The sequence below is a fragment of the Artemia franciscana genome, chromosome 14 (genome assembly GCF_032884065.1).
Source record: "Artemia franciscana chromosome 14, ASM3288406v1, whole genome shotgun sequence".
Taxonomy (NCBI): Eukaryota; Metazoa; Arthropoda; class Branchiopoda; order Anostraca; family Artemiidae; genus Artemia; species Artemia franciscana.
Window position 1 is genome coordinate 20921408 of NC_088876.1, and position 72089 is coordinate 20993496.

Sequence of the window (72089 nt, forward strand, 5' to 3'; positions counted from 1 at the left end):
CATCAGATTCAGCGTATCAAAGAACCCTACTGTAGAAGTTTAAAGCTCCTATCTACATAAATGTAGAATTTTGTATTTTTTTTTCTGCCAGAAGACAATTTTTTTTCAGAGGTGATCGTATAGACCCTGTGCTCCTAAAATATCAAGAGAAGGCTCTTTATAACGGAAATTAAAAGTTCTAATTCCCTTTTTAAGTGACCAAAAAATTGGAGTGTACCTAGTTCCCCTTCCACGCTCATTTTTCCCAGAAATTCGCCAGATCAAAACTTTAAGATAGCTATTTTGTTCAACATAGTCAAAAGACGCAATAACTGTGTATTTACTACTACTACTACTAATAACTCACTGCAGCACCATGCCGCCTGAGGCCAACATAGCTACGCAAGCTCCTCCTTCAACCTAATCTATTTAAAGCCTCCCTCTTTACACCCTCCCAGGAAGTTCCCATTTCCTTTAAATCTTTATTTATGACATCCTCCTAACCCAGAAAAGGACGACCTGCTTTCCGTGTAGCCCCAGACGCTTGGCCAAAAAGGACAATCTTCGGTAATCTGTCATCCTTCATCCGTAGAACGTGGCCTAGCCAACCAACCTGGATCTTCGTACTTAGTGTAGTAATGTATTTAGGTACTTTGAATGTACTTCCTCTGTGTGTATTTAGCCAATTTTTCCAATAGCCCACCATTTTAACTAATCGTCAAACTCCCAAAAATATTGACTTCCCATGCTTTCAAATGAATTTCGTGAAGAAATTCTTGATACAGTCTTTAACAATTGTTAGTTTTTTTTATTTTTTAATACGAGTGTGTGTGTGTTTGTGCTTGTTCCTACTAGATTTCCCAAATCTGGTGGCCAACGCTAGTTTTTCTCAAAAATATAAATTTATATTATTTTTTTTTTAGCTTGCTACGCGAGATCCTAACCTCAAGGTCGACCAATGCAGAAAGAGTTGTTCAAGGCAAACTTCCAAAATCCGAGTATCTCAACTTAGAAGAGTCTTTGGAAGCTAAGCAAGCTACTGAAATGGGAAGAATGAATAGTCTAATCAGGAATCTAGGCTATTAAATTCAGTAGGGAACCTAAGCTACTCTAAAAACTTCAAGTATTGTAGCCTAAACCTGATCACATTAGGGTATTTCGATTTCAAGTCACAAGATATACAAGCAGGTTGAATAACCTTTGGCTATGTGACTCCTGAGGGCCATTTGTAGTTCTGTATTTAGGACAGTTGTGGCCTTTGTCTTTATCTTCCGTTATCTGTTTCTGCGTATCCTCTGTTACTAGCTATTAATACAGTTTTTGTCTAAATAATAACACAAAACTTTTTTCGCCTTTCTCTACGAAATTTTCTAAATTTTATTTTGAAAGAAATTCAAATCTCTTTTTTTCTTCCTTTGATTCGGATAATTTTAAGCTTTACAAGCTTTTTCAACATACAGCTAAAGAAGAAAAAGAAAAATGGTGGTTTCGTTAATGAAATTCAAGTTCAAGTTCAAGTTCCTTTTATTATCAATATCCATCCATTTATAAACAAAAATCTCCCAAAGGGAACAATGGCCCGTTATTTGGGGAAAAAAACAAAACAAAACAAAACATAAACAACTATTAAATAAATTCACACTTAAAATATATTTAGAGTCTACTCACCAATCCTCACCCGAGTACAACCGGTCTCCGCACCACCTACTTAAAAAAAATAATAATAAAAAATAATATACATCGAGGATCCGATCTTAAAAATAAATATACATCGAGGATCCGACGCTCACCCCACCCAAATGTAAATAATTAAATTCAATCTAAATAATAAATTTAATAAATTAAATCTTGATAACTAAACAATATAAATAACTGATCAATATTATAATTTAATTTTTTTTTTAATTAAATAATTCTTCAATCGTTTCTTTAATGAGCCTATGGTACAGGACCGTCGAATCCCAACAAGAATGGAATTCCAGGCACGTCCGGCAGCAACTATCAGACCAAAGTCCGAGCGCACTGCAGGGGTGGATGGCACTTGCACATCATCCTTGTTTCTAGTTTCTTAAGGACTGATATTTCGAACAATTTCAAGAAACACGGAAAAACTTGATGGAAGGTCTCCACGGAAATACAGAAATGCAATGAAAGAGAGATGTAATGTATGAATATCTTTAATCTTCAGGAGTTCAACAGAAATATGGGTGGTAGACTGAAGGACTTTTGCTGCTTTCAGTTGGAGATTATGTAAAGGTGTAAGTACAGATGGAAATTTTGATCCACACTGACGAGCAGTAGCATAAATAAGAGTAAAAATGAGAGAAGTATTATAGGCGAAGGATAGAGAAAGGAAAGACTCGCTTCAGCTTCCGAATATTTCCAAGGCCTCAAGAAACCTTTAATCTCAATGACTCAATATGCCATTTGAAAGATAGATTTTCATCCAGAAGTATTCCAAGGCATCGAATAAACCGGTCAGCTGGGCGGGATATCGATCCCTTAGATGTTTTAAGCTCTGTCACTGTAGGGCAGCTTTTGCCTATGCGGGAGAATATAAGAAGAAGCGATTTTTTTACATTCAAAGTTAACAAATTTGCATCAAACCAACGATATATGTTTTCTGTCATCAATTGTAGCTTGAGGATAAGAGATGATTCATCAGGTGCTGCAGCCCCCAGGGTAGTGTCGTCGGCCAATGCAAAGAGCTCTTCATGTTGACCAGGCGTGTCCAAGGCTCCTGCGACAGTATCTCCTTTCTGGTACAAATGACAACAGAAATCAGATCGTGGGTTGCTAAATAGTCGATGGAGATCGTTGACATATATGAGGAAAAGGGATGGCCCAAGAACTGAGCCTTGTAGCACTCCATATTCAACTGGAACATGCTCATCAGAAGCTTCAACTGCAATGAATCGGCCAGTTAGGAATGAAGAAAACCAAAGAACGCCTTGATGCGACAACTAACCAATAAGTATATCGTGTGTGAGGCTGTCGAAAGCTTTTTTCACACCAAGAAATATTGCCCCAGGGATAAGGCCGAAGTCTAAAGACTGTCGTACAAAATGAAGAAGAATATTATATGCGTGTTATGTTGAGCACTTCTCCCAAAAACCAAATTGGTGCCGATGAAAAAACTTCTTCGCGTCTAGGAAACTCAGCAAACACTTTAGCATAGCCTTTTCAAATATTTTAGAAAAAAACAGACAGAAGAGATATAGGCCTATAGTTCCCCGGGTCCTCCCGGTCACCTCCTTTAAATAGTGCTATCATTCGTGCCAATTTGAGATGCTGAGTGAATATTCCGAGCTTGAATGACTGGTTAACCAAGTGGCACAGTGGTGTAATAATTAAGGGAAGAATCTGCTTAATTAATTTGGCAGGAATTTGGTCGAATCCAGATGAAGAATTTTTCAATGAAGAAATTATTATTATTAGTTCCTGCTCCGTAACTGACTCAAGAACCATCGACTTTGCACAGGAAGGACCGAGGAACTGCTTCCAAGATCTAGAACTTGAAGAAGGAATCACACCTAACGTCGTTGTTTTCCCAACCTCAGCAAAAAATTTAGTCATCTGATGTCGCACTTGGTCTTCATCCAAGAAAAGCTGATTCTGAACATTAAGTAATTTAGGGAGGGTTCTAGGTCTTGCCGATGGTTGCGTAACTTCCTTAATTACATCCCAAGTTTTCTTAATATTTTTGCCGCAATATCGTTAATGATTTGGGTGTTTGAATGGGATTTCTTGATGAATGTTCTATGCGTATGCATTCCTCTTACTCTGATGTATTTCAGTTACTGAAATTAGATTTATATTTGTGACTTGAACAGTTATTCTCTCAATAGGTTTCTTAAGAAATTGACAGCCGCAAATCAAAACAAATTTTTGATCTTTTTTCTTTTTTATCAAGGTTTAAAAATAATAATTATGCTTTAAGGACCCACAATACAAACACTTAGGATAAGCAGAATAAAAACAAACAACAAGATTATACACATAACCAAAGTTATGAATTAATAAGTATGTCAATTAGCTGGTAATTTAGGCTTACTTTCATACTATCTAATGCCTTCTAACTTACTGACGAGTTTTCAGTTTCGAGTGGATGACGGAACATATTTGAAAAATAATATGTGTTTTTTTTCTCGTCAGTTTTGTAGTGTGGAATTAGACGCTAGGCCACATAATGTTTAAACAAAATTCTGTGTGTTTTAGACAATTTTTAATTCCCCGTCTTTTTGAGATTTTAGTGCCCTTTTTGAGATTCAAAATGATCGGAGAGTGAATACACCTGCCCTTCAGCCACCCCCCCCAGACACACCTCATATTTTCCCAAAATGCATCTGATAGAAATTTTGAAATGACCATTCATTGTAAAAACTTCATAAAGAGCTCATTCGATCGAAAATTGAAAGGGCTAATGGTCTTTTCAATAGTCAAAAGTGATTAGAGGGCAACTAACCCTCCTCTCACGCAAAAAAAAATTCAAAAACATATCTAATCAAAATTCAAGATAGCTATTTCATTCACGTCGTTAAAAGGTCCAGAAATTATGTCTTTGAGGATGACAAGCTCTCTGTAGTCCTCAGGACAAGGATTTTAAGTTATGCCCTTTGACATATGAGGTATATAGTAAAAGGGTGGCTTTATAAACTTTGAAGGGGTTCATTGGATTGGTAATCAAAAGTTCTCTCGTCCTTTTAAGATTCAGAGTGATAGAAGAGTGTATCCCACCCCCCGCATACACCTCATATTTTGCCGTAATGCATCTGATAGAAATTTTGAGATCGCCATTTGATGTCTTTAAAATATTGGAAAAAGATCATTCGACTAGAAACTGAATGGGCTAGTGCCCTTTTTAATAGTCAAAAATCATTGGTGGGCAACTAACCCCCCTCCCACGCCCACCATTTCCCCAAACATATCCAATCAAAATTTTGAGACTACAATTTTATTCAAGGCAATTGAAAGGTCCGAGATTATGTCTTTTAGGATGACCCCCCCCCACAGAGCCCTAAGGCCAAGGGTTGTAAGTTTTGCCACGGAGGAATATAAGGTTTATATAGAAAAGGTGATCGTATAAACTTCGGAGGGGCTCATTGGGTATCTAATCAGAAGTTTTAGTATTGTTTTTGAAATTCAGAGTGACCGGAAAATGAATAACCCCTCCCCCTCACAAACATCGGAGGGTAAATATATCCCCCCCCCCTCCAGACAAACATCTCATTTTTCCTGAAAAGCATCTGATAGAAATTTGAGATTAGATAAATAGGTTTTTGAAAATAGTTGGTGCAGGAGGAGGGTTAGTTGCCCTCCAATCACTTTCGACTGCTAAAAAGAGTATTAGACCTTTCAATTTTCAATCAGAGATTGAATACCCCCCTCCCACAAACACAAATACACCTCGTGTTTTTTCCGAAATACATCTGGTAAAAATTTTGAAATGGCTATTTTTTGTCATTCAACATTGAAAAGAGCTCATTTGATTGAAAATTAAAAGGGCTAGTGCTCTTTTTAATAGTTGAAAGTGTTTGGACGCCCATATTTCCCCAAAAAAATACATTTAGAATTTTGAGATATCCATTTTGTTTAACATAGTTGATATTTCCGGAAATTATGTCTTTGAGAATTACAGATCACCTACAGCCCTCAAGACAAGAGTTTTAAGTTATGCCCTGGGGCATAAAAGGTATATATAGAAAAGGTGATCGTATAAATTTCGGAGGGGGCTCATTGGATTGGTAATCAAAATTTCTAGTGTCTCTTAATATTCAGGGTAATAGAAGGGTGGGTACCCCTCCCCATGTCTCATATTTTCCCGAAACTTATCTGATAGAAATAGCAAGGTATATATAGAAAAGATGATCGTATAAATTTTGGAGGAGACTCATTATATTCACTGTTAGCCATTTTGCTCAACGTAATTGAAAGGATGACAACCCTCTCCCCACAAATAGCCCTCAGTGTAAGAGTTGTAAGTTATTCTATGGGGCCATATAAGGTATATATAGAAAGTGTGATCGTATTAACTTTTGAGGAGGCTCATTGGATTCGTAATCAGAAGTTCTAGTGTCCTCTTTAAGATTCAGAGTGATCTAAGGGTGGTTACCCCCCACGCCTCCTATTTTCCCGAAATGCACCTGATAGAAATTTGAGATGGTCATTTGTTGTCGTAGAAACTTCGAAAAAGGCGTATTCGATTGAAAATTGAAAGGGATTGGGCCCTTCTTATTAGTTAAAATTTTTTTAACTATATATATTAAGAAGGAAGTCCTCCCCCTTGCACTCCAATTTCTGCGTGAGTATCTGGTGCCCTTTTTAAGAGTAAAAAGGGATTACAGGGCAAGCAACCCTTCTCTCAAGCACATTCATTTTCAAAAGGCACCCAGTCAAAATTTTTTAGACAGTCAGTTTGTTCAGCATAGTAGAACGGTCCAGCCATTATGTCTTCGGGGTTATTATGCATGTCAACCCCCCAAAATTATGCTATTGACCCACTATGATTTAAAATTAAATGTATATATATATAAATAAGTTGTCTGTGTGTCTGTCGAGTGACGTCATGTCTGTGTGTCGACTGACGTCATGTTTGTCGACTGACGAAATTACAGACCGGGATATTAGGACACAATTGACGACCGGGACACAGGGAACAACAACAACGGGGATGCCGGGGGGCACAGGAGGATATATAAATAACGACGAGGACAAAGGGAATGTTCGATTATCAATCACCATCAACAAAGCTCAAGGGCAATCATTAAAATAATGAGGTACTAGCTGTTGGTGGGGGCGCTTCGCCCCCCTCCCCCCAATTCCCCCCGCGCACGTAAGTCGTTACGTGCCATATTAGTTACACGCCATTGTAGTTGTGTCCCTATGTCCCACCTGTGAATATATATATATATATATATATATATATATAAATATATATATATATATATATATATATTTTTAACTACGTAAAACTTGCGAATATACAACAATCTTTGCAGTCCCATTGTCTCTGCATATAAATAGATTGTCAGGTTTACCGACTCTTGAACATGCAACATATAATGGTCCATGGGAAAACAATCCGTATTCAGATCTATACCTCATGATTCTAATGATTCTAATGAATGGTCGATTGCTAATCGACCATTCCCTTTGCTGCCGTCGTCATTTATATATCTCCCTGTGCCCCCCGGTGTCCTCGTTGTAGTTGTGTCCCTGTGTCCCGGTCGTCATTTATATTCCCTGTGTTCCGGTCGTCATTTGTGTCCCGGTGTCCCAGTCTGTGATTTCTCTTTGAGTGTTCCGGACGTCATTTATATTCCTTGTGTCCCGGTGTTCCGGTCGTCATTTGTGTCCCGGTGTCCCCGTTTGTATATACATTCGTTTTTGAATTGGTCTTTTTTTTAGTTTTTAGTTTTTTACCTTTTTTTTAGTTTTTTTAGCTATACCTCATGATTCTAATGATTGCCCTTGAGCTTTGTTGATGGTGATTGCTAATCGAACATTCTCTGTGTCCCCGTCGTCATTTATATATCCCCCTGTGCCCCCCGGCGTCCCCGTTGTAGTTGTGTCCCTATGTCCCGGTCGTCATTTATATTCCCTGTGTCCCGGTCGTCATTTGTATCCCGGTGTCCCGGTCTGTATATACATTTGTTTTTGAAATGGTATATGATGAAATAAATTTTGTATTTTTCCCCTTTTATTCTTTTTAGTTTTTTTTTTTTGTTTTTACTTTTTTTTAGTTTTTTTAGTTTTTTTTCTTTTTTTCGTTTTAGTTTTTTTTTCTTTTTAGTTTTTTGTAGTTTTTACCTTTTTTTTAGTTTTTTTAGTTTTTTTTTTTTACTTATGTCCTGGTCTTCATTTATACTCGCTGTGTCCCGGTCGTCATTTGCGTCCCGGTGCTTTGTTGATGGTGATTGCTAATCGAACATTCCTTGTGTCCCGGTCGCTTTCTCTTTGAGTGTCCCGGTCGTCATTTATATTTCCTATGTGCCGGTGTCCCGGTCGTCATTTGTGTCTCGATGTCCCGGTCTGTAATTTCGTCAGTCGAAAACATGACGTCAGTCGACACATAAACATGACGTCACCTGAAAAACAGACAGACAACTTATTTTTATATATATAGATAGATACATATAAATACAGATTGTTTTTTTCATGTCGACTGACGTCATGTTTGTCGACTGACGTCATTATAAGGATTGATCTGTATGCGTCATTAAGTTGTTTGTCGACTGACGTCATGTTTGTCAACTGATGAAATTACAGACCGGGACAAAAATGACAACCGAACACCGGGACACAGGGAATATAAATGACGACCGGGAACCTCAAAAAGAAATTACGGACAGGGACACCGGGACACAAATCGAGACTGAAACACAGGGAATATAAATGACGACCAGGACACAGGGACACAACTACAACGGGGAAGTCGGGGGCATAGGGGGGATATATAAATGACGACCAGGACACAGGGATTGTTCGAAGAGAAATTACAGACAGGGACACCGGGACACAAATGACGACCGTGACACAGGGAATATAAATGACGACCGGGACACAGGGACATATCATTAGAATAATGAGGTATAGAACTGAGTACGGATTGTTTTTCCCATGGACAATTATATGTTGCATGTTCAAGAGTCAGTAAACCTGATAATCTATTTATATGCACCGACAATGGGACAGCGAAGAATGTTGTATATTCGCAATTTTACGTAGTTAAAAACATATATATATATATACATATATATATATATATATATATATATATATATATATATATATATATATATATATATATATATATATATATATATATATATATATATATATATATATATATATATATATATATATATATATATATATATATATATATATATATATATATATATATATATATATATATATATATATATATATATATATATATATATATATATATATATATATATATATATATATATATAATATAGACCAGCACTTGAATGAGGCCTTAACCCTACTCATCCATACAATCACATAGGTCAAACAGCATAGCCAAACACAATCAACCATAAAGAATAATCCATGGACAGGCAGGCATGTCGTCAATAAGTATAAGTCGTCATTTACCAAACAATAGAAAAAATAATAAAGACAAATAATTCAGAGGCAACAACCCAACACAAGGGCTCATCAGGAGAATACACTGGCCTATAGGGCTTCGCCACTTTAAATTCTCTACCCAGCCAAGTGTTGTGGCTACCACAGAATATCCATGGCATCCCCGTGTCAGGTATCACCCCCAAAATACATGCTTATGAAAAAAAAAACAGCAAATGTAAAACAACCAAGTAACACCAAAACAAGCTTATCCTGTTAATATATCCCTCTTTTTAGCAACAATATGTAAACAAAATGTGGTAAAATTTACCAAATCACAAGTATTAACACATTGCAAAAAAAAAAATATATATATAATGAACTAAACAATTATAGAATTCATCTTTACCATGTAGCTATTTTTTTTACAAAATCCGCTCTATTAGAAACACAATTCAAAATAAATGGCACTGCATCATCATTTGTCGAACCTCCGAAATTAGTTGAAAATCTCATTAAGTATTTCCAGATAATTCTTTTGATATTTATTTAAAAGTTCGTTATAATGAAAACTAAATTTTTTAAATTGCCAAGTTAATTTATTTGCAGGAAAACCTCTTGATATTAATTTTTGGCTTAAGATTTTACATCTATTCTTAAAATCAATATGATTACTACAAATCCTTGCATAATGAAGTAACTGTGAGAAAAACGCAGAATATGTGATATTTGAGTGTATATTACTTTCAGGGAATGGAAAACTAATCACTTCAAAATCAAAATCATCCGTTTTATCATACATTTTAAAACTTAATTTATTATTATCACAAATATTAACAAATATTATCACAAATATCAAAAAATTAGTTTTTGAAAATTTATAAGTTAAAACTGGACTATCGTTATAATTCAAATTACTAGGAAGGGCCTGTTTCACATGCCGTTGATTTAAAATTTCTGATAAATTAATATCTTCAATCTGCTTACAAGTAAAATTAATAGGTAAATATAATCTGTTATCCATATTACCAATCTTATCAAACTTTTTCTTCTTTGAAATAAATTTCGTTTTAGTTAGAATGCAAATTGTATCACATATTACTTTAAAATTATATTCAAGAGCTGAATTATTCTTAACAATCCAGAAAAGTTTGATTAAATTCCTCTTGGATAAATTATTTAGACATTTTATTGCAGAAATCATACCCCTAGATTCAAGTAGCTGGCGTAGATCTATAGAAAGCATATGTAAATCTAATTCATTTTTTCTATTATTTTTCCTATGTCCTCTCGATCGTTTTTTACGTTTAGTAGGACAAGTAAAAGAAGGATGGTCCATAAAACCATCAATACATTTAACAACAACCTGAGACATGTCACCATATTTTGCTACACGATCATTTAGCCCAAAAGGATAAGCTGTACCAAGAGTATGGATCCAGAAATCCTTCCGTTTACGTAGTCTATTATTCTTCTCTTCTTTATTTAAATTTTCTAACTCTAAATTTCCTAAAATTGTGACAGTTATATCTGATATGGAACATTTACCATTATTACAATGTTGAACTAGATAGTTATTAGTTTTTTCATTATTAACTGTTGTCTTGTGTCCAGAAAATCTTTTATATATATTATTAGTTGTTTCTCCCACATATTGTAGGCAGCATTCATTACATTCTAATAGGTAAATTACATTGGCTGTTCTACAATTAACATTACCTCGTAACTTGCATGCAAAATTTTTATTATACAATGTACTCTTAACAAAAGTCCGTGGGATAAAATGATCTTGGCAAAGAAAACAAGGACTCTTACACTTACTAACTTTCAAAAAATCGTTCCGAGTTCCGAGGCTAATATTTGTGTTTTGTTGCATTAAAAGCTATTGAAAATAAATCAAAAACAAACCAACATCCAAAACAAAATCCAACAATCAAATTCCAAAAAACATACCAAGGTCAATAGGTCAATAGGTCAATAAATACATAAAAAAAAAAAAAAAAAAAACATGAAAGAACATGAAATTTGCATAAGTGCCATCTCACCAATAATTAACAATATCAGGTTAAAAACCTGGACCAGGGTAAAGGTCTGTCGGGAAGAAAACTAAAATATTTTCTCCACCAGCACTGGATCAAACCTTGAATAATATCATGAAAAGAGAAATCACCAATGCAACAGCACAAACACATAAAAAAAAGAGACGGAAGGAGAAAAGGTAGACCGTTTTCCTAAATTAGTGATTAATAGAGACCAGCACTTGAATGAGGCCTTAACCCTACTCATCCATACAATCACATAGGTCAAACAGCATAGCCAAACACAATCAACCATAAAGAATAATCCATGGACAGGCAGTCATGTCGTCAATAAGTATAAGTCGTCATTTACCAAACAATAGTAAAAATAATAAAGACAAATAATTCAGAGGCAACAACCCAACACAAGGGCTCATCAGGAGAATACACTGGCCTATAGGGTTTCGCCACTTTAAATTCTCTACCCAGCCAAGTGTTGTGGCTACCAAAGAATATCCATGGCATCCCCGTGTCAGGTATCACCCCCAAAATACATGCCTATGAAAAAAAAAACAGCAAATGTAAAACAACCAAGTAACACCAAAACAAGCTTATCCTGTTAATATATCCCTCTTTTTAGCAACAATAGGTAAACTAAATATGATAAAATTTATCAAATCACAAGTATTAACACATTGCAAAAAAAAAAAAAAAATGAACTAAACAATTATAAAATTCATCTTTACCATGTGGCTATTTTTTTAAAAAATCCGCTCTATTAGAAACACAATTCAAAATAAATGGCGCTGCATCATCATTTGTCGAACCTCCGAAATTAGTTGAAATTTTTTTTAAGTATTTCCAGATAATTCTTTTGATATTTATTTGAAAGTTCGTTATAATGAAAACTAAATTTTTTAAATTGCAAAGTTAATTTATTTGCGGAAAAACCTCTTGATACCAATTTTTGGCTTAAGATTTTACATCTTTTTTTAAAATCAATATAATTACTACAAATCCTTGCATAACGAAGTAACTGTGAGAAAAACGCAGAATATGTGATATTTGAGTGTATATTACTTTCAGCGAATGGGAAACTAATCACTTCAAAATCATGCGTTTTATTATACATTTTAAAACTTAATTTATTATTATCACAAATATTAACATTTAAATCTAAGAAATGATCTTCATGACCAGCGCCATGACTAGGTTCAAGAGTAAGCTCTGATGGATATATATTTTTAGAAATATCAATGAAATCCTTACAATTTAAGACCAAAATATCATCTAAATATCTTTTATTATTGGACAAAACATGTTTTAAATTATTTGGATTATTCTTATCCATCATATATTTAAATTCTAGTTGACTTAAAAACAAGTCAGCTATAAATGGGCTGGCCTTCCCCCCCATGGGAATTCCCACGATGTGCTTGTACAAATCACCACCAAATCTTATATTAGTATTGTATAAAACAAATTCTAATAACTCAAAAATCATATCCAAGCTGTAACATCTCAAGTTAACTGTGGTATTAAAGCAATTTGTCCATATAGCTTTTTTATTATAAGTGTCTATTTTTAAGAACCTTTTACTAGATAAGAGGAAAGATTTCTTGATAACAATTTTTAAATTATCTAACACTACATTAAGTGATAAATTAGTATACATTGTCGCAAAATCGAAAGACTCAATTCTTTTAGCTGAAAACATTGTTAAAGACTCTATCACCTGCAGTGAATTATTAACACTCCAATATGGATTAAAATTCGAAAACTTTTTAATACCAGAACAATAGGTTTTAAGTTTATTTACAATTTCCTTTAAAATTAAAGAGAGGTCAGTAGCAGCAATGCGGGTTGGACATTTAGCTGCTCCAGCAATAAACCGTGGTTTAGGGGGATTCTTATGAAATTTTACAGTCCAATATAGGAAAGGGAACTTTTTATCATTTTTATTTATTTTAATATTAAAATTTTTAAAGAGTATTTCTTCAGTCTTGTCAATTAAATTCTCATCCTCTAAATTTACCTTTTCGTAAACATTAGTTGTGCATAACTCCCTTTTTAAGATATCACAATACAGCTTCTGACAAATTATGGCAAAATTATTATTAGCTTTATCCACTGGCACAATTATAATTCATTCTGTAGATTAGCAATTGCTTGTTTAATCTTCGCATTATAAAATAATGATTTAGTGTTACTAAATTTTAAATTAGAATATATTTTATTTCTTATTCTACTAAAAATTAAATTCTTATAACTTTGAAAACTCTCTTTACTTTTATTCCCTTTCTTACACCACTTATCAATAAATAAATCAAAATCATTTTCCAAGCCATCAAGAACTCTCGATGGTTTCAGATGATGAGAAAGACGGAAATTAGCCCCTTTATTAATTATAATTTGAAGATCATCTTGCTTTATTATTGACAAGTCCCCTGTTATAACATGTTTGTAAGTAGGATTTACAAATGGGCCAAGTTGCTTACAATTACAAACCAGTTTCCAATTTATATCATTATCTAATCTTTTAAGTATTAAATTATAATTAAAAATAATTTGCCCAATAGTTTTTGAAAATTTATAAGTTAAAACTGGACTATCGTTATAATTCAAATTCCTAGGAAGGGCCTGTTTCACATGCCGCTGATTTAAAATTTTTGGTAAATTAATATGTTCAATCTGCTTACAAGTAAAATTAAAAGGTAAATATAATCTGTTATCCTTATTACCAATCTTATCAAACTTTTTCTTTTTTGAAATAAATTTCGTTTTAGTTAGAATGCAAATTGCATCACATATTACTTTAAAATTATATTCAAGAGCTGTATTATTCTTAACAATCCAGAAAAGTTTGATTAAATTCCTCTTGGATAAATTATTTAGACATTTTATTACAGAAATCATACCCCTAGATTCAAGTAGCTGGCGTAGATCTATAGAAAGCATATGTAAATCTAACTCATTTTTTCTATTATTTTTCCTATGTCCTCTCGATCGTTTTTTACGTTTAGTAGGACAAATAAAAGAAGGATGGTCCATAAAACCATCAATACATTTAACAACAACCTGAGGCATGTCACCATTATGTTTTTTTCTCTAAAGTTAAGTGACAGTCGCGTAAAAATTGCGATCAATCAGAAGTTTGCACTAAAAGGTGACGAATTAGCTGCGTAGTTTGATAAGTATATCGTCTTTTGTCTTGGTTATTGAGTCCAAACTTTGAGGAAAAATTGTTGATACCTACTCTCCGCCACTCATGCCACTCTTCCCATTTCCGAAGGTTGTACTGGGAACGAATGTTATGCAGGTTTTTATCATATATCGCGTGAAACATTCTTAAAACTAATATTCCACAGCATTCTATTATAATGATATATTCTTAATATATTGTCATGCTCAAAGCAAGCGGGTGTGTTTGACAGTTTTGTAATTTTACAGAAAGAGTAGAAATCAGGTTTTTAGCTTTTTCACAGAATAATTTTTGTTCAAGGATGCAACTGAATAATGATATTGTTTCAAACCTTTCTCAATCTCTATCTAATATTGTACAAGTGCGCCTCCGCTGCAGATGCGTGATATGCTGCAGGTATGCGTGACTATTATTAGACCCCTGCTGCAAATCTCACTGTGCATACCATGGGCCTAGCTTGGCTTTTGCGCAGAATATCTTGGAGTGCTGCCTGAACTGAATCACTCACCCTCTTGAGCAGCTCAGCTGTATACTTTCCTTGATGTCCTGAGTAACTCAGGGCTGTTGCTTTTTGCTGCAATGAGACTCCCTCTGATGTTCTACTACTCCAAATGTTCAATTTGTTTTGGAAATATATTCCAAAACTTTTTTCCTCAAATTCAAATTAATATATGTAAGTGTCCTTCATTATCTTGTACAAGCCTGTCGTGAAGAAGAATTTGACAAAGTATATATTTGATTAAAGTATTGATTCAGTATGAGTTATTAACGACGGAATAAAATAATCTACAGTATCCTTATGTCAGTTTTTTTGTTTCCTTACATAAAAATATAAATAGTGGAGTAATAACAAGCAAAAATCAACAAGAATATTACTCACACAAAAAAAACAATAATTCACCAAAACAAACAAACAACAATAACAATAAATAAATAATTATAATGAAAAGCCATTATGAGGAGACAATCACCGATACGCTGTTTCCAAAATCTTTTTGTGTCAACCAGTCAGCTTTTCAGCAATATTCCGGAGGTGAAACTTGTTTGTTAATTTTCTATTCCCATACCAAAGAGGAAGATATAGAAGATATTCATAAAAACGAAAATAGGCCACCCAAGTATCACTAACATCCTTATTCCTAAGTATAGGATAAAGCCAAGAAAGGTAAAGAACAGAATGATCTGAAAAGTAGAATACTGCTTTCCAAGGGCAATGCGGCTGTATTTACCTCGATTAGTTACAAGTTTAGAGTTACCAACCTGGATCGTCGTACTTAGTGTAGTTATGTACTTAAGTTCTTTGAATGTACTTCCTCTGTGTGTATTTAACAAATTTTTCCAATAACCCACCATTTTAGCTAACCGTCAAACTCCCAAAAATATTGACTTCCCATGCTTTCAAATGAATTTCGTGAAGAAATTCTTTAAACAGTCCTTAACAATTGTTAGTTTCAGTATATTTTTTAATGTATGTGTGCGGGTTTGTGCGTGTTCCTATTATTTGTCCCAAATCAGGTAGCCAACGATAGTTTTTGCACAAAAATATAAATTTATTCTTTTTTCTTTTTTTGCTAGCTTGCTATGTGACGTCCTAACCTCAGGGTCGACCAATGCAGAAAGAGTTGTTCAAAGCAAACTTCACAAATCCTAGTATCTCAACTTAGAAGAGTCTTTGGAAGCTAAGCAAGCTACTGAAATGGGAAGAATGAATAGTGTAATCAGGAATCTAGGCTATTAAATTAAGTAAGGAACCTAAGCTAAAACGTCACTAAAAACTTCAAGTATTGTTGCCTAAACCTGATCACATTAGGGTATTTCGATTTCAGATCACAAAATATGCAAGCAGGGCCAGACAAAATATGTGAATAACCGTTGGTTATGTGAATCCTGAGGGCCATTTGTAGTTCTGTATTTAGAACAGTTGTGGCCAAAGTCTTTATCTCCCGTTATCTGTTTCTGCATATCCTCAGTTATTAGCTATTAATACAGTTTTATCTAAATAATATCCTAAAACTTGTTTCGCCCTACTCTACGAAAATTTCTAAATTTTACTTTGAAAAAAAATCAAATCTCTTTTTTTCTTCCTTTGATTCGGATAATTTTAAGCTTTACAAGCTTTTTCAACATACAGCTAAAGAAGAAAAAGAAAAATGGTGGTCTCGTTAATCTTGCACAGAAATGGTCTTTTTCTATTGATTTCATATTTTATTTAATCCTTTAACTTAATGATGAGTTTTGAGCTTAGTTTTTCAACATACAGCTAAAGAAGAAAAAGAAAAATGGTGGTCTCGTTAATCTTGCACAGAAATGGTCTTTTTCTATTGATTTCATATTTTATTTAATCCTTTAACTTAATGATGAGTTTTGAGCTTAGTTAGGGTTAGTTTTTAGTTTTTCCAGACGGTTCAGTGTTTTGGCCTTTTTTTATTTAATGATTTGGGTGTTTGAATAGGATTTCTTGGTGAATTTTCTATGCGTATGCATTCCTCTTACTCTGATGTATTTCAGTTACTGAAATTAAATTTATATTTGTGACTTTAACAGTTATTCTCTCAATAGGTCTCTTAACAAATTGACAGCCGCAAATTAAAACGAATTTTTGATCTTTTTTCTTTTTTATCACGGTTTAAGAATATTAGTTATGCTTTAAGGACCCACTATACAAACACTTAGGAAAAGCAGAATAAAAACAAACAACAAGATTATACACGTAACCAAAGTTATGAATTAATAAGGATGTCAATTAGCTGGAGCTTTAGGCTTACTTTCATACTATCTAATGCCTTCAAACTTACTGAGGAGTTTTCAGTTTCGATTGGAAGACAGAATGTATTTGAAAAATAATATGTGTTTTTTGTCTCGTCAGTTTTGAAGTGTGGAATTAGACGCTAGACCACATAATGTTTAAACAAAATTCTGTGTGTTTCAGACAAATTTTAATTCCCGCCTTTTTGAGATTTTAGTGCCCTTTTTGAGATTCAAAATGATCGGAGGGTGAATACACCCGATCTCCTGACCTCCCCCCCCCCCCAACACACACAAACACACCTCATATTTTCCCAAAATGTATCTGATAGAAATTTTGAGATGACCATTCATTGTTGTAGAAACTTCATAAAGAGCTCATTCGATTGTAAATTGAAAGGGCTAATGCTCTTTTTAATAATCAAAAGTGATTGGAGAGCAACTAATCCTCCTCCCACCTAAAACATTTTCAAAAACATATCTAATCAAAATTTGAGATAGCTATTTCATTCACGTCTTTGAAAGGTCAGGAAATTATGTCTTTGAGGATAACAAGCTCTCTATAGTCCTCAGGACAAGGATTTTAAGTTATGTCCTGTGATATATAAGGTATACGGTGAAAGTGTGGATGTATAAACTTCGAAGTGGTTCTTTGGATGGGTAATCAAAAGTTCTTGCGTCCTTTTTAAGATTCAGAGTGATAGAAGAATGTATCCCACCCCTCGCACACACCTCATATTTTCCCGTAATGCATCAGATAGAAGTTTTGAGATCGCCATTTGATGTCTTTGAAACTTCGGGAAAAGATCATTTGACTGGAAACTGAAAGGGCTAGTGCCCTTTTTAATAGTCGAAAATCATTGGTGGGCAACTAACCCTCCTCCCACGCCCACCATTTCCCCAAACATATCCAATAAAAATTTCGAGAATGCCATTTTCTTCAACTTAATTGAAAAGTCTGGAAATATGTCCTTAAGGATGAAGACCCCCCCCCCAGAGCAGTCAGGCCAAGGGTTGTGCGCTCTTTACTACAATTCGTTACCACAAATTGCTTGATTCAGTCATAAAATAGCTTGATGGATAAACTGGCGCTTTATTCTTAAGAATGTGAGGCATTTAAAATTGAAAGGGCTAGTGTACTTGAGCTTGTTAAGAATATAAGAATATATATGTATATATATATATATATATATATATATATATATATATATATATATATATATATATATATATTCACAGGTGGGACATGGACACAACTACAATGGCGTGTAACTAATATGGCGAATAACGACTTACGCGCGCGAGGGGGTTTGGCGCGAAGCACCACCCCAACAGCTAGCTCTTAATATATTGTCATCCTCAAAGCAAGCGGGGGTGTTTGATTGTTTTGTAATTGTACAGAAAGAGTGGAAATCAGGTTTTCAGCTTTTTCACAGAATAATATTTGTTGAAGGATGCAAATGAATAATAATATCGTTTCATAATGGTATATAGTAAACAAAACTGTGGTGGATCATCATCGATTTTGAGACACTGGCCATAACCTGCCACAATGATTAACTTCTCAATCTCTGTCTATTATTGTACAAGTGCGCCTCACTTCAAATGTAACCAGGAAATAAATTTTTATCATATATGGAATACACAGGTCCACCCCTTGGTAGGGGAGAGGTGCATAGAGTAATAAAGATACATTTCCGGCGGTTTGTTTCAATTGTTCCATGCTGATGGTCTCGGACCAGTCCTGGGTGTATTTAGGCTCTCACTCCCCCTCCTCTGTGGAAGTATGTTTAAAGAGCTGATTTTTAAAGCATTAAACAATTTTGTCAAAATATTGAGCAATGTGTATGTATGCTGAAGTATTGAGCCAGATACTTCCGGTCGGAACCATGGCTCCATGTACCAGAAAATGTTCAGTTGATTAAATTACAAGTAAAATATAAATGAAAGAACGGAAAACCGGAAAAAAAAATTCATGATTTCAGTTTGTCCAATACGGCTCAGTCGTAGGATAAACATTTACATGTTGTTATTAATATTCTCAGTTTTTGTTACTATAATCTCATGCAAAATTACTCCTTATTTGATGTTTTAGATTTCACTGAAGGCGCTTATTATCGCAGCGAAGGACCGAAACAAAGCAATCACTGAAGTAGCAAGTAAACTGAAATCTTCGAATTCTTCCTTGGCTGAGAGCACAAATGAGAGCACCTTGGCTGATGAGGCACAAAAGCATGGCAGGTATGTGGATTCTTCTACTGGTGCTTATGTTGTAACATCCCAGACATTCATGTTGTCATTTGTTTTCATACTAACAAAAGTAATCTTTTGCAGTAGTAAATTATGGGTTAGTCGAGTGTAGCCTGTAAACTGTATATAGTAAAAATATTTCGTTTTTGTAGTATCTTTCAAAGATTCTAAAACGTTTCTTTCTTTCTGAAGGGCTGATCAGATAAAGACGAGCCACAATTGTCTCTCAGATAGAGACGATGAGGTTCTCTTTTATTTGTTAGGGGCTGTTGAATTGAATTTTGAACTTAAATATACTTAACTTTTTTTTAACTTAATTTTGAACTTAAATTTTGAACTTAAATATGCCTGAAGCTATTGAGCAGCCAGAATAACAACTCTTCCATGACATTATTTTATTTCTCTTCTTTTTTACAATGGCCAAAGATTTAACAGGACGAAAACAAATTTTGTTGAAAATCTACGTTGTTATCCCATCTTCCAGATTTTGTTTTTACACTGGCGTATACATTATGGATTTTTCTTATCTTTGTGTCCTGGCCTCCAAAAATCCCTTTCAGATAATGTATGACAAAAAACATGTTATAGCTCTTGAAGTGCCCCTCTTCCTGGAAATGGAACTTCTTTATGCGTGACTATTGTTAGACCCCTGCTGCATATCTCACTGGGCATACCATGGGCCTGGCTTGGATTGTGTGCAGAATATTTTGTAGTGCTGGCTGAATGGAATTGCTCACCCTCTTTAGCAGCTCAGCTGTATACTTTCCTTGATGTCCTAAGTAACTCAGGGCTGTTTGTTTTTGGCTGCAATGAGACTCCCTCTGATGCTCTACTTCTCCAAATGTTCAATTTGTTTTGGAAATATATTCCAAGACTTTTTTCCTTGCATTCAAAATAATATATGTAAGTGTCCTTCAATATTTTGGACAAGCCTGTCATGAAGAAGAGTTTGACAAAGTATATATTTGATTAAAGTATTAATTCAGTTTTAGTGATTAACGACGGAATAAAATAATCTACAGCATCTTTATGTTAGTTTTTTGTAATATATATTTATTTATAACCTACTTACATAAAAATATAAATAGTGGAGTAAACACAAACAAAAATCTACAATAACATTACACACACACACACAAAAAATAAATCACAAAAACAAATAAACAAGAATAACAATAACTGAATAATTATAATGAAAAGCCATGATGAGGAGACAATCACCGATACGCTGTTTCCGAAATATTTTTGCGTCAACCAGTCAGCTTTTCAGTAATATTCCGGAGGTGAAACTTGTCTATTAATTTTCTATTCCTATGCCAAAGAGGAAGATATAGAAGATATTCACAAAAACGGAGATAAGCCATCCAAATATTACTAACATCCTTATTCCTAAGCATAAAATAAAGCTTAGAAAAGTAAAGAACAGAATGATCTGAAAAAGTAGAATAGTGCTTTCCAAGGCCAAAGCAGCTATATTTGCCTCTATTAGCTATAAGTTTAGAGTAACAACCTGGATCTTCGTACTTAGTGTAGTAATGTACTTAGGTACTTTGAATGTACGTCCTCTGTGTGTATTTAGCAAATTTTTCCAATAACCCACCATTTTAACTAATCGTCAAACTCCCAAAAATTTGACTTCCCATGCTTTCAAATGAATTTCGTGAAGAAATTCTTGATACAGTCTTTAACGATTGTTAGTTTCTTTATATTTTTTAATGTGAGTGTGTGTGTGTTTGTGCTTGTTCCTACAAGATGTCCCAAATCTGGTAGCCAGCGCTAGTTTTTTCAAAAATATAATTTTTTTTTTTAGCTTGCTACGCGAGATCCTAACCTCAAGGTCGAACAATGCAGAAAGAGTTGTTCAAGGCAAACTTCCAAAATCCCAGTATCTCAACTTAGAAGAGTCATTGGAAGCTAAGCAAACCTGATCACATTAGGGTATTTCGATTTCAAGTCACAAAATATACAAGCAGGGCCAGACAAAATTTGTGAATAACCTTTGGCTATGTGAATCCTGAGGGCCATTTGTAGTTCTTTATTTATGACAGTTGTGGCCTTTGTCTTTATCTCCCGTTATTTGTTTCTGCATATCCTCTGTTATTAGCTATTAATACAGTTTTAGTCTAAGTAATATCACAAAACTTTTTTCGCCCTACGCTACGAAAATTTCTAAATTTTACTTTGAAAAAGCCACACCCTTCTAAATTTTAACCTTTTAACCTTTTCTAAATTTTATTTTGAAAGAAATTCAAATCTCTTTTTTCTTCCTTTGCTTCGGATAATTTTAAGCTTTACAAGCTTTTTCAACATACAGCTAAAGAAGAAAAAGAAAATTGGTGGTCTCGTTAATCTTGCACAGAAATGCTTCTTTTCTTTTGATTTCATATTTTATTTAAATCTTTATATTATTGATGAGTGTTGAGCTTAGCTAGGGTTAGTCTTTAATTTTCCCAGTCGGTTCAGTGTTTTTACCCCTTTTTATTAAACTATTTGGGTGCTTGAATGGGATTTCTTGATGAATTTTCTATGCGTATGCATTCCTCTTACTCTGATGTATTTCAGTTACTGAAATTAAATTTATATTTGTGACTTGAACAGTTATTCTCTCAGTAGGTTTCTTAACAAATTGACAGCCGCAATCAAAAAAAATTTTTGATCTTTTTTCTTGTTTATCACGGTTTAACAATAATAATTATGCTTTAAGGACCCACTAAACAAACACTTAGGAAAAGCAGAATAAAAACAAACAACAACTTTATACACGTAACCAAAATTATGAATTAATAAGTATGTCAATTAGCTGGTGCTTTAGGCTTACTTTCAAAGTATCTAATGCCTTCAAACTTACTGACGAGTTCTCAGTTTCGAGTGGATGACAGAACGTATTTGAAAAATAAAACTTGTTTTTTGTCTTGTCAGTTTTGTAGTATGGATTTAGACGCTAAACCACATAATGTTTAAACAAAATTCTGTGTGTTTCAGATAGTTTTTAATTCCCTGCCTTTTTGAGATTTCAGTGCCCTTTTTGAGATTCAAAATGATCGGAGAGTGAATACACCTGACCTCCTGACCCCTCCTCTCCCCACACACACACCTCATATTTTCCCAAAATGCATCTGATTGAGATTTTGAGATGGCCATTAATTGTTGTAGAAACTTCATAAAGAGCTCATTCGATTGAAAATTGAAAGGGCTAATGCTCTTTTTAAGAGTCAAAAGTGATTGGAGGGCAACTAACCCTCCTCCTACGCAAACAATTTTCAAAAACCTATTTAATCAAAATTTTAGATGCTATTTAATTCACGTCATTGAAAGGTCTGGAAATTTTGTCTTTGAGGATGACAAGCTCTCTATAGTCCTCAGGAGAAGGATTTTTAGTTATGCCCTTTGACATATAAGGTATACAGTGAAAGGGTGGTTGTATAAACTTCGAAGGGGTTCATTGGATTGGTAATCAAAAGTTCTTGCGTCCTTTTTAAGATTCAGAGTGATAGAAAAGTGTATACCCCCCCCCCCCGCAAACACCTCATATTTTCCCGTAATGCATCAAATAGAAATTTTGAGATGGCCATTTTATGTCTTTAAACTTCGGAAAGAGATCATTCGACTAGAAACTGATAGGGCTAGTGCCCTTTTTAATATTCAAAAGTCATTGGCGGGCAACTAGCCCCCCCCCCCCATGCCCACCATTTCCCCAAACATATCCAATCAAAATTTTGAGATTGCCATTTTGTTCAACGTAATTGAAAGGCCGGATATTATTTCTTTTAGGATGACCCCCCCCCCCCGAGCCTTCAGGCCAAGGGATGTAAGTTTTTCCCCGGGGGAATATAAGGTTTATATAGAAAAGGTGATCGTATAAACTTCGGATTGGCTCATTGGAATGCTAATCAAAAGTTTTAGTACTGTTTTTGAGATTCAGAGTGACCGGAGAATTAATACACCCCCTCCCCCTCACAAACATATGAGGGTAAATATATCCAACCTACCCCCCCCCCCATACACACACACCTCATATTTTCCGAAATGCATCTAATAGAGATTTCGAGATGGAATGAATAGGTTTTTTAAAAAAGTTGGCGAGAGAGGAGGTTTAGTTGCCCTCCAATTACTTTTGAGCATTAAAAAGGGCATTAACCCTTTCAATTTTCAATCGGAGATTGAATACCCCCCACCCTCACAAACACACATAAACCTCGTATTTTTCCTAAATGAATCTGATAAAAATTTTGAGATGGCCATTTGTTGTCATTCAACATTGAAAAGAGCTCATTTGATTAAAAATTCTCGGCTAAAGTGTTGCGAGAGTAAATTTTGGTTTTGTTTCTTTGCTATCGATCAGTAATCAAATGATTTGCACTCGGTTGAACTTTATCCTTTTCAATCTTAGACATCGTGACGGATGAAAACTCAGAACAATATCTTATATAATCTAGTTTGTATTATAAAGCTATCCCTAACTTTTCAGGATCAAAATACCATAGATGCCATTCTATTAATTATTTTAAAAAAAACAAGTTTTTTTAACTGAAAGTAAGGAGCGACATTAAAACTTAAAACGAACAGAAATTACTTCGTACATGCAAGGAGCTGCTTCCTCATCAACGCCCCGCTCTTTACGCTAAAGTTTGACTATTTCTCTCAACTCTTCTTTTTAAAACAGCAAAAAACTTTAACGTAAAGAGCGGGGCGTTGATGAGGAAGCAGCTCCTTTCATATACGAAGTAATTTCTGTTCGTTTAAGTTTTAATGTCGCTCCTTACTTTCAGTTAAAAAAACTTGTTTTTTTATTTAATTTCTGAACGTTTTTGAATCAATGCATGTTTTGATTTTGGCTCTCCCGCAGAGGAATAATTAAAACTAAATTTGCATATTTTTTTTTGCTAAATGGCTTTCTCATAATTTTGATCGAATGATTTTGAGAAAAAAAGTGGGGGAGGAAGCCTAGTTGCCCTCCGATTTTCGGTTAATTAAAAAGGCAACTAGAACTTTTAATTTTTTACGAATGTTTTTATTAGTAAAAGATATACGTAACTTATAAATTAGCGTAAGTAAAGAACTTTTGTGTTCTCTTGTTTTTATTACATATATGAGGGGGTTCGCCCCCTCGTCAGTACCTCGCTCTTTACACTAAAGCTTAAGTTTTGTCCTAATTCATTAAGAATGACCCCTGAATCACAAAAGCCGTAGAATAAATAATTTAATTTACTAAAAATACTTTAGCATAAAGAGGGAAGTAATAGGAGGAGCTGAGCCCCTCATATGGGTAATAATTTCTGTTCATTTTAAGTTTTAATGCTGCTCCTTACTTCCAGCTAAAAAAAACTTTTTCATATTTATTTTTCATTTTTTTTAAGTAATGCTAGTAAATGCTGCGCTCCCTTCATGGAAATTTTCTTCCCCCATGACAAATTCCTCCATGGAAAGTTCCCCCAGCATATCCCCCTCTTCTCAGCCCCTCCCCCCAACAGAAAAATCCTCCTGAAAACGCCTGTACACTTCCCAATAACCATTACTATATGTAAGCACTAGACAAAGTTTGTAACATGTAGCCCCTCCCACGGGGACTGTGGGGGAGTAAGTCGTCCCCAAAGACATATTTATAAGGTTTTTCGACTACGTTGAATAGTTATAAGGTTTTTCGACTACGCTGAATAAAATGGCTATCTCAGAATTTTGATCCGTTGACTTTGGGAAAATAATTAGCGTGGGAGGGGGCCTAGGTGCCCTCCAATTTTGTTGGTCACTTAAAAGGGCACTAGAACTTTTCATTTCCGTTAGAATGAGCCCTCTCGCAACATTCTAGGACAACTGGGTCGATACGATCACCCCTGGGGGAAAAAAAAACAAACAAATAAACACGCTTCCGTGATCTGCCTTCTGGCAAAAAATACAAAATTCCACATTTTTGTAGATAGGAGCTTGAAACTTCTACAGTAAGGTTCTCTGATACGCTGAATCTGATGGTGTAATTTTCGTTAAGATTCTATGACTTTTGGGGGGTGTTTCCCCCTATTTCTAAAATAACGCAAATTTTCTCAGGCTCGAAACTTTTGATGTGTAAGACTAAACTTGATGAAACTTATATATTTAAAATTAGCATTAAAATGCGATTCTTTTGATGTAGCTATTGGTATCAAAATTCCATTTTTTAGAGTTTTGGTTTCTATTGAGCCGGGTCGCTCCTTAGTACAGTTCGTTACCACGAACTGTTTGAAACCAAAGCTTCGTACGGAAGCACGCTTGATCAATCGGAGAATTGAGTGCCGATGCGGATTTTTCAAATTACGACTGCTGCTTTTTCGGCACATCTTAGAGCGTGGCAAATCTCAACACAATAAAAATAAAAAGGAATCTCTTGATTTACCTTCATTACCTTGATTAATCGATATACCTTCAATGATTGTATTTTGGTAAGATCATATTTCCATTAAACATAATTTTATTATGGATGTTTATAAGAAAAAAGATCGATTAAAAAAGATGACATCCTTCCAAAATGGAAAATCACTTTATAAAAGGGTAAGAACTTGTTTTTATTTATTATTTTTTTAAATAAAGCATAACAGATTTCCATTCATAAATAACTGTGATTTTTATTTACTTGAAGGCAAACCTAAATAATTACAGCAAAACAGAATATGAAAAGATCCTTTGGAAAATAATAGGAAAAGAGAAGAATATGTCAAAAGATCTGTGTAGGATGGGATCAGTATGACTTCAGTCCCATCGGAGACCATTAATTATGCTGATTTTCTGTTAGAGTGATTGAAAATGACCCTCCTAGCACACACTCAATTTTGCCAAAAAAAATACTTAAGAAATGTACACAAGGTTACGCCTGATGAAAAACTTGACCGAACATTCAAATTTTGCATAAAATTAAAATCGTAATCCAATTTTCAGTTTTTAAGCAGAATAGTTTAAATTTCTATTTAAATATTACTACAATAATAAACAGTGAGTTCATGTTTATAAAAAACCAAATTGATCAACAAATAGTTTTCAGAAAAATATTTCCGAAGAGCTATATTTCACAAGAAAAGAGCTATATTAAAAGCTAATCAAAGCAGCGAAAAAATCATTTAATAAGTTAAATTAACAAGAGCTAGGAGCTCATATGGCACTTGTGACGAGGTCGGAAGAGCCAAGAGCCAAGAACTCATATGGTATGAGCTCTAGCAAAATTCTAAGAATCAATAGATTGCTTTAAAAGGAAAATCAGAGGCTTAAGGCTGGTTGGGATTTAAAATAAGAGCTCTGGGTCACGAAGTCCTTCTATCACGTATCTGCTCTGTCAATCACGTATCTACGACTTTATAAGCATTTTCCTAGATTTTCAGTTTCCCCCTCCAACTCCCCCCAATGTCAACGGATCTAGTCGGGATTTGAAATAAGAGCTCTGAGACATGAGTTCCTTCTAAATATTAAATTTCATTAAGATCCGGTCACCCCTTCGTAAGTTAAAAATACGTAAATTTTTCTAATTTTTCCAAATAAACAACTCCCAGCCCCCCCCCCCCAAGAGAACGGATCCGTTCCAATCATGTCAATCATGGATCTATAGCTTGTGCTTATTCTTCCCATCAAGTTTCATCCCGATTTCTCCACTCTAAGCGTTTTCCAAGATTTCCGGCTCCCCCTCCAGCTCCTCCCAGTGTCACTGGATCTGGTTGGGATTTAAAATAAGTGTTTTAAGGCACAATATCCTTCTAAATATAGAATTTCATTAAGATCTGATCATCCCTTCGTAAGTTACAAATACCACATTTTTTCTAATTTTTCCAAATTACTCCCCCCCCCCCAACTTCACCAAAGAGAGCGGTTTTGGCCCGATTATAACAGTCACGTATCTTGGACTTGTGCTTATTCTTTCCACCAAGTTTCATCCTGATCTCTCCACTTTAAGCGTTTTCCAAGATTCCCCCCCCCCTATGACACTGGATCCGGTCGGGATTCATACAAGAGATCTGAGTTACGAAGTCCTTCTAAATATGAAATTTCATTAAGATCCGATCATGCCTTCGTAAGTTAAAAAACCTCATTTTTTCCAATATTTTAGAATTAACCCTTCCCCCCAACTCCCCCAAAGAGAGCAGATCCGTTCCGGTTATTTCAATCACTTATCTAGGACTTGTGCTTATTTTTTTTCACCAAGTTTCATCCTGATCCCTCCACTCTAAGCATTTTCCAAGATTTTAGGTTCCCCCCAACTCCTCCCAACGTCACCGGATCCATTCGGGATTTAGAATAAGAGCTCGAGACACGATATCCTTCCAAACATCAAATTTCATTAAGATCCGATCACTCCTTCGTAAGTTAAAAATACCTTATTTTTTTCTAATTTTTTAGAACTAACCCCGCCCCCCTAACTCCCGCAAAGAGAGCAGATTCGTTCCGGTCATGTCAATCATGTATCTAGAATTTACGCTCATTTTTCACACCAAGTTTCATCCCTATCCCTCCACTCTAACAGTTTTCCAAGATTTTAGGTCCCCCCCCCCCCAACTCCTCCCAATGTCACCAGATTCGATCGGGATTTAAAATAAGAGCTCTGAGACACGATATCCTTCCAAAAATCAAATTTCATTAAGATCCGATCACCCGTCCTTAAGTTAAAAATACCGCATTTTTCTAATTTTACCGATGAAAAGGATAATCAAGCCTAACTTAAAGCGAACAGAGATTACCAAAAATAAGAATAGAGCTACCTATCAAGGTAGCCTCACAAAACTTCCTCAGCATTGGAGTGTTATTTTGTGCTTCAGTAAAAAAAAAATATATTGAATATATAAAAATATATTCATCATGGCATTGAAAAGTTTGATATTTCTCAAGCTTCCAGGATATTTTTTCTGTACTATCAGTACGTCTATTTAAAGCTTAAAATTTAGTTTCATTAGTCTAAAATGAAGCATATATTCACCAATCATTTCTTTCTTTTAGATCCATTTCTTTCAAATGTTTAAAAAAATTAAACACATCGAATTCAATAAAATTTATCAAATGCATCGAACGGAATCAAATAAAATATATAGGACATCAAATGTTGAATTGTTTTTTAATGCAAAATTGTAAATGATGCTTCAGCGAACTGGATACATTGCTTCAAATTTGTCAATTGACTTTTTAGAGGCTAATTCGCACATCATTTTTATTCTTTTCGAGGGAACAACAGTGGCGATGATATCAAACTAAAAAATATTTACAAAAAGTGTTCTTTGAAATTGTAAATCTAAATTGCAAGGCTGTATTCTAAGGAATTGTTTGATTTCTGTAAAATTGATGAGTATTTTTTCAAGTCTATGAAAAATAGACAATACACTACTTCAAATCATGTTGTTTTTTTTAGCACGGAGGATGACTTGGCGGAGGTCGACATACATTTCGACATATGTCGACATTTCGACATATGTCGAAATATTTGCTTGATTTCATCTTCATATTTTGCTACTGGCTGACAAAATCCACGTTTTCACCTATTTGATTTTTCTCTTTTCATTTATTATTTCCTTTATTGTTTTCATAAATTCCGTTTTCAAACAGTTGGTGGTAACGAACTGTAATAAGGAGCGACCCGGCTCAATAGTAACCGAAACTCTAAAAAATGAAATTTTGATACCAATAGTTACATCAATAGAATCGCATTTTAATGCTGATTTTAAATATATAAGTTTCATCAAGATCAATTATACTCATCAAAAGTTACGAGCCTGAGAAAATTTGCCTCATTTTAGAAAATAGGGGGAAACACCCCCCTAAAAGTCATACAACCTTAACGAAAATCATACCATCAGATTCAGCGTATCAAAGAACCTTGTTATAGAAGTTTCAAGCTCCTATCTACAAAAATGTAGAATTTCGCATTTTTTGCCAGAAAACAGATCAGGGATGCGTGTTTATTTGTTTTTCTGTTTGTTTTTTTTCCCGGGGTTGATCGTATCGACTGAATGGTCCTAATATGTCGCGAGAGGGCTCATTCTAACGGAAATTAAAAGTTCTAGTGCTCTTTTTAAGTGAGAAAAACATTGGAGGGCACCTAGGCCCCCTCCCACGCTCATTTTTTCCCAAAGTCACCTAATCAAAATTCTGGGACAGCCATTTTATCCACCCTAGTCGAAAACCTAATAACTATGTTTTTAGGGACGACTTACTCCCCCGCAGTCCCCGTGGGAGGGGCTGCAAGTTACAAACTTTGACCTATGTTTACATATAGTAATGGTTACTGGGAAGTGTACAGACGTTTTCAGATTTTTTTTGTTTAGGGGGAGAGTTGAGGGGGGGCTACGTGGGAAGATATTTCCATGGGGGAAGAGAATTTCAATGAAGGGGGCGTAGGGTTTTCTAGCATTATTTGAAAAGACAATGAAAAAATAAATATGAAAAGTTTTTTCTACTGAAAGTAAGGAGGAGCATTAAAACTTAAAACGAACAAAAATTATTACGCATATGAGGGGTTTACCTTCTCGTTCTACCTCAATCTTTATGCTAAAGTATTTTTAGTAATTTCAGCTATTTATTCTACGGCCTTTGGGATTCAGAGGTTATTCTTAAGGAATTGGGACAAAATTTAAGCTGTAGTGTAAAGAGCGAGGTATTGACGAGGGTAGAACCCCCTCATATACGCAATAAAAACATACGAATATAGAAATTCGTAATTACATAAGTTAATTCTTAAGTTACGTATATTTTTTACCAATGTTTGTAAAAAATGTTTGTTTGTAAACCAAAATGTTTGTAAAAAATTAAAAGTTCTAGTTGCCTTCTTAAGTAGTCGAAAAATTGGAGGGCAGCTAGACCTCCTCCCTAGCTCCTTTTTTCTCAACATTTTCCGATTAATTGCAATTAATTAATATGCAAATTTCGTTTTAATTATTTATATGCGGAGAACCAATTCAAAAACGTCCAAAAATTAAATAAAAAAAGACAAGTCTTTTTAAATGAAAGTAAGGAGCAACATTAAAACTTAAAACGAACAGAAATTACTCCGTATATGAAAGTGGTTTTTCCTCCTTAACGCCCCGCTCTTTACGCTAAAGTTTCTTACTGTTTTAAAAAGTAGAGTTAAGACAAAGAATCAAACTTTAGCGTAAAGAGCGATAGGTGGTTATATTTAAAGAAACATTAAATTTGAACGGAAGAAAAAAACAATAGGAATCAAATTAAAAACAAGGCATTTTCCAGGCTAATGAAAAGAGCCACCTTATAGCCTAAAACGGACAGAAACTACCATGGACACGCCCAAATCTACGCTCTTCTATTCATATTTTATTGTAATTTATTCATGTTTTCAACAGAACTACTCGTATTTTAAATATTTAATAATTATTTTTCAGGTTGAAAAAATAATAAAGAAAAAGCTCGATTGCAAAGTCCAATATATAATTTTTGATATCCTGAACTGAAATGTCTCTTTAGTAGTATTGCTTTTGGGAGAAGTTTATATCCTGAATTTGGGAGCAGGTGGGAGTATCGTCAACCGAAGCTAACTTTCATCTTTAATAATTATCAGCGAATTCAAAAACTAATTCATCATTAATGATAATTAGCTATTTCTTAATATTTTCGTTCCAAGACAAGTTCGAAAATTAGACCTTCTCGCATGCGAATGAATTCTCCGCGGAATGTAGGCACCATTCTCCTGATTAACTGCCTTCAGCCGGGAGCGCTATGCGTGGTTGGACGCAAATCATCTTATACTTCCAGTCTTTCCCCCCCCCCCCCATATTCTTTTAGGTACTGATTTGAGTTGACTCTGGCTGAGCTTTATGAGTCACACCGTCAACCCCCCGTTCGAAACCAAATAATCAGTGACACCAGGGCTTGAACCACAGCCCTCACGGACATGCAAGGCCGTATCAAGTATTTTGTTCGGGGGAGGGGGGTTCTCGGGAGTAGGGAGAAGCTTACAAAAAACATAGTGTAAAATCGTACTTTAGCTATTTTTGGCTTTCTTGGATAGGGGTTAGGTTAGGAAAATGAAACTTTCAGGGATGAGTCTACATGCTAAAGTATGTACCGGGAAGGGTGTACAGGCTAATCTAGGTCCCAGGAATATAAATTGAAGTGCCTACCTCCACTCCTTCTCCCTCTAGAGGTTCCTGAAATTTGACTGCATGACAGGTCTATTACCTATAGGAATTTTGACAAAACAACATTTGACTTTAATTTTCAGTTATCAGTTTCTTTTTCTCGGGCTTTAGTCTGCAATTCCTGTTATTTAATTTTAAAGCCATATTATTTTTTTCAAAATTTAGGAAATGTATTTGCATGTCTTTAAAACCTTATAAATTGGGATTGAGCAAAGTTCTGAAGCTGAAAACAATTTTGTTGCACTTCGTTTAAACAGAAGATTTATTTTGCAAGGTTCCAATTTTATAACACACAGATTTTCAAGGGTTATCAAAGGTCAGGACCCTCTAGAGGGAGAAAAAGAGAAGGTAGGGTCTTCAATATACCTTCCCGGGACATACTTTAGCCTGTAGACCCATCCCTGAATTTCATTTTCCTAACCTAACCCCTTTCCAAGATTAAATAAAACAAACAAGCTTTTTTTTAACTGAAAGTAAGGAGCGACATTAGAACTTAAAACGAACAGAAATTACTCCGTATATGAAAAAGGCTGTTCCCTCCTCAACACCCCGCTCTTTACGCTAAAGTTTGACTCTTTCTCTCAACTCTACTTTTTAAAACAGTAAAAAACTTTAGCATAAAGAGTGAGGCGTTGAGGAGGGAACAGCCCCTTTCATATACGGAGTAATTTCTGTTCGTTTTAAGTTTTAATGTCGCTCCTTACTTTCAGTTAAAAAAAACTTGTTTTTTTATATTTAATTTCTGAACGTTTTTGAATTAATGTATGTTTTGATTCTAGCTCTCCGCACATGAATAATTAATCGCATATTAATTTTATTTTTTTGGTTAAATGGCCTAGTTACCCTCCAATTTTTTGGTTATTTAAAAAGACAACTAGAACTTTTAATTTTTTACGAACGTTTTAAATAGTAAAAATATACGTAACTTACGTAACGAACTTCTATATTCGTATGCTTTTATTACGTATATGAGGTGGTTCACTCCTCGTCAATACCTCGCTCTTTACACTAAAGCTTAAATTGTGTTCCAATTCCTTAAGAATTACCCCTGAATCACAAAGGCCGTAGAATAAATAGTTGAAATTAATAAGATTACTTTAGCGTAAAGAACAATTATGCAAATTTTTATGCAAATTTTATGCAAATTTTATTTAATTTAAAATTTATTTAATTTTATTAATATTAAAATAAAAAATTTTATTTTTTAATTTAATAATTTATAATAAATTAAATTAAATAATTAAATAATAAATTATATAAATTATTATAATAATAAATAAATTAAATAATTAAAATAAATTTAAAAAAAAATAAATTTAAAAAATCATTAATTTTATTAATATTAAAATAAAAAATTTTATTTTTTTAAAAATTTTATGCAAATTTTTATGCAAATTTTATGCAAATTTAAGCAAATTTTATGCAAATTTTTATGCAAATTTTATGCAAATTTTATGAAAATTTTATGCAAATTTTATGAAAATTTTATGCAAATTTTATGCAAAATTTTATGCAAATTTTAAGCGAATTTTATGCAAATTTTATGCAAATTTTGCAAATTTTATGCAAATTTTATGCAAATTTTATGCAAATTTTATTAATATGCAAATTTTATTATTTAAGCGAGAGCCGAAAAATTGGAGGATAACTAGGCCTCCTTCCCCACCCCTTATTTCTCAAAATCGTCTGATCAAAACTAAGAGAAAGCCATTTAGCCAAAAAAAGAATTAATATGCAAATTTTATTTTAATAATTTATGTACGGAGAGCCAAAATCAGACATGCATTAATTCAAAAACTTTCAGAAATTAAATAAAAAAAACAAGTTTTTTGAAATGAAACTAAGGAGCGAGGGGGCCTAGGTGCCCTCCAATTTTGTTGGTCACTTAAAAGGGCACTAGAACTTTTCATTTCCGTTAGAATGAGCCCTCTCACAACATTCTAGGACAACTGGGTCGATACGATCACCCCTGGGGGAAAAAAAACAAACAAATAAACACGCATCCGTGATCTGCCTTCTGGCAAAAAATACAAAATTCCACATTTTTGTAGATAGGAGCTTGAAACTTCTACAGTAAGGTTCTCTGATACGCTGAATCTGATGGTGTAATTTTCGTTAAGATTCTATGACCTTTAGGGGGTGTTTCCCCCTATTTCTAAAATAACGCAAATTTTCTCAGGCTCGTAACTTTTGATGTGTAAGACTAAACTTGATGAAACTTATATATTTAAAATTAGCATTAAAATGCGATTCTTTTGATGTAGCTATTGGTATCAAAATTCCATTTTTTAGAGTTTTGGTTTCTATTGAGCCGGGTCGCTCCTTAGTACAGTTCGTTACCACGAACTGTTTGAAACCAAAGCTTCGTACGGAAGCACGCTTGATCAATCGGAGAATTGAGTGCCGATGCGGATTTTTCGAATTACGACTGCTGCTTTTTCGGCACATCTTAGAGCGTGGCAAATCTCAACACAATAAAAATAAAAAGGAATCTCTTGATTTACCTTCATTACCTTGATTAATCGATATACCTTCAATGATTGTATTTTGGTAAGATCATATTTCCATTAAACATAATTTTATTATGGATGTTTACAAGAAAAAAGATCGATTAAAAAAGATGACATCCTTCCAAAATGGAAAATCACTTTATAAAAGGGTAAGAACTTGTTTTTATTTATTATTTTTTTAAATAAAGCATAACAGATTTCCATTCATAAATAACTGTGATTTTTATTTACTTGAAGGCAAACCTAAATAATTACAGCAAAACAGAATATGAAAAGATCCTTTGGAAAATAATAGGAAAAGAGAAGAATATGTCAAAAGATCTGTGTAGGATGGGATCAGTATGACTTCAGTCCCATCGGAGACCATTAATTATGCTGATTTTCTGTTAGAGTGATTGAAAATGACCCTCCTAGCACACACTCGATTTTGCCAAAAAAAATACTTAAGAAATGTACACAAGGTTACGCCTGATGAAAAACTTGACCGAACATTCAAATTTTGCATAAAATTAAAATCGTAATCCAATTTTCAGTTTTTAAGCAGAATAGTTTAAATTTCTATTTAAATATTACTACAATAATAAACAGTGAGTTCATGTTTATAAAAAACCAAATTGATCAACAAATAGTTTTCAGAAAAATATTTCCGAAGAGCTATATTTCACAAAAAAAGAGCTATATTAAAACCTAATCCAAGCAGCGAAAAAATCATTTAATAAGTTAAATTAACAAGAGCTAGGAGCTCATATGGCACTTGTGACGAGGTCGGAAGAGCCAAGAGCCAAGAACTCATATGGTATGAGCTCTAGCAAAATTCTAAGAATCAATAGATTGCTTTAAAAGGAAAATCAGAGGCTTAAGGCTGGTTGGGATTTAAAATAAGAGCTCTGGGTCACAAAGTCCTTCTATCACGTATCTGCTCTGTCAATCACGTATCTACGACTTTATAAGCATTTTCCTAGATTTTCAGTTTCCCCCTCCAACTCCCCCCAATGTCAACGGATCTAGTCTGGATTTGAAATAAGAGCTCTGAGACATGAGTTCCTTCTAAATATTAAATTTCATTAAGATCCGGTCACCCCTTCGTAAGTTAAAAATACGTAAATTTTTCTAATTTTTCCAAATAAACAACTCCCAGTCCCCCCCCCCCAAGAGAACGGATCCGTTCCAATCATGTCAATCATGGATCTATAGCTTGTGCTTATTCTTCCCATCAAGTTTCATCCCGATTTCTCCACTCTAAGCGTTTTCCAAGATTCCCGGCTCCCCCTCCAGCTCCCCCCAGTGTCACTGGATCTGGTTGGGATTTAAAATAAGTGTTTTAAGGCACAATATCCTTCTAAATATAGAATTTCATTAAGATCTGATCATCCCTTCGTAAGTTACAAATACCACATTTTTTCTAATTTTTCCAAATTACTCCCCCCCCCCAACTTCACCAAAGAGAGCGGTTTTGGCCCGATTATAACAGTCACGTATCTTGGACTTGTGCTTATTCTTTCCACCAAGTTTCATCCTGATCTCTCCACTTTAAGCGTTTTCCAAGATTTCCGCCCCCCCCCCTATGACACTGGATCCGGTCGGGATTTAAACAAGAGATCTGAGTTACGAAGTCCTTCTAAATATGAAATTTCATTAAGATCCGATCATGCCTTCGTAAGTTAAAAAACCTCATTTTTTCCAATATTTTAGAATTAACCCTTCCCCCCAACTCCCCCAAAGAGAGCAGATCCGTTCCGGTTATTTCAATCACTTATCTAGGACTTGTGCTTATTTTTCTCGCCAAGTTTCATCCTGATCCCTCCACTCTAAGCATTTTCCAAGATTTTAGGTTCCCCCCAACTCCTCCCAACGTCACCGGATCCATTCGGGATTTAGAATAAGAGCTCGAGACACTTTTAATTACATTTTTCGTATCCCCTTCGGTAAACGTTTATTCATGATTTTTCCCAGGACACAGAGACTTTAATTTCAACATCCATGTAAATCTTACGCACCACTGAGGCTTTGGGCCATATTTTTTGCTCTACCATAGATGGGCTATCTACCATAGGGGCTATCTAAGCCCCTTTTTCTAAGCCCCTTTTGGGCTATCTACCATAGGGGCTATCTAAGCCCCTTTTTCGTAAAATTTCTCTTTTGCTACTTCAACTAAAATCTTCTTGTGGAAGAAAAACTACCCTCGAGCCCTTAACGTGACTGCGGTGTACACGCGCATAAAAGGGGAGCTGATCTCTCCGGACTTTTTAATTTCATAATCCAATCTAATGTCTTACACTAATCATCATGTTATTTACCTTAATTGTTATTGCTCCTACGAAATATAAACCTGCCCTGAAACAGATCCTGGCCTCAGTTCCTGCTACTTACTAGATGTTGCCTTGGTGCTAAATATTGGTGCGAGCTCCTTACAAGACTCAACCCTGGAATTTTACTGTTTTTTACTGATTTATGCACTGTTTCAGATTTTTAGTTAGTTAAAATAAATAAATTTAATATTAGATTTAATTGTTTAAGCAAGAAACATGAAATTGTTTCTTGACATTCCTGGAAGCATCTGTACTACTTAATAAAAAGGAAAAATTGTTACGGGAAATATTTTTAATGCACAGTTTATTATATTCTCTGAGGCGAACCTGAAATTTATACATAATAATTTTAGATAATAATAAGCTTACCTAAGCTATAGATGTCAGGCCTTGATTTAGTTTAAACGATTTTTTTTTTTTTACTGGACCTGTGCCAGTCATAATCAGATTCAAATTCAAATCTCTTCAAATCTCAGAAATTTGAATTTGAAACTGATGATGAATGGCACAACTTCCCTAGGAATTATCGTATAAACAAATTCAAGACAAACATTCATAGCTTAGGTAAGCCTATTACCAACTGCCATTTAATACACAGTGCATTTAATACATAGTGAATATTGTATATTTAAAATATTTCCACAGAGCATCACTTTTTCAGGAAAAATCCTATTTTGCCAGAGTTGGTAAAGACAATTAAGCAGAAAAAGAAGAAAAAATTACATCACAGTCTTATCAAAAAGCAACAAAAGATACTGCAAGAACAAACGTACAAAGCACACAAAGCATGTCATGTAAGGTACACTTGTACCTTTCATGGTAAAATGACACAAAAAGTTTTTTTTCCACCGAAGAACGTCTAATAAATATCTATATAATTTTATGATTTTTCGGTCTCAGAGAGTGGTTGCTTTTTTTTTTATTTAAAGTTCCGTTTATATCTTCTTAGCTCAATTTCGCTGTAGCTATGACTTTTTTTTTAAGTATCAGTGATAATACAAAAGCTGCGAATACCTTTCATGTTTACAAACAAACTTACCTCACATCGTCATATAGATCAAATCTGACTGGGCAATTGATAATATTGTTCAAACCCTCCACAAGAAGTCTAACATTGTAATTCCTGAAAAAAAATGCGGCATTGGTCCTGTTGTAACATCTAAAATCGGTAAATTTACTATTTAATTAAATCTAGTCTCTAATATCTATTCTATTTATTTCTATTTTGTCCACTCCTTGACACCAAGTTGTAATTGGAGCAAACCTAGCTCGAATGCAGTAAAGTACACATGCATGGTTGGACATCAAGGTCTGTGTACAGTCTTTACCTACCAATCATAATTTGTTTCCTTATGTATAAGTAGCCCTGATTGGTCAAAAGTGACAACAATTAGAAAATGATGTCTAGATTTAGCAAACATATGAGCAGAGCTTTACAGAACTCGAACTAAGGACAATCCAGGTTAAGGTAGGTTGTCAGTCTTGTTGCTGGTGAGTTAAGGCAGGTGGTCAAATAAGTTTGTCAGACTTGTTTTCTCAAATTACTCAGAAAGATGACTCAGTAAAACAAATATTTTAATTCTAGTCCCCTATTTAGGTAACAAGATAAATACAGCTACAATAAATGTCGTTTTCACCGTTTCATATTGTAAACTAAAACTTTAGCCCAAATTAAAGCGAAATTGCTGACTAAAAGGTTATAACTTAAACAAGCATTCAATTTGGATACCCCCTGGCCTCCGCCAGTCAGGGGGACCCAAAATGGTCATTGGCAGGATGTTAGAGAAGGAGGCGAAGTTGGCGAGGTCTTTTATGGAGGAGCTTTGTTCGATGGCTCAGGACAGGTCGTCGTGGCAAACCACTGTTGCTGCCTTATGCGCCTTCAGGCGTGGGAGGACCTAAGTAAGTAAGTAAGCATTCCAAAAATGAATTTTTTTTATCAGAAATGTCTAAGTCTCCATTGACAAGCTACAAGATGATGCATTTAATGCTTAAGCTATGTTAATAATTGATTAATTGGCAAAAGACAAGCTACAAGGTGATGCATTTAATGCTTAAGCTATGTTAAATATCGATTAATTGGCAAAAGACAAGTTACAAGGTGATGCATTTAATGCTTAAGCTATGTTAAATATCGATTAATTGGCAAAAATGGCAAGCAATATACTACAAAAAAATTTAAACCAACAATTAACAGTATTTTGGCTGTTTTAAAACTAAGAAATATGATAAGCATTAATTGAAATAAGGCTAATAGTTTATAATTTTTTGAACCTTGTTTGAGGGGAGTGGGTATGGATTCGACTACGAGAAAAGTCACTGTGAGTTCTATTTTGTTATTAAACAAAAAAAGGGTATTTTATTCAATTTTCACATTTTGAGGGAGAGTCTAAACCTGATTTTAATTTGATATGGCCTCTGGGAAAATCAGCCCAGAAGGGCAATATCAGCCCAACTAAATGTGCAAGAAGGAAGCTCATGTAAGCAAGGACTTTTTGGTATTGTTCATAGGTAAACGCAAATGGACTTGGTTTCAAGGTCAGGTTTAGGAAAGCTGCCACTTCTCGGTAGGCTTGACATAAATGAGCTCCAAGGAAAGGCGAATATTCACTGTCATGTTATACGAAGCACCTTATGAAGAATCCATTGATAGGCTGGTAACTGTCTTTTTGTAATATTGTTGGTTCATAAAATTTAGTTTTTCAGTAAGAAATTGTTTTGACTAAATTTTCATTTCTTATCTAATTGTATCATTAACTGCGTATGTTTTGTACTATAGTTGCATTATAGTTAGTATTGTTCTTGTGTTTTTGTGCTTTGAATTTTATGTATTATTTTAAGAAAAATCCGTGTACTTAGGCCATATTAAGTTTTTTCAAAAGAACGTAGACCTCAATTTTTACACGTTAACTTAATGTCAAATTAATAATGAGCAATGCGCTTAGGCCGAACTCCCTATGTTAACTAGGCATCAGCACATCCTTAAGCCAAGATAATTTCGCGTATGGTCATGAATGATAAGTATACAGTGAGCCTTTCCAAATAGAAACCAAAACTCTAAAACCCGGAATCTTTATTATAATATAAACATGCAACAAAGAATTTATTTTTAATGCAGGTTCCGACTATCAAATAGTTCGTGGTAACGAACTGTAGTAAGGAGCGTCCCGGCTCAATAGTAATCGAAACTCTAAAAAACGGTTAAAAATCCCGCTCTTTACGCTAAAGTTTTTTACTGTTTAATAAAGTAGAATTGAGAGAAAAAGTCAAACTTTAGCGTAAAGAGCGGGGCGTTGAGAACGGAACAGCCTTTTTCATACACGGAGTAATTTCTGTTCGTTTTAAGTTTTAATGTCGCTCCTTACTTTCAGTTAAAGAAAACTAGTTTTTTTTTTTATCTAATAAGATAATTAAGCCAAGTATACCCATCAAAAGCTCCTAGCATAAGAAACCTGCGTATTTTTGAACAAATGAGAAATACCGCTAAAAACGACTGACCTTGATTAAAATTGCAATAATTCAAGTGTTGGTAAATCCTATTCTTCCTAAGCTTTAGATCTCTGTATTAAAAAAAAAAAAAAAAAAAAAAAAAAAAAAAAAAAAAAAAAACCGAGATCGATTTTGTTTCAATTTTTAAATCAATAATCATCTTTCAGAGCACGAGTGTCGATTTTGAATTACCAGATAGTTTCAACGAGTGTCGATTTTGAATTACCAGATAGTTTCAATAATTGAAATACCAAAAACATAAACATATCTGATTTTATTACTGGCTGTGAGATGTTTCTGCGGTGTTTTTACTAAAATATACGTTGAGGCATACATAATTAATTGTCTGTTTTTAGTTTTTATGTTTCTCTTCTCTACTAATCTCCTGCCTAAAAAAAAAATAACTAAAAAAAAAATTTGGACAGACTGAATTTAGTACTATAAATTTTTATTTTATTTATATTTTATGATTCAAATTTGTTCTGCAATCAAAGATTGGTGAAAATATTCGTGATGAAAATTTGGAATATGGGGATATTCTTTAGAAAAATTGACAATCAGGTTGATAAATTGACATTGAAAGTCAGGTTTGTCAAGCGAAAAGATTTTTGAACATAGCCGCCGATTAGTTTTGCTTTGTTCTGATAGTGTCTTCTTTAGGCAAGACTTGGAACTGAAATGGCGTTTTCAGGTCTTTTTAACCTTGGATTTTTTTGAAAAATAACCAAAAATATTTTAACAATGTACTTAAATATTTTAAACTCAACTTTGACATTTCATTCAGTTCAACTTTTAACTTTAAAGTTGACCTTTCATTCTTAAAGTAAAAGTACTTTCTAGAAGATAAAGTTTCAAAATCAAACATTGACAGAGATAAATATGTATAATGACTAACCATAGATTAACGAATCATTATTTATTACATTTATCTGAGATTTCTAGAATACAGATTTTCTAATACTCCAATATTTTACAAATAATGTTGAAAGAAAAAGAAGAGAAATCGGACAGAAAAATCTAGTGATCATATTTGTACAAGGACTCAATGCACAATTTTAAAGAAACACTGCAATTGCAAAAAATAATGGCAAATATTTCCGAGAAATATAGTATTCCCCTAAGACATTTTGAAAAATACTGGCCCCGCGTGGTAACGACTATATGTTTTTTAGCCCGATACCTTATCTCAATGAGTCAATTTTAGCCAGATGATGATTTCATAACATTTTGGTCGATATTTTTTTTTTAATTTTATTTACATAATAAACAAAAATTATAAACTATTGCAGATATAGATCACTACGCTAGGGAAAAATTTTATTTTTGCTTACGCGTAGCAATTAAGTACATAAACATTCCTAAAGACATCCTAAATTAAAAATAATAACCAAAAAACCTGCATAAATGTTCCTATAAGCATCCTACACTAATTAAAATAATAATGAAAGGAAAAAAAGAAAAAAGACAATCACTTTCTCTCAAACACCCCCCAGGGTAACAATACTCACCCGAATACAACTCCCTCCACTCCAACCCCTTCAACCCGCTCCAGAAAGTAACGTGATAAGTGAAAGTCAGGCTTTTGCAACATTGTTTTTGTGTTAGAGTGTTTTGTTTTAGTTTTTGTGTTTCATTTTTGAAGAACCGAGATAAAAGAGTCAAACCTTAACGTATAAAGCAGGAAGTTTAGTCACATGACAACAACTGTCAACGGAATTCCATTTTTTTTTTCTTTGCTTTCTTTTAGGATTGCAAAATACTTCTTCCTTCAAACTCAACAATTGTTGTTATTCCCAAATCAGTGTTGACGGTAATTTTTTCCATACTTGACAGTTCTGTTTAAAATACATTTTGTAGTTTTCTGGTTGCTTTGGTCTGAGGTTCTTTCTTTACTTGGCTCTACTACTGTAACGGTGAAAACAAAATATTTGCAATGCAAATGAAAATTTTTAACCAAAGCACCTTTGATTAAAAATAAAGATAGAATGTAAAATAAAAATAAACCAGTCACAATTTCTAATTTTTATTGAAAATATATTAAAGAGTAATTAGAAATAAGCGTTTACTTTTTCTTGAAAAAAAAATCTTCAGTTCTCATTCTTATTTTTAAATCAGCCTATAGGAAATAATTTCCTATTATATATCCGTCGTTAGGTGAAAGCGAAGAGGTTGGAGAGATAATAGTCTTGTTGAGGAAAAAGCCCATTAAGTGAATACTAAATGGTTTGGTGGTCGTAAACAACAACAAGAAACTAGAACTTCGGTTACAAGACTCCGACTCCGTGGAGTGTTGCAAGAACTAGGAACAAGGGATCACACTTGCGGAGTATCAAATTCAACTACATTTAAAGGAAAACAGATTTGTGTGTTTCCGTATTACATTTGATGATGCGTCATGATTACTGTAATTTTTATTTTTCAGGTGAGCGTGCAATCAGGAAACTTCTGAAATAAGTTCTATCTTTGTGATAAGTTCTATGTATGTACCCGTGTTGTTTTTATTTTTATGTAGACAAGGACCATGTATTATCTACTACGTTCATGAATGTCTGTAAAACAGTTCCTTATGTAAGCTTTACTTCTTAGTAAATGTTCCATTTTTGGATATGGAAGAGTGCATGTCTTCTTGCTTACTTTTCATGGTACGAAATGTCTATATTGTAATAAACATTAAAATCAAAAAATTTTAGGAAAGAATAAAAAAACCGGAGCTTTTGTGTTTCGAAGTCAGGATTTACGGTATTGTTTCCCAAAAATATATGAAAGATATGAAAATTTTTCTTAGATTTTGAAGAAATAAAATGAGTTTCTGTAAGTAGTCAATGTTTTCTTTTTATTTCTAGAAAGGTTTAGCTTCAAATCTAGGACCTTTTACTTTGAAAAAATGTATGGAATTCACAGAATGGACTCCAGTTCTTAAAGATTTATACATATTTTTCTGCACTGGAAAAAATATCCTAGCTTTCCTAGAAAAAAATTATCTCTAGGATATGAAACGAAAATGATCCGTCATGACAACTTCGGAAATTGTTTCTGTGTAAACGAAGGAATTTCATGTGTAAGAAGATTCATGTCATCTTGCGTGCTTTTTACCCTAAAATGGGAAACTAAAAACGGAATATTGCGTTCGAGATTGATTTTTCCAAAAAATTTCTCAAGAAATCTAGGAGAGACACATCTTTTCGTTCTCCGGTTTTTAGAGATTTAATTTAATGTGCTGCGAGATTACGATATAACATTTTTTAGACAAAGTTTACTTTCCCAGATAAGATAGTTATGTTTCGATACCATGTATTGAGGAAAAAAACTCTTATTATTATTTTTTTTGCAGGGAAATCACTGGGAATTCCACAAACTCCTCTCGAACTTTTCTCTCCTGTTTAATAAAGCCCATACTCAGGAAAATTTCAAGCATGCATAACTTACCACTTCGGAGCTACCGACCGTAAAAGCAGTAATATGAAAGCAGAAAAAAAAACAGATGTGATAGCAACAGCGTTGCTCCGCGACACAATAACCGAAACACTAGATTACGAATGTTGCGCTAAAATCCCATGAAGCAGGGTATTATAACGTACCTGGTATATTCCTTGACCAGCTCGATGAATGTCTCTCTATCCTTTGAACTGTCTATTAATGGTAGAGCCTGTAATACAAATCGGTGTGAACGACAATAGGGATGAGTAAGTAGATTGTATAACTTCCGGACATAGTCCTAAAAATATCATGATCTTCATGATGTATCTGTGATTTCCAATTTTTTTTTAATTTATAGTTGATATTTTTACGAACTGTAATCTCTGGAAAGCGTTTGCGTGTTTGTTTCTAATGGTTTGGTCGTGTTCTTCTTGATGTTTGTTCCACACATATCAAGGGAATCATCCCTCTCACAAGAACAAAAATCAAAAGTTGTACAACAACAAAAAAACAAACATAAAAAGAACCATCTTTAAGGAATAAATCTCTAGAGTTGGTCTAGTCAAAAGAAGAAAAAGGGACACGGTTCTTATAGCTGTCGAGCATCTATAGCTCATTGTATCCATGCATCGATATAGGAATAAAATTTATCTGCGCATCCAACACAATTCCAAGACTTCACCCCGATTCAAACACTGCGCAAATTACGTGCGCTGAGGAGTTTAGCTCCCTGACCAAACGTTTCACTTCTAATCTCGCCAAGAAAATAGTTTATTGGGCCGTCTTAATTCTAAAAGATATACCATGCCAAGTTAGAGTAAGCGAGCCAATAGATCATCAAGAAATTCATTTTAGAGAGAGGGAATACTATAGTGAGGAGGCAATTAAAAAACCAACGCAAATAACAACAAATTTTTGTGGAAAATATATGATATGGGAAAACTCGTCAGATTCTTTCTTTTCTTTATGGGGAGATCTTTCATATCTCTCTTATCTTCCCTCATATACCTAAAGAAAGATGCTTTGTGTTTGGCTCTATTCAGTGTCATTCCTTCCAACAATGGCTCTTTAGACATTAACTAGGATATATTCTTTTAAGACTCTAGACTTATGTCGTGCTTCGTGCATATTTTCTTCGTTCGAGGAGCGAAAGAGGGGGGTCAAACCGTCATATTGATGATTCTGAAGATATCCATACAAATACAACATGTCGTGAAGGTTCCTATAACAATACAAGGTAAATCTTAATTCAACTAATAGCCTTACAGATATCAATAGTATCTGAATACTTATTTTGGATAATCAGTTTGATTATAAAGGAAAAAAGAAAATCAGATTCGATGGTATATTGAAGCATACAGGTGAAAATTTTATGCTTTCTGTCCACATAAAATTCGACCTGCGCAAAAAAAAAAAAAATCCCAGTAAAACTCAACCTCTTAAGTTTCAACCGGCATATATTGCAACTTGGTAAAACTTTTTTCAGCGAAACAAAACCTAAGCAAAAGTTAAATACGCACACATTTCAACCCTGCCAAAATTAGGCTCCATAAGATACCCAATGCATTTTTTTCAAAATCTGAAGGGAAAATTTTGAAGGAGAAGACTAGGGAGCGCAGCTCCACACCTCATTGCAACCACTGCACTTTCTAAATTCCAATCTCATTAAAAAATCCCTACTCAACTAAGTTGGTGGACTGCATTTTCATTACCGTGTTTAAGGGAATTGTCGGAGAATATTTTCTGGTGGTCATTTGGTATTTAGGAAGCTGTGTTTTTCTTTTTTAAATAATAAACTAATTGAATTGTCATTGTAAATATATTAATTAATAGATTTTGTTTTGTAGAGAATTATACATTCTTTACTGAGCTGCCTGTAGCTACAATAAAATCGTGTTACTTTTAGAACACAATTTCTTGCAAATTTTGAATTTTACAGACGTAAATTTATTGTTGATGTTCAAAATCAGAACTCGAAATCTGTGTTTTGCTACTTACGAAAGGGAGGTGAGCCTATGGGCCTGTACCCGCAGTTGCAAAATTGAGTTTTATTACAGTTTCACACATTTCCGGTGTAAGTTTTTTTTTCCTTGAAAGGTATTTTTTTCATAAAATTTACCTAAGTTAAAAAACCTTTGCGCATGCACGGGATAAGTGCAACACATATTGTATTTCAGGTTAAATTCTGAAGCCTCGTCTTAGGTCTCCCGTTTAACATGTTGAGATAGAAAAGATATACGGAGTCCTTAACTCATATCTTTTTTGAAATATTGAAACAACCCCCCCCCCCCCTATTTAGAAATATCTTTAGATACACCCATTAAATATCTTTGGATACCGAGTACCTAAGTAGGTCTACAATAGTCAAGAAAATAATGCAATTTTTAATGCGCAAGTATGTCAAATCCAATATAATTTTCAGTTCAAAATCCTTATACTATAGATCTACCACTGTTAGAAAACGACTATTTCTTTTTTCCTATTGCTACTGTTTGATTGCGAAAACGACCGTCTGAGGTAATTAATAGAATATTAATTAATATCTTTCATAGATTAGCACAAGCTTTACAGTTTCTATTTAAGAGAATGATATTATTAGAAGATTTATTTGTGATAATTTTATAGCACTGCTGACACGACTCCTCATTTACTAGTATACTCCTTTTGAAGGTTCTTATGGCTGTCGAGAAGAATGCCATACGGTTTATGGATATGCCAAGTTCAATCTGTATTGAGACACAGTATGCAGCTACAAGCTGCATATGCATATGCTGCATCTGCATCGCTGCATTGTGGCATCCGTAAAGTTGAATATAACACACCCTTTGTCAGCCGTTGCAATAAGAATTTTCTAAATTTACAGCTGCCATCATGAAGGCTCATCACACAAGGACTTAGGTGATTTTATAGTCTTTACGATTTTAACCATTTAATACTTCATCTTAAATTGATACATAATACATTAGGAGTAGTAATAATAATAATAATAATAATAATAATAATAATAATAATAATAATAGTAGTAGTAATAATCTATATATATAAAAATAAGTTGTCTGTCTGTGTGTCTGTCTGTCTGTCAGGTGACGTCATGTTTATGTGTTGACTGACGTCATGAAATTAGTTGTCGTCATTTTTGCTTTGACGGTGACGTCATTAATGGTATTTAAGACATTTGTTCACGGAAAAATGTTTAATTGTAAAATGACTGAAGAACCTACAATGGCAACAGCCGAGGAAGCTGCTCAAAGAGTTTATGCCAAAAAACTTGCTGCTGATAGAGAAAGTAAGAAAAGAAAGCGTTCCAAGGAATCACAAGAACAGCAAGAAAACAGGCTTGCGGCTAAAGAACTTAAAACCGGGCAATTAGATGAAAATCCACCTGGACAGCGAGAGTCAAAACATATCAAAATTGAAAATGATAGCGATGATGATTGGGTTTGGGATTTTGACTTGGATAAGGTCATCAATGCCTACCAGATTTAAGTTAAAAAAAACAAAGGTTCGTCATAGTGACGCTGAAAAATAAAGAAGAAAAAGAAAACTGAAAAAAGAAAAAAGGTAAAAAACTAAAAAAAAACTAAAAAGAAAAAACACTCAAAGAGAAATTACAGACCGGGACACAAATGACGACCGAGACAGAGGGAATATAAGTGACGACCGGGAACCTGAAAGATAAATTACAGACTGGGACACCCGGACACAAATCACGACCGGGACACAGGGAATATAAATGACGACCGGGACACAGGGACACAACTACAATGGGGACACCGGGGGCACAGGCGGGATATATAAATGACGACCGGGACACAGGGATTGTTCGAATAGAAATTACAGACCGGGACACCGGAACACAAATGAAGACCGGGACACCGGGACACAGGGAATATAAATGACGACCGGGACACTCAAAGAGAAATTACAAACTGGGACACCGGGACACAAATGACGACCGGGACACAGGGAATATAAATGACGACCGGGACACAGGGACACATCATTAGAATAATGAGGTATAGATCTGAATACGGATTGTTTTTCCCATGGACAATTATATGTTGCATGTTCAAGAGTCAGTAAACCTGACAATCTATTTATATGCACAGACAATGGGACAGCGAAGAATGTTGTATATTCGCATGTTTACGTAGTTAACAATGGGACAGCTAGTAATAATAATAATAATAATAATAATAATAATGATAATAATAATAATTATGACAATAATAATAATAATAATAATGATGATAATAATAATAATAATAATAACAATAATAATAATAATAATAATAATAATAATAATAATAATAATAATAATAATAATAATAATAATAATAATAATTATGACAATAATAATAATAATAATAATGATGATAATAATAATAATAATAATAACAATAATAATAATAATAATAATGATAATAATAATAATAATAATAATTATAATAATAGTAATGATAATAATAATAATAATAATAATAATTATAATAATAATAATAATAATAATAATAATAATAATAATAATAATAATAATAATAATAATAATAATAATAATAATAATAATAATAATAATAATAATAATAATAATAATAATAATAATAATAATAATAATAATAATAATAATAATATGAATATGAATAATAATAATAATAATAACAATATTAATAATAATAACAATAATAATAATGACAATAACAATAATAATATGAATAACAATAATTATAATAATGATAACAATAATAGCAATTATAATAATGGCAATAATAATAATAGCAATCATAATAGAAAAACTATATAATTCATCGATTAGGTTTGTTCCAAACTTCTTAATTTCGACTTGATCATTCTTAGAGATAGTTTATGATCAACTTTCTATGCATAAGATGTTTTTAATTAAAATTGATTATTCTCATTTATAATAATAATAATTATAATTTATTTATAACCCACTGCACAAAACAATGTGAGGATAGTAGAGTAAAAAGAGAGAAAACAGAAATAAACATCAGAAAAGAAAACGACGCAAGAAAAGAAGAAAAACACATAAGTACAACAAGATCAACAGAACAAACGGATGAGAACAAAGGTACAAAGGTACAACACAATAAGTACACCAAAATCAACAAGGAAAAAAGTCAACAGAACAAATGGATGAGCGCGTGATATGGGGTAAGCTGTCGATATGCTTGTGCCGATAACTTATAATGAATACACATCTTAAAAAAAATAAAGTGACAGCACTCCCCCTTGACCTACACGACAATGGACTAAAATATTTTTTTGCATGAGTCTCATTTAGTTTTAAACGCAAGTATGCATGACTGTACCAATATCTTAGAACAAAGATAATATAGATATTTACACAATTTACAGAAAGAGAATACAAAGCTTGACTATGAACACTACTATCGAACGCCTTAGAAATATCTAACGAACAAAAATGAACTTGGTCATCTCGTTTAGAGGCTTGATGAAGATCATTCGGGAGTACCCCATGGGCTTGTGACAACTTATTCCTTGCTTGAACCCAAACTGATTTTATCCATAACATGCGCTCTCATTGATTGACGGAAGTAAAACATATTCAAAAATCTTGCTTAACGTACATGTCACTGTAATGGGGCGATAAGAAGAACAAGCAAAAGCATCTTTTCCACGTTTCAGTTTTGATGTAACAGTTCTAGAGGGGGAACTGTCAGGAACTATGGAACTAACAACACATTTGAAATAATAATCGCAAATAAAACATCAGTTCTTTTGAATCAGGCTGAATATTTTTAACAAAAATACCATCGATGTCACATGATTTGGATTTGAGCCGCTTCACTGATTTAATGATAAGGTCATACGAAACAGGTAAGAGATGTTGCTGTGACAGGTTACGAGGTAAACAAATGTTTAGTAGCTTACTATACACAGAATGCAAAGAATGATTTAATTTTGAGAAAATTTGGGAGTAGTGTGACAGCCATCGAGACGAAGAAGTATTACGTTGAGTATTATATTCATCAAACTTGGAACTATTTGAAACAATTTTCCAATCTTTCTTATTCTTAGGGAAATTTTTTCCTCTAAGGCGGGTTTTTCTGAGATACTTTTTATAAGCAATATTTGCTGACTGCTTAATATCAAACACTTTATCCGAAGGAGGTCTGCCACACGCTACCCAAATTCGAAGCTAAAACTTCGCTTTTTTTCTTATAGGTTTAAGCTCTGGGTGAATATTCCACACTGGTTGTCGAGTATTAATGCGATATCGATCAAGAGGCATTGTCACACCTTCCGCTTGCTTCAAACAAGAAACTATTTTTAAATTGTAAATATTCAAATTAAGTTGTTTTGTTTTTTTTTTAATTCGGGAAAGGTGTACTAAGTTGCAAAAGGTGATAAGGCACACACATAGTAGACAAAAGAGAAGCAAGATTTGTTAAATGAGCGCTCCAATTTGCCTTTTCCCAATTTGATTTTTCGAACCATTTTTTCTTCTTTGGGGCAATAGCATAAGAGATTGAAGGTAAAGAAAGTGTCAAAGAAATGGGAAGGTGGTCAATGTCGCAGTAATGCTCGTCAACATGAACTAGAGAAGAAACTAGACATGCACTTAATACACAATGATCAATATTTGATGTCGACCTGGTGTGATGCACGTAGGTGTAACCTATAACATTTTCGACAACATGGTACGGGCTAGGGCAAATATCCAGAAACGTTTCCAAACTTGGAGAATTGCGTTTAAATCAGTATTAATATCCCCCAAAACAACCCACTGTAGACCGTTTGAACTAATGTCCTTAAGAAACTTCTGCAGCTGTGTGCAAGCTTTCGCATAAGCATTCAGGGATAACACTGTATTTGTGTTACACGGCAAATAACAGTTTACAAGCACAGTATTCCCTTGCCGAACAGCCAAAAAATGTCTGTATGAAAAATACTGTACCGGAGATTTTCCAATTAACAAGACAAGACCTAGTTAAAGTTTAATTGAATAGACTGATTTACTTTGTCATTCCTTAATGTTTCTGGTCAGGCAAGTATAAATGAACTCATTTTGGGCAATCAAATCTTACGATGGATCAACGTTGTTGAACTAAGAAAGTAAGTGAACGCTCTGAAAACTATGGAAAATGAGAGAAAAATTTGTAAGGATTAAAATAGTTGGAGGGGAAGAGGAGTGAACCCACATGAGCCCCTTTCAGGGTTGGTTCTGGCCTCTCTTGCACCAGGGTAAAATATTGGTTAGCGTACCCCTGTCTCCCATAAAGATTTTCAGGCCAAATTTTAGCAGAAATTTCATTTATAAAAAAAATTATTTAATTAATCAATAAATAATTTTTTTAATTAAATAATTAATATTAATTATCCTAATTTATATTTTCAAAATTATTTATGATCTAATTATTTAATCATCATTATTGAATTATTTTTTTTAAATGATGAATTAATAATTCATTCATTATTTTCATTTATTAGTCGTGTCGTATACTTTATTTTAATAATAATACAATTTCAAAATGGTTATATATATTATATTATCTATTTAAAATTTTGCGCCCCTAAAATTTTCTTCCCCCTAAAAAGGCCTCTGCCTTCATCCTAAACTCCATTTGCGTTTGTGATCTTTTGACAATTAGGCTGTGTGGTATTCAAGATTGTCTTTTGGCTTCATTATCTACTTTACCGTGAAGATAATTTAAATGCATAGATCCCTCCGTCATTATTTGAATTTACTTTGGAAGTTAGTTGTCAAAGAAAAAATTGACGTTTCTCATCCCATTAAAGGGTTTGACAGAAAAAAACTTTCGATTGTGTTCTTAAAGTTTTTGTTCCCTTTATAATAAGAGATTTTGCAACAGGCCTGTGGCTGTAATTTGCAAAAAAAAAGGACTACCTAAAGAATTCCTATATAAGGCTACTCATTAATAGTAAACATACAAAAAAATTTGTGTTTTATTCATCTAGATAAGAAAATCACCTTACAAATTAAATTTAGAAAAAACATGAAAATAGCTGACATGAAAGAAAAAATTATGGAAAAGAGCAATTAGCAATTCTTCCTTGTAACACGCGGGATTTGAACCTGCAGACCCATTGCCAATAGGCTCAGTCTAATCCACTGCGCTATCACAAGGTATTTTTCAATTGTTATTTTTGTATGAATCTCTTCGCTTAGGATTGTAACGATAATAATTCAACTAGTTTTCAAGATGTCAACCAGTGACGTAATTTCTTCAAAATGCTGAGGGGGAGGGTGCAAGGTTGGAGCCAATTTTCCCAAATCGAGTGAAAATGATATTGAACACTGAAAAATGAGCCATATAATAAAAAAAGTAAGGACATACTAAAGAAAACTGACCCGTACTGTAGATGCTTGAATTACACAGGCTTATCTTAGTTTTGACAAGATTTTTGGGGAAGCTAAACTTCAGCTGGGGTGGCAAACTAGGCTATCGGGGTGGGAAGAGGGGGCGAAATGAGGTCTCGGAGGAACAATTGCCCCCCCGCCAAACCCTTGCCCCATAGAAAAATTATGCCACTGGTGTCAGCATCTAACAAATCAGATTATTTTTTATTTAGCCTACACCTTTCGTACACCAAATTTCAGCTGAGGACAGCCTTCAGTCTAGGGAGGTGAACTGAGGTCTGGGAGGGAAATTTTTTCCCCTGCCCTATTACAAATTAAACCCTGGGTGTCAAAATCTAACAAATCAGATTGATTTTCCTGTTCACCTTTCGTACCTGTCACAGGTGCACACAGGGGGGGGGGGGTCCAAGACCTCTCTTGAAACCGGGGACTATAAAATAATTATGAGGAAAAAAAGGAAAGAGAGCAGAGTGGAGAAAAACATGGGAAAATTGTGTGTTGGCCAGTGACTGGTTGCCTGCCAATAGTTTTGGTCTTTAATAGAGATAATATGAATTCTAATTTGCGACTGAGTGACCCTTTCCACAGATTTCCACAAGAACATTTTCCATAAAATTTGGTTGGAGTAAAAAAGAATCAAATTCTTTATAGTAATGGATGGTAAGCAAATACCAATCCTTATCAATAAAGAAATCTTAAGAACCTAAATACTGGTAAAATTAAATTAAACAATCATCTTTTGATCTTTATATATATATATATATATATATATATATATATATATATATATATATATATATATATATATCTTCTATATATATAAAAATAAGTTGTCTGTCTGTGTGTCTGTCTGTGGATCAGGTGACGTCATGTTTCTGTGTTGACTGACGTCATGAAATTAGTTGTCGTCATTTTTGCTTTGACGGTGACGTCATTCAAGATATTTAAGACATATGTTCACGTAGAAATCTATTAATGTTTAAGTTTACAATGACTGATGAACTTACCATGGCAAAAGCCGATGAAGATGCTCAAAGAGTCTATACCAAAAAACTTGCTGCTGATAGAGAAAGTCAGAAAAGAAAGCGTGCCGAGGAACTACCAGAGCAACGCGAAAGCAGACTTGCTGCTAAAAGAGAAAGTGAAAAAAGAAGGCGTGCCGAGGAATCAAAAGAACAGCAAGGAAACAGGCTTGAGGCTGATAGAGAAAGAAAGAACAGAAAGCGTGCCGAGGAATCAAAAGAACAGCAAGGAAACAGGCTTGAGGCTGATAGAGAAAGAAAGAACAGAAAGCGTGCCGAGGAACTACCAGAGCAACACGGAAGCAGACTTGCTGCTAAAAGAGAAAGTGAAAAAAGAAGGCGTGCCGAGGAATTACAAGAACAGCAAGAAATCAGGCTTACTGCTGATAGAGAAAGTAAGAAAAAGAAAGCGTGCCGAGGAATCACAAGAACAGCAAGAAATCAGGCTTGCTGCTGATAGAGAAAGTAAGAAAAGAAAGCGTGCCGAGGAATCAGAGCAACCTGAAAGTTATCGCCTGGCATTCAGGTACAACCCAGTCGATGATTATAGCTTGAGTAGATGTGTTCAAATCGGGACAATGTCTAAAATTTGTCCCTATTGCAAGGCCTTGACATTCAATGGTGAAACAATGGGAATGTGTTGCGCCTCAGGAAAAGTTAAACTTCCTCTATTGGCTGCACCACCAGAGCCATTGAAGACTTTCCTTACTGGAACTACGTCAGAATCTAAGCGTTTTTTGTCAAAAATCAGAAAATACAACTCATGTTTCCAAATGACGTCGTTTGGAGCCCAAATCGAAAATCCAGATCAATTTATGTCTACTTTCAAAGTAAAAGGGCAAATTTATCATAGAGCAGGGTCCCTTCTACCATTCTCAGGCGAGAATCATAAATTTTTACAATTGTACTTCATCAGTGATAGAAATTCTGAATTGAATGCACGTTGCGAAATTTCTCCCAACGTTGAAAGGACAATCGTTTCCCAATTGCAACATCTTTTCCACGAAAATAATAATTTAGTGCGTCTGTTCAAAACAGCAATCGATTTGATGCCTACTGATACGCATAAAATTGTTATTTCCGCTGACAAAACGCCTCCTGGCCAACATGTGCGTAGATACAATGCTCCAACTATCGACGAAGTGGCAATCGTTATGGTCGGTGATCAGTTTTTACCTCGAGATATTATTCTTCATAAGCGAAACGCTCAGTTGTTAAGAATTGCTGAAACTCATCGATGCTACGATGCCCTACAATATCCTATCATTTTTTAGGATGGAGCCGACGGCTATCACTTTAATATTAAATTGATGAATCCAGCTACTAACAAAGAAATGAATAAGAAATGCAGTGCAATGCATTATTATTCCTATAGACTAATGATTCGGCAGGATGAAGAAAATTATATTTTAAAATGCCGTGAATTGTTTCACCAATTCGTCGTTGACATGTATGCTAAAATTGAATCAGAACGTTTGCTATATATCCGCCTGAATCAGACCAAGCTCCGCTCTGAACAATACATTCATTTGCGAGATGCAGTTATAAATGACGGTAATACCACAAACGTTGGAAGATTAACAATTTTACCTTCGTCATATGCTGGCAGTCCCCGTCATATGCATGAATATGCTCAAGATGCTATTGCGTATGTTCGTCTCTATGGTCGTCCAGATTTATTTATTACATTTACATGTAATCAATCTTGGGACGAGATACTGCAGCTTTTACTTCAAGGACAATCGGCGGTTCATAGGCATGACATTACGGCCCGTGTCTTCCGGCAAAAGTTTAAATCACTGATAAACTACATTGTAAAACTTGAAGTGTTTGGGTCAGTGCGATGCTGGATGTACTCAGTGGAATGGCAAAAACGAGGTTTGCCACACGCACATATACTAATCTGGCTACATAAAAAAATTACTTCGAACGAAACTGATGATGGGATTTCCGCTGAAATACCTGATAAAAATGTCGAAAAGGGGTTACATGATATTATTGTAAAAAATATGATACATGGACCTTGCGGTGCACTGAACGAAAATTCACCAAGCATGGCCAAAGGAAGGTGCACAAAGCAATATCCTCGACTTTTAGTATCAAACACAATTACTGGCAATGACGGTTACCCACAATATAGAAGAAGATCTACTGAAGATGGCGGTAAAACAGCAATAATAAAGAAGCGTAACGGTACCACCATCGAAGTAGATAACCAGTGGGTTGTTCCATATTCCCCATTATTATCAAAAACATTTAATGCACACATAAACGTTGAATACTGTAACTCCGTAAAGGCAATAAAATACATATGTAAATACGTCAACAAAGGCAGTGACATGGCAGTTTTTGGCTTGCAGCCCGAAATCAAAGATTTCGATGAAATCATACAATATCAGGCTGGAAGATACATAAGCAGTAATGAAGCTGTTTGGCGAATTCTTTCATTTCCGATACATGAACGTAGTCCAGCTGTTGTTCACTTAGCGGTACATTTACAGAATGGTCAACGTGTTTATTTCACGGAAACCAACGTGCAACAAAGAGTCCTGAATCCACCGGATACAACATTAACAGCTTTTTTTTCGCTTTGCAAAAATGATTCTTTTGCAAAAAAACTGCTGTATACTGAAGTGCCTTCGTATTACACGTGATATACTAAAAATAAAGTATTTGAACGTCGAAAACAGGGTAAGTCAGTCGACGGCCAACATACCATCTTCAAAGATACCACGATAGGAAGACTCTACACCGTTCACCCCAATCAACATGAGTGCTTCTTTCTACGCCTGCTTTTGGTGAATTTACCCGGTCCGACATCCTTTGAGTATTTGAGGACTGTAAATGGTACTATACATGACACTTACCGTAGTGCATGCCAAGCTCTGAATTTATTGGAGAATGACCAACACTGGGATAACTGCATCAATGACGCGTGCGAAACGTCAACCCCAAGTCAAATTCGTGCATTGTTTGGCATCATTTTAACAACTTGCTCTCCATCAGCTCCTACAGAGTTATGGGAAAAATATAAGTCAAAAATGTCCGAAGATATACTCCATCGAAAACAGTTAGAGACGTCAGATATGACTTTTGATTTTACATCAGAAATTTATAGCTACACTTTAGTTATTATAGAAGATTTGTGCGTACGTATGGCAAACAAACCTCTTCAGGATTTGGGAATGCCTTCACCTAACCGTGTCGCTGCTGTTTCGACATGTATAGAATTGGATCGTGAACAAAGTTACAGTACGAGTGATCTATTGTCGTATGTACAAAATAACATTTCCAAGTTAACGTCGGAACAAAAAGACATTTATGATACGATAATGCATTGTGTCGATAACAACGTTGGAGAAATTTTCTTTTTGGATACGCCAGGAGGTACTGGTAAAACGTTTGTGATAAAACTGATTCTGGCATCAATTCGATCAAAAAATGATATAGCGTTGGCAATTGCGTCGTCCGGAATAGCCGCAACATTGCTGCCTGGTGGAAGAACTGCTCATTCCGCTTTGAAATTGCCTCTGAACTTGCATTCTACAGAAACTCCCACGTGCAATATTTCCAAATCATCTGGGATGGGTAAAGTATTGCAGCAATGCAAACTTATTATTTGGGATGAGTGCACAATGGCACACAAAAAATCGCTCGAGGCTCTGGATCAATGCTTGAAAGATTTGCGAGGGAAGTCGAAACCCTTTGGCAGCACATTAATATTGCTTGCGGGAGATTTCAGGCAAACATTACCTATAATACCTAGATCAACTCCTGCAGACGAAATGAATGCTTGTCTGAAAAATTCTAATTTATGGGCACACGTAAAAACATTAAAATTAACTACAAATATGCGTGTCCAATTGCAAAACGATGACTCTGGTCAAACATTTTCAGATCAATTGCTGGCAATGGGAAACAGAAAGCTCCCAGTAGACTCAATTTCAGGACGTATACAAGTACCTGCTGATTTCTGTAATTTAGTGACGTCCAAAAATGAATTGATTGAAAAAGTATTTTCGAATATTCTAAAAAATTATAAAAATAATAAATGGCTAAGTGAAAGAGCGATTCTCGCACCCAAAAATATAGACGTCTACGAAATCAACAATATTGTTTTGACCAAGATTCGAGACCAGGCAGTCCTTTACAAGTCAGTCGACACAGTTTTGGAACCAAATGAAGCGGTTAATTATCCATCTGAATTTTTAAATTCCATAGATCTTTCAGGGTTTCCACCACACGTGCTACAACTAAAAATAGGCGTACCAATAATAGTTTTAAGAAATATAAACCCACCAAAGCTTTGTAATGGCACTCGACTTGCCGTAAAAAAAACAATGGAAAACCTAATAGAGGCCACAATCTTGACAGGGCCTTTTGAGGGTGAGGCTGTTCTTATTCCTCGCATTCCCATGATTCCAACGGATCTGCCTTTTCAATTTAAAAGATTGCAATTCCCAATTCGATTAGCATTTGCAATCACCATTAACAAAGCTCAAGGTCAATCATTAGAAAAATGTGGTATAGATCTTAATACTGATTGTTTTTCCCATGGACAATTGTACGTTGCATGTTCGAGGGTCGGTAAACCTGACAATCTATTTATATGCAGCGACAATTGGACAGCGAAGAATGTTGTATATTCGTAAGTTTTACGCAGTTAATTTGTATTTTGGAACCAAATGAAGCGGTTAATTATCCATCTGAATTTTTAAATTCCATAGATCCTTCAGGGTTTCCACCACACGTGCTACAACTAAAAATAGGCGTACCAATAATACTTTTAAGAAATATCAACCCACCAAAGCTTTGCAATGGCACGCGACTTGCCGTAAAAAAGACAATGGAAAACCTAATAGAGGCCACAATCTTGACAGGGCCTTATGAGGGTGAGGCTGTTCTTATTCCTCGCATTCCCATGATTCCAACGGATCTGCTTTTTCAATTTAAAAGATTGCAATTCCCAATTCGATTAGCATTTGCAACCACCATCAACAAAGCTCAAGGGCAATCACTAGAAAAATGCGGTATAGATCTTAATACAGATTGCTTTACCAATGTACAATTGTATGTTGCATCTTTGAGGGTCGGTAAACCTGACAATCTATTTATACGCACAGACAATGGGACAGCGAAGACTGTTGTATATTCACAAGTTTTACGTAGTTAATTTGTATTGTATCTATCTATCTATCTATCTATATAAAAACGAGTTGTGTGTATGCATGTTTGTTTGTTTGTAAAAAGAGCGTTTGCATATGACGTCATTATTAGTACATACGGCTTTGTATATGGACAGACAATGGGAAAGCCAAGAATGTTGTATATTCGCAATTTTTACGTAGTTTGAAACACATATATAAATCTATCTATATTCACAGGTGGGACACAGGGACACAACTACAATGGCGCGTAACTAATATGGCGCGTAACGACTTACGCACGCGGGGGGGCTTGGGGGGCGCGAAGCGCCCCACCAACTAGGTGTTGGGGTGGCGCGAAGCGCCACCCCAACAGCTAGTATATATATATACACATATATATATATATATATATATATATATATATATATATATATATATATATATATATATATATATATATATATATCAATAATAAATTAAAATAATATTTTCAATTTATCAATTCGGTTTGTTCCAAACTTCTTTTATTTTGACTTCATGTTTCTTAGAGAGCTTATGGTCACCTTTCTATGCATAGGATGTTTTTAATTAAAATTTATTATTCTCATTGATGGTCTTCCAATGAACAAGGCTAAACTTACTTAAAGTTTAATTGAATAGAATGATTTAGAATGTAATTACGAAATGCTTATGGTCAGGCTCGCACACACGATCTCATTCGGGCATTCAAATCCTATGATGAGATCAACTTTGTCGAATTAAGAGAATAAGTGAATGCTTTGAAAACTAAAATGAGGAAAAAGTTATAAAGACTAAAAGAACTGGGACGGGGAAGAGGAGCGAACCCATATGAGCCCCTTATGATGGCTGTTCTGGCCTCTCTTGCCCTGGGGCAGGATCTTGAGTAGCGCCCCCCCTGTCTCCTACAAAATTTTCAGTCTTAATTTTAACAAACTCTTCATTTATTAACAAAATTATTTTCAATTAATTAATTGTTAGTTTGTTTGTTATTTATTATTTTAATTTATTTGTTTAAATTGTCATAACGATTTAAGTATTTGATCATCATTATTTATCTATTTTTAATTATTTTATTCAATTAACTAACTATTAATTTGCTCATTATTTTCGTTTATTAACTGTGGCGTGTGCTTTATCTCAATAAAAAAAATATAATAAAAAATGGTTATAATCGTTATATTATTTATTTGAAATCTTTGCACCCCTAATATTTCAGGGCCCAGTGAAATTTCTCCCTCTGTCCTTCCCCTAAGACCGTCTCTGCCCCCTTGCATGCATAAGTGCACAGTTCGAATGTTTGTACAGAATACTCTGGCTTGTAAGTATAGCTTTATACATGTGTTTGTGATATGAATCATAGCCCATTAAAACCGTAAAGATCATTTAAATACGCAGTTCCATCATTCTGTCACACTCTGTCAATAAAACTGGGCTTCATGAAAATCTGAAAGTAAACTAAAACTTATTACAAGAAGGCATATAGCCAGTCATTAAGCAGATAAATAATCTTTTCTAATCTGTAGACTAACTTGCTTATTCGTTTTTCTTTTCTTTCTCTTGTTTTAATAAAGCTAGTGTCTATCATTTGGAAACTAATTCCAACAATTTAACCGACAAATCAATCACATTTAGATCTGACACGTACACAATAACTTATTTCGGGTAACATCTCAACAGTAGAAAGAGGTAGAGACGAAACAGAAAGACCTTTGAATATGGGTCTGCTTGTTTCTCAGGTTTATCAACTAAAACAACGAAGCACACCATCTCCATCCACAAGATCCACTTCTTTAGGTGCTAATTAAAAAAACTTTTTCAACAAAACAAGTTTTTGAAAGAAAAGTAAAGAGCTACATTAAGCCAAGAATGAGTAAAAATAAAGTATAAAACAACCACAATTCACTATCAATAAATAAATGAAACCTAAAACGAACCGAAATTACAACTAATAAGAAAGTGAAAATCAAAACGAGCAAAAATTAACACGAGTAGGGCTGATAACACTCATGCCTTTTCAAGAATAGAACAGAATTTGTGCTTTACTGAAAACAAAATATGCTTGAAATGTTCAATGCACAATCTGTATATGCCTAGCGTGTTTTGACTTAGTTCAACTCTCCCCTCAACATTCTCTGTAAGGCTCACCTGGTATACCCTGTGTGGTTTCTGAAAGTACAGTTAAAACATGCATACCATTCTCAACAATATTTGCTACCTGTAACCAATGAACGAATGTCTTATCTTATGGCTATTGTCCTGAGGACTGGGGAGGTTGACATCTCCAATACTGGACCTTTCAACAATGGTGAACAAAATAACTCTCTTAGAATTTCGATCGGATACGTTTTGGGAAATGATCGACTTTGGGGGGGGGGCTGATGTCCCTCCATTCACTTTTGACTCATAAAAAGGGCAGCGAAACTTCCGACTTCCAATCAAATGAGCTCCATCCAATCCTAAGTTTATACAACTACCCTTTCCATAAAAACCTCATATGCCTTGGACATAACTTACAACCCTTGTCCATGGGCTCTGGAGGATTATGTCTACCCTAAAGACATTGTTATATGATTTTTTGGACTATTGGTAACAAAATGGCTCACAATCTCACAATTTCAATTGAATGTGTTTTGGGAAAAGAGAATGTCGGGGAGGGGGCCTAGTTGCTATTTTTAAAGTGAACTTGAAGTACATATTTCAAAGCAAATGAGCTTCTTCTAAACTTAACACGACCACCCCTTCCATGAAAACCGTATATGCTCCTGGGGCATAGCTTACAACCCTTACCCCTAGACTCTGGGGGATTCTGTCCAACCCAAAGGGCTTATTATATGATCTTTGGACTATTTTTAAACACATCGCTATCTCAAAAAATTTATCGGATGCATTTGTGGAAAACAAAACGTACAGGGAGGGGGATGACCCTGATCACTTTGACTCTTAAAAAGGAAACTAGAACATCTGATTTCGAACCCAATGAGCCTCCTCCGGACTCTATACAATAACCCTTTCAATAAAAACCTTATATGCTCTTGGAGCATAGCTTCTAATCCTTGCGCTGGGAGCTCTTAGGGGGGGATCATCCCCAGAGACATACTTTCCAGACCTTTCAGCTATGTTGAACAAAATGGCTATCTCAAAATTTTGATTGGACATGTTTCTGGGAATTGATGGGTGTGGAGGGGGGGGGCTTGTTGCCCTCCAATCAATTTTTACTATTAGGAAAGGCCCGTTAAATTTCCAATCAAATGAGCCTTACTGAAATTTCTACGACAACAAATGGCCATCTAAATATTTCTATCAAATGCATTTTCGGAAAGTACGAGGTGTAGAGGGAGGAGGTACCTACCCTCGGGTCACTTTGAATCTTAAAAAGGGTACTAGAACTTCTGATTTCCAATCCAGCGAACCCCCTTTCTATAAAAACCTCGTATGCCCCCAGGGCTTAAGGTACAACCCTTGCCCGAGGCGGAGGGGGACGGTTGGTTATCCCCAAAGACATATTTTCAGTACTTTCTAGCTAAGTTGAACAAAATGGATATTTAAAAGTTTTGTTTGGATGTGTTTGGGGAAATGGTAGGCGTTTGAGGGGGGTTAGTTCCCACCCAATCACTTTTGACTATTAAAAAGGGCACTAATCCCTTCAATTTCCAATCAAATGAGCCTTTTTCAAATTTTCTGCGACAACAAATGGTCATCAAATAGATAATTTTCAGACCTTTCAATTACGTTGAACAAAATGGCTGTCTCAAGATTTTTATAATATATGTTTGGGGAAATGGTGGGTGTAAGATGGGTGCTAGCATACCCTCCCATCACTTTCGACTATTAAAAAGAGCACTAGACCTTATAAATTCCAACGAATCAGCCATTTTCGAAGTTTCTACGATAACAAATGGCCATCGTAAAGTTTTTATCTGATGCACTTCGGGAACATATACTGCGTTGAACAAATTGGCTAACTCAAAATTTTGATTTGATGTCTTTGGGGAAATGGTGGAGACGGGAGAAGGTTGGTTGTCCTTCAGTCTTTTTTTGGGGGGTAGATTATGGGAAAATACGAGGTGTAGAGGGGGAATTCGCTCTCCGATCAACCTGAATCCAATGAGCCCCTTCCGAAGGTTATAAGATTACCCTTTGTATATAAACCATATATGCCCCCAGGACATAAATTTCGACCCTTACGCTGAGGGCTGTAGGGGGGTCGTCATCCTTAAATACACAATAGCCAGACCTTTCAACTGCGTTAAACAAAATGGCTATCTCAAAATTTTGATTGGATGTGTTTGGGGAAATGTAGGGCATGGGAGGGGGGTTAGTTGCCCTCCAATAACTGTCAACTATTAAAAAGAGCACTAGCCCTTTCAATTTCCAATCAAATGAGCCCTTTTTGAAGTTTCTACGACAACTTCTTCGATACGAAGTTCCCTGGTCTAAAACCAAAAAAAAAAAAAAATAAACAGTAATATATTGTGCTCACATCGCTCTTTACTTAGGCAGTGCTATTGCACTGCTTATGATATGGAAGTAATACGGACCAGGATAGATACTATCTAGTAAGAAACAGGATTAGAAAGATTATAAGAAAAGCTAAGAGATAAAAAGCATGGGAAAATATTCAGTAAGAACATAATTTCCTTTTCTTGTCAGTTAAAAATTTAGAGGTGCGCAACCTGGCTGTCGAAAACCTAACTTAATTTGCCTACATTCAATACTGGTTCTGGTCTCTCCTATGCCCGAGGCAAAATATGACTAGCACCCCTTCCCATCTTTCAAAACTTTTAGGCCAAATTCTAATAAAATTTTCGTTTATTATGAAAAGTTTCATTAATTAACAACATTTTCCATTTATCTAAATCGGATCTTTCTTATATTAGCCTCAGCAAAATTAATTCTCTCGTTAAGAGCGGTGATGATGATATGATAAAAATAAAATTTCAAATTCAAAAAGCTTATACATATTCCCAACTGAGCCCTCTGCTATATTATAATAAACATGAAATTTAGAAAATTACAAAATGATAATAACCATTAAATTATTTATTCGAAATTTTGTGCCACTAAAATTTCTGAATCTGGGACTTGTACTCCCTCTAGAGCTGTATCCAAGATGTTTTTTTTGGGGGGAGGGGGGTATTCAAAAGATTTTTCTTTGGGGGGGGGTACAATATTTTTGGAAAAGAACGCATCATTTTTTTTATTCATTTTGTTACGTTTTTACGTATTGGACACACATTTCGGGGGAAGGGGCTCAAATTTCCTAGCCCCCCTGGATATGGCCTTGAACTCTTCTTCCTACCCCTAAAAAAGCCTCTGCCTTGATCCAAAACTCCACTTGCGTTTGTGATCTTTTGACAATTAAGCTTTGTGGTCTTCAGGTTTGTCTTTTGGCTTCATTATCTTCTTGACTCCTTAGGTTTTCATTAAGCCTTAATTCATCTTTGTGCTAACTTCTTTCCCTTTTTTGCACTTGCTTTGGCTTCAATTCAAACTGGATTATACTGTAGATGTAATTAAAGAGTGATTTACTTTGGAAGTTAATTGTCAAAGATAAATTGATGTTTCTCATCTCACTAAACAGTTTAACAGACAAGTGAAAGTGACAGTGAAAACAGAAAAATGAGTCATATAGTAACAAAAAAGGAATGGATATACTAAAGAAAATTGACTCGTTTCTGTGGATACTTTAATTATAAAGGCTTATCTTAGTTTTGACAAGATTTTTGAAGAAACTAAATTTCAGCTGGGGTGGCAAACTGAGTTTTAGGTAGAGGAAAGGGGGGCAAAATGAGGTCTTGGATGGATACTTGTCCCCCTCTCCGATCCATAGCAAATCATGCCCTTGGTATCAACATCTAACAAATGAGATTAATTTCAATTTTCTCCTTTTGTACACTAAATTTTAGCTCAGGAGCAGCCTTCTTGGGGAGGGGGGGCCAAACTGAGGCCTGGGAGGGAAAGTTGTTCCCTTTGTTCCATTGCAAATTAAGCCCCAGGTGTCAACATCTAACAAATAAGTTACTTTCCTTTTCTACCTTTCATACCTGTTATCGGCACTCACAGGGGTCCATAGCCCCTCTGAAAATCGGGAACTGTAAAGTAATTATAGGAAACGAAAGCAAAGAGAGGAGAGTGGGGGAAAACATGAAAAAATATGTGTCGGCCAATGGTTGGTTGCCTGCCAATAGGTTTGGCCGTTAATAAAGATAATATGAATTCTAATTTGTGACTGAGTGACCCCTTTCCAATTTTCACAAATATTTCTTGTATAAAATTTGGTTGGAGTAAACAAGAATCAAATTCTTCATAGTAATAAATGGTAAGTAAATAGCGATCCTTATTAATAAGGAAAGCATAAAAACCTAAATATTGGTAAAATTAAATCAAAGAATCATCTTTTAATGGCGATTCCAAATATTTTTTTGTTTTGAATTTGAAGTTAATCATCCCTAAATAAGTTCACATAATTACAGAAAACAGAAGGAAAACAACTTACAAGGGACAATCCCGATAAAAATACGCCGTCAAATTTAGCAAGCATGAACATCCATGAATCGATATTTAAAGCCACTATCAGAGACGACGCTACAGCGTTGCCTATAGTAAAGGCCATAAGGCTTCAAAGTGTCTACTATTACTTATTTTTTCCCCAATGGCATTTTGTATGGATGGGTGATCGCACAAAACATCGTAGGGGGCTCATTTGACTGAAAATCGGCAGTCCTAGTGCCCGTTTCCAGAGTCAAAAGTGGTCGGACGGGAACTAACCCCCTCCACGCCCTTTTACCCAAATACACATGATAAAAATTTTGAGATAGTTATTTTGTTAAAAAATAGTCCAAAGATCAGATAATAAAACCCTGTAGTCGGCAAAACCCGCAGAGCTCAGGTGCAGGCGTTGGAAGTCACGTCCTGGGGGCATATATGGTTCTTATTTAAGGGGTGTTCGAATAAACTTCGGAGGGGGCTACTGTCATAGGAAATTGAAAGTCCTGGTTCACTTTTTAAGAGTGAAAGCACAAAGGAGACAACTAGCCCTCCTCCACGCCCTTTTCCCCCGAAGCCATCTGATAAAATTTTTGAGATAGCCATTTGTTAAAATTAGCTCAAACATCAAGTAAAAAAAACTCAGGGGTTGACAAAGCCCAGAGCCATGGGGCAGGCGTTTTAAATTATGCCCCGGGGTATATATGGTTCTTATGGAAGGGATGCTCGGTTAAACTTCAGAGGGCGTTTATTTGATAAGCAATTGAAAGTTTTAGTTCACTCTTCAAGAGTAAAAAAAGATCGGAGGGTAGCTAGCTTCCCATGCCCTTTTTCTCCAGACCCATTATATAAAGATTTCGAGATAGCCATTTAAAAAAAAATGTTTCAAGGATCAAATAACGAAAACTTCGAGGTGGGCAAAATCCCCTGGAGCCTTGGGGCAGGCGTTGCGAGTTATGCCCTGGGGTATGTTTGTTTCTTATGGAAGGAATACACGATTAAACTTCAGAGGGGGCTCATTCGATAGGAAATCGAAAGTTCTAGTACAATTTTAAGAGTCAAAAGAGATCGGAGGGCAACCAGCCTCCCCCCCCCACGTCCTTTTTCCCAATCCCATCTTATAAAAAATTTTAAATAGCCATTTTGTCAACAATAGTTCAAAACTCAGATATCAAAAACTCCTAGATCGAAGAAACCTACCAAAGCCCGGGGCAGGCGTTGTGAGTTACATCCTGGGGCCTTCTATGATTCTTATGGAAGAGATGCTGTCATGAACTTCAGAGGGGCTCATTTCACAGGAAATTAAAAGTTCTAGTTCACTTTTAATGATTCAAAAGAATCTTAAAAAATTTTGTTTGGTTTGGTTCCCCAAACCAAACTGATAAAAATTTTAACATTCCCATTTTGTTAAAATTAGCTTGAACTTTGAACACCAGATAATAAAAACTCCGAGGTTGAGACAACCCCCCAGAGCCTGGAGGCAGGCGTTTTAAGCTGTGCCCTAGGTCATATATGGTTCTTATGGAAGGGATACTCGTATAAAATTCAGAGGGTACTCGTTTGATAGAAAATTGAAAGTTTTGGTTCACTTTTCAAGATTCAAAACAGATCGAAGGGCCACTAGCCCCCCAAGCTATTTGCTAAAAATAGTTCAAATATTAGATAATACATTTCTGAGGTCGATACAACCCCCAATGCCCGGAGCAGATATTGTAAATTATACTCTGGAAGATATATGGTTTATAAGAAATTGGTGCTCGTATAAACTTCAGAGCGGGCTCGGCTCATAGGGTCACTCCTTACTTTAAGTTAAAAAACACTTGTTTTTATTTAATTTAATTTCTTAACGTTTTTTAATCAATGCATGTTTTGATTTATGCTCTCCGCAGATGAATAATTAAAACGAAATTTGCATTTTTTTTTATTTTTTTTTGGCTAAATGGCTTTCTCATAGTTTTGATCGAACGATTTTGAGAAAAAAAGGAGTGGGGAAGGAGGTCTAGTTACCCTCCGATTATTTGGTTACCTAAAAAGGCAACTAGAACTTTTAATTTCTTACGAATATTTTTATTAGTAAAATTATTTGTAAAAATAAATTTTATTAGTTAAAGACATACGTAACTTACAAATTAGCTTACGTAAGGAACTTCTGTATTCTCATATTTTTATTACATATATGAGGGGGGTTCACCCTCTCGTCAGTACCTCACTCTTCACGCTAAAGCATAAATTTTGTCCCGATTTCTTAAGAATGACCCTTGAGTCACAAAAGCCGTAGAATAAATAGTTGAAATTCTAAAAATACTTTAGCGTAGAGAGCGAGGTATTAGGAGGAGGTGAGCCCCTCATATGCGTAATAATTTCTGTTCCTTTTAAGTTTTAATGCTGCTCCTTACTTTTAGTTGAAAAAACTTTGTCATATTTATTTTTTCATTGTTTTTTTTTTAATAATGCTAGAAAATCCTGCGCTCCCTTCATGGAAATTTTCTTCCTCCATGAAAAGTTCCCCCAGCATATCCCTCTCTTCTCAACCCCTTCCCCCAACCAAATATAAATGCCCCTGAAAACGTCTGTACACTTCCCATTAATCATTACTGTATGTAAGCACTGGTCAGTGTTTGTAACTTGTAGCCCCTCCCACGGGGACTGTGGGGGAGTAAGTCGTCCCAAAAGACATAGTTATAAGGATTTTCGACTACGCTGAATCAAATGGCTATCTCAGAATTTTGATCCGGTTACTTTGGAAAAATAATTAGCGTGGGACGGGGGCCTAGGTGCCCTCCGATTTTTTGGTGACTTAAAAGGGCACTAGAACTTTTCATTTCCGATAGAATGAGCCCTTTTGCAACACGCATCTGTGATCTGCCTTCTGACAAAAAATAAAAATTCCACATTTTTGCAGATAGGAGCTTGAAACTTCTACAGTAGGGTTCTATAACTTTTAGGGGTTGTTTCCCCCTATTTTCTAAAATAAAGCAAATTTTCTCAGGCTCTTAACTTTTAATGGGTAAGACTAAACTCGATGCTTATATATATAGGCTTACTAGCTGTTGGGGTGGCGCTTCGCGCCACCCCAACACCTAGTTGGTGGGGCGCTTCACGCCCCCCAAGCCCCCCCGCGCGCGTAAGTCGTTACGCGCCATATTAGTTACGCGCCATTGTAGTTGTGTCCCTGTGTCCCACCTGTGAATATAGATAGATTTATATATGTGTTTCAAACTACGTAAAAATTGCGAATATACAACATTGTTGGCTTTCCCATTGTCTGTGCATATACAAAGCCGTATGTACTAATAATGACGTCATATGCAAACGCTCTTTTTACAAACAAACAAACATGCATACACACAACTCGTTTTTATATAGATAGATAGATAGATAGATACAATACAAATTAACTGCGTAAAACTTGCGAATATACAACATTCTTCGCTGTCCAATTGTCGCTGCATATAAATAGATTGTCAGGTTTACCGACCCTTGACCATGCAACGTACAATTGTCCATGGGAAAAAAAATCAGTATTAAGATCTATACCACATTTTTCTAATGACTGACCTTGAGCTTTGTTAATGGTGATTGCAAATGCTAATCGAATTGGGAATTGCAAGCTTTTAAATTGAAAATGCAGATCCGTTGGAATCATGGGAATACGAGGAATAAGAACGGCCTCACCCTCAAAAGGCCCTGTCAAGATTGTGGCCTCTATTAGGTTTTCCATTAGTTTTTTTTAACGGCAAGTCGCGTGCCATTGCAAAGCTTTGGTGGGTTGATATTTCTTAAAAGTATTATTGGTACGCCAATTTTTAGTTGTAGCACGTGTGGTGGAAACCCTGAAAGATCCACGGAATTTAAAAATTCAGATGGATAATTAACCGCTTCATTTGGTTCCAAAACTGTGTCGACTGACTTGTAAAGGACTGCCTGGTCTCGAATCTTGGTCAAAACAATATTGTTGATCTCGTGGACGTCTATATTTTTGGGTGCGAGAATCGCTCTTTCACTTAGCCATTTATTATTTTTATAATTTTTTAGAATATTCGGAAATACTTTTTCAATCAATTCATTTTTGGACGTCACTAAAATACAGAAATCAGCAGGTAGTTGTATACGTCCTGAAATTGAGCCTACTGGGAGCTTTCCATTTCCAATTGCCAGCAATTGATCTGAAAATATTTGACCAGAGTCATCGTTTTGCAATCAGACACGCATATTTGTAGTTAATTTTTCAGTTTTTACGTGTGCCCATAAATTACAATTTTTCAGGCAAGCATTCATTTCGTCTGCAGGAGTTGATCTAGGTATTATAGGTAATGTTTGCCTGAAATCTCCCGCAAGCAATATTAATGTGCTGCCAAAGGGTTTCGACTTCCCTCGCAAATCTTTCAAGCATTGATCCAGAGCCTCGAGCGATTTTTTGTGTGCCATTGTGCGCTCAACCCAAATAATAAGTTTACATTGCTGCAATACTTTACCCATCCCAGATGATTTGGAAATATTGCACGTGGGAGTTTCTGTAGAATGCAAATTCAGAGGCAATTTCAAAGCGGAATGAGCAGTTCTTCCACCAGGCAGCAATGTTGCGGCTATTCCGGACGAAGCAATTGCCAACGCTATATCATTTTTTGATCGAATTGATGCCAGAATCAGTTTTATCACAAACGTTTTACCAGTACCTCCTGGCGCATCCAAAAAGAAAATTTCTCCAACGTTGTTATCGACACAATGCATTATCGTATCATAAATATCTTCTGTTCCGACGTTAACTTGGAAATGTTATTTTATACATACGACAATAGATCACTCGTACTGTAACTTTGTTCACGATCCAATTCTACACATGTCGAAACGGCAGCGATACGGTTAGGTGAAGGCATTCCCAAATCCTGAAGAGGTTTGTTTGCCATACCTACGCACAAATCTTCTATAATAACTAAAGTGGAGTTATAAATTTCTGATGTAAAATCAAAAGTCATATCTGAGGTCTCTAACTGTTTTCGATGGAGTATATCTTCGGACATTTTTGACTTATATTTTTCCCATAATTCTGTAGGAGCTGATGGAGATTAAGTTGTTAAAATGATGCCAAACAATGCACAAATTTGACTTGGGGTTGACGTTTCGCACGCGTCATTGATGCAGTTATCCCAGTGTTGGTCATTCTCCAATAAATTCAGAGCTTGGCATGCACTACAGTAAGTGTCATGTATAGTACCGTTTACAGTTCTCAAATACTCAAAGGAGGTCGGACCGGGTACATTCACCAAAAGCAGGCGTAGAAAGAAGCATTCATGTTGATTTGGGTGAACGGTGTAGAGTCTTCCTATCGTGGTATCTTTGAAGATGATAGGTCGGCCGTCGACTGACTTACCCTGTTTTCGACGTTCAAATACTTTATTTTTAGTATTCAACGTGTAATACGAAGGCTCTTCAGTATACAGCAATTTTTTTGCAAAAGAATCATTCTTGGAAAGCGAAAAGAAACCGGTTAACTTTGCATCCGGTGGATTCAGGGCTCTTTGTTGCACGTTGGTTTCCGAGAAATTAACACGTTGACCATTCTGTAAATGTACCGCTAAGTGAACAACAGCTGGACTACGTTCATGAATCGGAAATGAAAGAATTCGCCAAACAGCTTCATTACTGCTTATGTATCTTCCAGCCTGATATTGTACCATTTCGTCGATATCTTTGATTTCGGACTGCAAGCCAAAAACTGCCATGTCACTGCCTTTGTTGACGTATTTAAATATGTATTTTATTGCCTTTACGGAGTTACAGTATTCAACGTTTATGTGTGCATTAAATGTTTTTGATAATAATGGGGAATATGGAACAACCCACGGTTATCTACTTCGATGGTGGTACCGTTACGCTTCTTTATTATTGCTGTTTTACCGCCATCTTCAGTAGATCTTCTTCTTCTATATTGTCGAGAAAATATAAAAGTATAAAAGTATAAAACTATAAAAGTCGAGAATATTGGTTAATGCAGCTTCCTTTGGCCATGCATGGTGAATTTTCGTTCAGTGCACCGCAAGGTCCATGTATCATATTTTTTACAATAATATCATGTAACCCCTTATCGACATTTTCATCAGGTATTTCAACGGAAATCACATCATCAATTTCGTTCGAAGTAATTTTTTTATGTAGCCAGATTAGTGTATGTGCGTGTGGCAAACCTCATTTTTGCCATTCCACTGAGTACATCCAGCATCGCACTGACCCAAACGCTTCAAGTTTTACTATGTAGTTTATCAGTGATTTCAACTTTTGCCGGAAAACACGGGCTGTAATGTTATGTCTATGAACCGCCGATTGTCCTTGAAGTAAAATCTGCAGTATCTCGTCCCAAGATTGATTACATGTAAATGTAATAAATGAATCTGGACGACCATAGAGACGAACATACGCAATAGTATCTAGAGCATATTCATGCATATGACGGGGACTGCCAGCATATGACGAAGGTAAAATTGTTAATCTTCCAACGTTTGTGGTATTACCGTCATTTATAACTGCATCTCGCAAATGAAGGTATTGTTCAGAGCGGAGCTTGGTCTGATTCAGGCGGATATATAGCGAACGTTCTGATTCAATTTTAGCATACATATCAACGACGAATTGGAGAAACAATTCACGGCATTTTAGAATATAATTTTCTTCATCCTTCCGAATCATTAGTCTATAGGAATAATAATGCATTGCACTGCATTTCTTATTCATTTCTTTGTTAGTGGCTGTATTTATCAATTTAATATTAAAGTGATAGCCGTCGGCTCCATCCCAAAAAATAATAGGATATTGTAGGGCATCGTAGCATCAATTAGTTTCAGCAATTCTTAACAACTGAGCGTTTCGCTTATGAAGAATAATATCTCGAGGTAAAACTGATCACCAACCATAACGATTGCCACTTCGTCGATAATTGGAGCATTGTATCAACGCACATGTTGGCCAGGAGGCGTTTTGTCAGCGGAAATAACAATTTTATGCGTATCAGTAGGCATCAAATCGATGGCTGTTTTGAACAGACGCACTAAATTATTATTTTTGTGGAAAAGATGTTGCAATTGGGAAACGATTGTCCTTTCAACGTTGGGAGAAGTTTCGCAACGTGCATTCAATTCAGAATTTCTATCACTGATGAAGTACAATTGTAAAAATTTATGATTCTCGCCTGAGAATGGTAGAAGGGACCCTGCTCTATGATAAATTTGCCCTTTTACTTTGAAAGTAGACATAAATTGATCTGGATTTTCGATTTGGGCTCCAAACGACGTCATTTGGAAACATGAGTTATATTTTCTGATTTTTGACAAAAAACGCTTAGATTCTGACGTAGTTCCAGTAAGGAAAGCCTTCAATGGCTCTGGTGGTGTAGCCAATAGAGGAAGTTTAACTTTTCCTGAGGCGCAACATATTCCCATTGTTTCACCATTGGATTTAAGGCCTTGCAATAGGGACAAATTTTAGACATAGTCCCGATTTGAACACATCTACTCAAGCTATAATCATCGACTGGGCTGTACCTGAATGCCAGGCGATAACTTTCATGTTGCTCTGATTCCTCGGCACGCTTTCTTTTCTTACTTTCTCTATCAGCAGCAAGCCTGATTTCTTGTTGTTCTTTTGATTCCTCGGCACGCCTTCTTTTTTCACTTTCTCTTTTAGCAGCAAGTCTGGTTTCATGGTGCTCTGGTAGTTCCTCGGCACGCCTTCTTTTTTCACTTTCTCTTTTAGCAGCAAGTCTGCTTTCGCGTTGCTCTGGTAGTTCCTCGGCACGCTTTCTGTTCTTTCTTTCTCTATCATCCTCAAGCCTGTTTCCTTGCTGTTCTTTTGATTCCTCGGCACGCTTTCTTTTCTGACTTTCTCTATCAGCAGCAAGTTTTTTGGCATAGACTCTTTGAGCATCTTCCTCGGCTGTTGCCATTGTAAGTT

General features: G+C 35.0%; 1 long non-coding RNA gene across 1 annotated transcript; it reads right to left on the reverse strand.

Annotated features, from left to right (window-relative positions):
• Positions 1-7586: 7586 nt before the first annotated feature.
• Positions 7587-45560, reverse strand: LOC136035828 (uncharacterized). The gene is made up of 4 exons (XR_010619524.1): positions 45450-45560; positions 43266-43333; positions 37238-37321; positions 7587-8066 (listed from the first exon to the last, which is right to left on the reverse strand). It is a non-coding gene; the product is annotated as an uncharacterized LOC136035828 (long non-coding RNA).
• Positions 45561-72089: the final 26529 nt, after the last annotated feature.